The 72,089-nt window shown below is 47.4% G+C and overlaps 2 protein-coding genes across 2 annotated transcripts; one reads left to right on the top strand and one right to left on the bottom strand.

Moving 5' to 3' along the window:
* Window positions 1–20,312: 20,312 nt before the first annotated feature.
* On the bottom strand, window positions 20,313–37,184 carry LOC125757484 (uncharacterized). Its single transcript, XM_049413081.1, has 2 exons — window positions 36,901–37,184; window positions 20,313–20,668 (listed from the first exon to the last, which is right to left on the bottom strand). Exons 1-2 carry the CDS (start codon window positions 37,132–37,134, stop codon window positions 20,498–20,500), a joined length of 405 nt encoding a protein of 134 aa, XP_049269038.1. The 5' UTR covers window positions 37,135–37,184; the 3' UTR covers window positions 20,313–20,497.
* Window positions 37,185–47,373: 10,189 nt separating this feature from the next.
* LOC119381588 (uncharacterized protein K02A2.6-like) lies at window positions 47,374–65,127 on the top strand. The gene is made up of 2 exons (XM_037649363.1): window positions 47,374–50,309; window positions 64,998–65,127. Exons 1-2 carry the CDS (start codon window positions 47,374–47,376, stop codon window positions 65,125–65,127), a joined length of 3,066 nt encoding a protein of 1,021 aa, XP_037505291.1.
* The last annotated feature ends 6,962 nt before the right edge of the window (window positions 65,128–72,089 follow it).

Genomic DNA, 72,089 nt, shown 5'->3' with positions numbered 1-72,089 from the left:
GTTCAGTTTATTTCTGAGCTGGTATTCTAAGACGATGACCTTTGAGATATGTATCACTTTTAATGCACGCTCATTGGCAGGTTGGAGTGTAGCGGGCAAGTTGTCGCTTTAATCACTGCACACGCAGGATTCTTCAGCCGGCAAAGTGGCGTTGTCGCCGAACGCGGTTGTCTCAGAACACGGCCCGTGTTTGAACACTGATGTTAAGGTCAAGATGCGAACCGAGAGAAGGAAACATAATGTGCAGCAGTGCATTGTGCGCTGTCGGTACCTGCTATCCGCAAAAGAAAAAAAAAGCTACCGATATCGGCACGTCAATGTATCCTCCCTTCGTATGCGGGGCCCCAAGCGCGACAGTAGCGAGGTCAGTCTTCAGCAGCTCTTTGTAAAGCAGATTTTTCTTCCCATCGTGCCATTCCGCCAACAACACCGTTTTTACCGAAACAAATTACACTCCGCGACAATGGTCGATAATGCTCAGCGAGCTTCGCGTTCTGTCGGCCTCTATGTTTTTGAATACTCTCAAACCTGTCTATAGCAGCGGGCGCAGGTGAGCGCAGAGGCTGCGGTCGAAAGTAATCTGGCACACTAATGCTAGGACACCGTCTTTTGTGAGGACGCGCCTGCTGGCGGATGATCCGCGGAATAGGCGTCCGCGTCCACGACAAATCCGGATTCGGTCCGTCGTCTGAATGCACCATAAAGAGATGATAGGAAAGAGCGCCGCTTTTTACTACGTTCTCCTTCTTTTTCTGCCGCTTTTTTGAGGTTATTGTGTCGCACAGTACATTCGCAAAGTTCAGAATGATCCAACTATAGCCAGCAATCAGCAACTAGCCAGCAATCAGCAGTCAGCTTTATGAGATCAATAAGGAAAGTATTGCGTTAATGACACTGAATGAAGCCTTGAGAAATCGCGCTGCTATATTTACATTTTCAGGTTTATCACTTACAACCAGGTTCACTCAGTTAAACCAACACGCTGAACTCGATAGCATGTTGAGTTAGTCGCAAGTTATCACGTTACGTCCTAGTTAATAAACTATTCACGTCGATATTCGTTTTCATACTGCGCATTCTTGCCGCGCATAACACTCGCATTTTACCGCACACCTCGATACGCTAATTCGTTCATGCTACGTTCTATAGCTGAGTGGAATATCCTGGCTTTTGAGATGGCAACAGCACAAAATTCTAATTAATTTCACATGCTTATTCTTCGCACGTTATTTCTCGTAGTTATTTTCAATCACCAGTGCGCACTTTCGGAGCTGCTTATCCCAGCCGTTGGTTGTAATCCGTCCCTAAAAAATTATCATCATCCTGAACCGGCCCGCGCTATGTTCGCCCTCTTCTTTCTGTTTGTCTGCTTCATCTTCTGCTTCGTTCCCAGAATACGTGCGCCGATTTTTCCGGAGCATGATCCTGACAACTCTGACGGTTGAGAGAACAAGTGCAGAGAGAGAGAGAGGGAGGGGGTGGGAGGGAGGGAGGCGTAAAGAGATAGAAAGAAAGAGAAAAAAAAATTCTTGACGGGGTGTGATTCGAACCCGTGTAGCCACGATCCGTAGGCGACCATCGCAACCACTCGGCTACCCAGGCACGCTAGCAGAGCATAATATAGCCTTTTGTAGTGTAGTATAGCAAGCGGGTTGGAAAGGGAAGTGAGGGTGAAGGGGAGGGAAAGAAGGAAGGGAGAGGTTAAAGCATATCATAGAAAGAAAGAGAGAAAGAAAGGGAAGAAAGAGTGAAAGAGAGAGAATCAAAGAAGGAAAACGAAAGGAAATAAATAGATAGAGATAGAAAGAAAGAGGAAGCGATAAATAGGGATAGAGAGAGAGAGAGAGAAAGGGAAGAAAGACAAAAAAGATATAAAGAGCGAGAAAGATAGAAAAAGAAATAGAAAGAAAAAAGAGACAGAAAGATATGAAAAAAATAGAGAGGATGAAAGAAAGATTGTGTAACCAAACATAAACAAGGAAGGTCGCCCAGTTCCGCTGTTTCTTCGGACAAGTGCAAAGCTGTCTTAATTTTAAATGCGAAGCATTTCTTTGCGTACCAAAGGCACTTCTGCCGTTTCTATCTACCTATCTAACCGCCTACGCCGTTGTGCTCTTGTGGCTGTCTCCTTGACTTTGTGTGTACAAAAATTAGCATGTGAAGGCATCACGAACATGATGAACTGGTCACCACATGAAGAACGTGACATGCTTCATGACGGTGAAGCGCTAAATGGAACGAGGACTTTTGAAGAACACAGCTAGGACAAGGCGCTGAGGCTGGGGGCGGAGCCGAAAAGATGTTCCATACATACACAACACGTCACAGTGATTTTAAGGAGGTAGCGTCGAGGTATGGAGTGCGTGTACCGTTCTCAGGCAAAAACAAATTGGCGAAGATATGCCCCGCCGTGCAAAGGTTGGCAAACAAAGAAAGAATCGAAACCAACTATGGGCGTGGCATCACATTTGGCGCCAAGTTTGTCAATTCCAAGAAAGATGTATACGATGTTCCTTTTACATGCGGAAAGCATTACATTGGTCAGACGGGCCAATGCGTAAATGTACGCCTTCGCGAACATGAAAGCTCATTGAAAAGGGCACCGTATTCGCATCTTGCAGTGCACTGCGAGATGCGAATGCGAACACACTACAGTGGCCATCATATAGAGTAAGGTGATGTTCAGGTCTACATTAACAACATTTCTCGACGGGCGTGACGTCCCGTAGTGGAAGCATTTTGACATTCCACCAGTGTAGCACCGCATACGGAAAATCCAATCTGCGTCCTTATGCTGTGCCACTTTTCGGCGTAGTCGCTGTTCTTGAAGAGTATATTCATCATTAACCACATCAAATCAAATAAAGCAAGTCTACAAGATTAAACGGCTCAAGCTCTTAGGGTGGAAAAGTCAGCCAAGCCGAAGCTACAAAGCCAGAAGTAGATTATGACGACTCGCTGTCTGAATATAAGCAGAAGAAGCTGACATTTGCAAGCCCGCCACTTTGTTCATCCCATTAGGACGACAGCATGAAAGCCTTCGGAAACACGGCCGTGCATTCATCTTTTGCACGCGACTGCTTGTGGTCGGTAATATTCCAGTTCCTTTAGCCAACGAAGTGCAGAACCGATTCCCAGTAGGAGGACTGCATGCCCAAGGGAGACCTTCCTCCATTTGCGCCTTGGCCGGATTGCGCGCGGCAAAGCCGCATAGCCGCGTGGCGTACCGTGCTAGGCTTCTTCCGATGCTCAGCTATATATACGCAACTGGTATATTGAAGACATTTCACTAATGCGTGGGGGCAGAACACTAGGACTCCCACAAGAGTTATATTGCGCGATCCGAGCGGGTAGCCTGTCCGTGCGTTAATACACACGGCGCATTGGATGTGAAGGAAGCAGGATGCACGCCCTCTCCTTCCTCCCTTAGCGCTCCTTTCGTCACGTGACCTCTAACACGCACAAGGTTATCATCCTCCTCGGCGGATTCTGACGAGCTTTCGCTCACTTCCACGGCATGAATAGGCCATGACACGGTCTTACTATTAAGGCGAAAGCCTCAGATACCTCGTCCAACCAGAAAAATTACTTTATGAGAGTTGACTGTTGGGCGAGTTGGTGTTTGGACATATAAGCCATCGTGAGTAGCGCAACGAGACAGGACGACAGAAAGGAGCAGACGAGCACAGGCGCAATGTTGCGCCTGTGCTCGTCTGCTCCTTTCTGTTCTCCTGTATCGTTGCGCTACTCATGATGGCTTATATGAGAAAAATGACCCTCGGTGTCGGCGTCAACACGAGTGATTCAAAAATCATCATAATGTGATGACGTCACCATAAGACGTCATAGTGACGTCACAAATGGTCAGAATTTATTACGTACCTTGATGACGTAATGACATGCCATCGTCGCTTGGTCAAAGGTGGGGCGATCCCACGTAGGTTACAGAAATCTGTCGGGGGTGGGGGGAGGGGCGGGGGATTAGTACAATTGGCTGAGAAGAAAAAGAAGGCCGTGGCTTTAGCCTTTGAGTCGCCTTAGACAAATGCATAAGGGACCATGTGACCTTTATTACCAAAAGCTTACTTTATTGCTAGGGATGCACGAATAGCAAAATTTTTGAATCCAATACGAATATTCGAAAAGACAAAACGAGCGTCTTGCATAGAATCGAAGATTTCCGCATTTCTAAAGTGACATACATTGCTCCCGCAGAGTCCCTTTGTTAGAAAAAGGAGAGCGGGTTTGTATACATCTACAAATGTAATTCAATTCACACGCCCGAATATCCGACGAACTCGTAAATGATAGACTAATAATTTAAATTAGCGGGAGCAACATATAAATAAGCGAAACATGCCCGTTTCGCTTATAAGCGGATGCACTGTATATCAAGGTATATAGTGTTATCGGAAGAATGGTAATGTGATGCCGCAGCGCAACACATCACTGTTAATTAATGCAAACTTAGTGAGACTGCCGAAAAAATAAGTTGCAAGTGAGAGAGAGAGAATAAGAATGAAAGAAACGCAGGGAGGTTAACCAGGGCTGAGCCCGGTAGGCAACCCTGCACTGGGGCAGGGGGAATAAATCATAGAGAGGAGGAGAGAAAAGTCACTGTTGACGTCGACGTAACGGCAGTTCTGCGCTTGACATCACAGGCGGTGGGTCAGTCCCGTGGCTGAAACTAGAGAATCGCATTCGTTGCATTATGCAAATTGTATGCGCTGTCCCATGCAACCAAAAGCCATGGTTGTGCTGCTAGTATTCTCAAGCAACATACTTCTGACTCCTGCCATCCGGGCTGCATGGACATCCGATGCACAGCCTCCCCCAACGACATGCCTCTTCTGCGTTGTCCCAGCCACAGAGGCAACGATCGATCACCTACTTGGGACCTGTCCAGGCCTTCACAAGGCTCGCACCCGCCTCCTATGAGGCCTTGTCTACCACCCCGGCCGACGATATGACTTAACTTTCCTTTTATTTAACTTATGCCGTAGAGCATACTGGCGCCAATAAAAAAAAAAAAGGCTTGCGAGTACCGGAGTGATGGTCTCCAGCTGTTGCAACACGCTTCCAGCTATCGGTGTCTGCATCTTGCTCAGCAGCACACGAATAGAACTCACTGGTGTTGACCATGCCGACAACTTGTCTTTCTTTGTCCGTCAGTTCATGAGGCACCGATGAAGTGTCCCTTACTGTCGAAGTCTGATGTCGCTCATCAGGTGCATGCAGCTTTGGCAGATCAGACCAAGCGTCAGCTGCATTTCTGGTAGGAGCGTCATTGTCGGCTGAGATTGGTCAGGGTGGTAGAAACGAAGCGTCAGCTCGATTGCTAGCAGAAGAGTCTTTGTCCTTAGACTCGACAGCGCTTGGCCTGAGTGGAAGAGGTGGAGGTTGTTTTGAACGTAGTTCTTGTGGCAACGAGGCTTTGGAAGCTTTGGTGCACCGCCGGCGACGGGACCGTCGTCGCGTAATAGATGCAGCCGCTTCTCGGTGTGACAAGTCATCTTTAACCCTTTTCATTGCCTCAGTATTGATGCCGCCGATAACGGGAACAGGAATTATTATGCAATATCAGTGATCCGCTCTCACGGCGAGGTCGCTGAGGCCGCCTTCATTCCTGCCTCTTCGTCGGAGGAGGCCGAAGAGGTGGTCATAGCCCTGGCCTTCACAATCCCTAATTCGTCTGTTGTCGTAAGTTACTCAAAAACAGCCATATATAATTTCGGAGTGGGCAAGGCGTCTAAGCCAGCCCTTTCCCTGCTTTTGGCATATCCCCTCGATCAAAGTGTAGCACTAATCTGGACTCCCGCGCATGCGGCCTTGTCGGAGACGAGGCGGCTCATGCCAGTGCCCGAGGATTTACAGACCGGGCACAAGCATCCGACGTGTCACAACTCGCTACGTAGGAGGCACCGCTTACTGCGCGGGATCGGCTTATTTCATTCCACGACATCTGCACACACTACCGATTAGAACGTTTAACCTTTCCGCCACTCATATGCAAATGAGTGAATTTCGCCCTTGCGCGCCACCCCGCGCAAGGGCGAAATTCTGTGGCGACAGCTGCAGACACGTACCTTTCCTTCCCCTTACCTCCTACACCGCATTTATCCCTCCAGTTACCCTTCTCCCTCTTGTAAATTCTGCGCCGCTTCTACAGCAGACTTAAACCACATCATGTGGCGCGGCCCTAAGAAACCTCTTCCCCCTTTCCTGGTACGCCTAATTTCTAGTGAGGAGCAGTGGGAGGCTGCCTTGCGCAGCTCGAGGCCCGACATTCAGGAGGCCATCCTGGCGTTTGCTGAGAGGGTTGAGGAGGCCAACTTCAAGTAGGTCCTCCCCCAACCCTCTGTCCCATTGCCCCCTTCCTGGTAACCAGGGACAAATAAAGTTGTGCATTCATAAATTCATTAACCCTTTTCTTCCGTATTGCTATCTCCCTTAGAATAACAGGACAATCCTTCGAAGATGCGTCATGGGGCCCGTTGCAATTTGAGCATTTGAGTATCGTGGCCTCGCAAATGTCCGTGGTGTGGTGCTCAGTGCATCGGGAACAAACGGTAGCGTTCCTGCACACACTACTCACGTGACATAACTTCACGCACTTCCAGCACTGAAGCGGTCTCGGTATAAAAGGGGCGAACGGCGTGTCGGAAGTGGCCCACTTTTACGTGTGATGGGAGTGATTCGCCCCTAAATATAATCCTTACGCATCGTGACGTCCCGATGCGACATACGCTTGCTATAATGGTGTCTCCTGACGCAGGCTCGACCTGGACTGGTAGGTCGGTGTTGGTAATGTCTTCGTCAACATCATAAATTACCCCAGTGCTCACTTCTTTGCCCAACGGTACTTGAGAGCGGACTTCCATTCCAAGTTCTGTGACTTCGCGCATGTGTCCTAGCGCTGTCACGTGATTGACGTCAATCGCTAGGATGTTCTTGCGGCTGTTCACTCTGACCTCCTTTATTTCGTTTGGCACCAGTGACTCTAGCTGTAGAGACAAGGATTGCCGGTTCAGACATCTCATGTTGTCACAGGCGAGAACTGGCGCGAAGAGGATGGTTAATACCTCGGTATTCCGCGTAGATCGCAAGGCGGACACACTCGAATTGTCTGACGTGTTCGGGAATCGTCTCTTTGCCTTGCGGCTCCTCACCAGCTCGAGGGCGTCGTCGCCAGATTCCTCACGGCTGACATAGTAGTGCACGGTGTCATCGCTGTCAGTGTCGCTCTCGGCGCTGTTGCGCTTCCTGGAAGCAACCCCTGCGGGCACTCCGGTGTCCGATGGTCGCGCGCGGGGCTCCGCCTCCATTGCACACCAGCCGGAAACCGCACTTGACTGGTCAAATGCAAATTATTCACGAAATAGCGTGGAACTCAAACACTCGCCGTTCTGTTGATTGATTGATTGATTGATTGATTGATTGATTGATTGATTGATTGATTGATTGATTGATTGATTGATTGATTGATTGATTGATTGATTGATTGATTGAAGCCTACCAATTTTGGCACATACCCACTCTGGGGCATTGGCCAAGAAAAATTATTGTAGCCTATAGATGGTAATTACATTAATTTTTTTTACCTCCCTATTACTAAAGTAGAAAAGAACGCGAAGATAAAGAGCAATCTAATTACAAAAGGTATTATAGCCTATAGAGGATAAATACATTAATTAAAATTTTGAGCCGACCAGACAGCCGTGTTTATCTGACCCGACCAAATTTGACTCTACGACTTACTTTTATTCACATTTTATAATTATGCCGCGAGGCGTTTTTCAGTATTTCTTAAAGTAGACCTTACGTTGGAATACGTTTAGTTGCTAAGATGAAATTACACACAGCATCAAAAATTTCTCTATAACAATGTCCCAAAACAGAGGCACCGAAATTTAGAATATTTTCTGCAGTTAAACTTAAACCAATCGTCGAAAATGGAATAACCAGAAGCCTTTTCCTAATTATTGAATAGTTGCGGCATGGTATAAAATAATGTTCAATAGATTCTGTTTCTTCGCAAAATAGGCGAAGGCGTGATATCGCCAAACCAGCTCTGTGTAAATATAAGTTTAATGGGGGGGACACGGCATCGAAATTTGGAAATAATAACCTCAAACTTTCTAGATTAACTCCACTTAGGTTTCCATGGAAATTTAAGGTGTTGATATTCTGTCCATTTAGTTATAGTTTCCATCATATCTGTACAAATTGCTAATTTTCTATATATGATCGCTGCTATGTATTCTACTTCTGGGAGTACCGAAATTATTGGTCCATCGAGGGAAGCCCGGGCTAAAGAATCGGCCAATTCATTTAATTGTATCCCACAGTGACCTGGTACCCACAATAATTTCAGGAGTTTCAGCTGTGGCGGTACTAATGTGCGTAAAGTCATTAGGGCTCATGAGTATTCTGAAGCTGTAAGTGCTGTACATACCGAAAGAGAATCTGTTATTATGATTGCACTATTTTCGGTTGAAGGCAGTCTTCGAAGCGCCAAAATAATAGCAAAGAGCTCAGCCTCAAAAGCAGGAGTATAATTTGGCACCCTCAATGACAATAACCAGCCAAGCCAACCGGAAGCAATTCCTACGCCTGCCTTTTCATTATTCACAGAAGCATCTGTGGCTATTATGTTTTTTTGTTTCTGCATGAACCAAGTAATCTTTTTACCTGTTATTCAAAAATATTAGAGATTGGAACTTAGATTTTTGGGGGGAAATTTCATCATATTCTATCGTACTATTACTATGTGAGCCATTAGTTTCAATTATCGTTCTAATGTCCACCTTAATGCTGTCCAGTTTCTTCTGAACAAAAATTATTTGGGGTGTATGAAATCGTGGCCAATGGGCAAGAAAGAAGGAGTCGGGGTCACTGATAAAGGCGTATTCAGATCTTCTGGCCGGTAAGCTGTAAAATTTAAAAAAAGTTTGCACCGTTAAGATGCGGAATCAACAAAGAAGCGTTGGAAGGCGTGCTTCTTGGTACATAACATTAATGGCCACAAACTTTGGGAGTCCCAGACACATTCGTAGCGCTTCACGCTCCAATAAAACTAAAGATTTTGTTTTATAGCCTTCCTCAAAGTCTTACATATAAGGCACATGCGTAAAGAAATCCGGAGCTCTTCCAGTACTGTGAGCATGGAAGCCAGCGAAGCTCTCACTGTAGTGGGTCAGGTATTTATGTGAATATTGATATAGTCAATTTACACATTATCATTATCGGTTATATCGAGCGAATTAAGAGACATGCACTCAAAGATCCCGGTGTTTCATTTGCGTATGACGCAAAGTATCTCATCAACGGCGGCCAACGTTGGTCTCAACATGAAATCTTGTAGTACATAAGAAACTGCCGTTCCTGCCAATTTTTGGATAAGAAACTGCGTTGTTTCGGTAGTGCAGAAATGGCATGACGTTCGTTTGTATTGCAAACAGTCTTGTCTCTGAGGCAAAATTTTTCGCTTCATTCTGCCATGTGGGCGAAATCATACACCTTTTATGTTTACCTTTACGCCATGTCCATTTTTTTTGCGACGCGAAAACGCTGTATTAGTCGAATTAATCCGTTGGCCGAAAATTTTTGTTCTACGTGTTTTTTGTCCGTGGACGCGAACTGCCAAGCCATACACAGCTTGGCTGTGATAACAAGATGAAACATCCTTGAATAGGGTGGTGTCGCTTGAGCCAACGTTTTGACAAGTTTCTTCAAGCCAGGAACCGTCTTCCTTAGCTGTGTGTGTGTCTGTAGCGACCACCTGTGATACGCTGCACTGTGTGTGTGTGTTGTGAAATGTCTTTCTTTCTCTCTCTTTTTTACCCCCTTATTCCCCTCCCCATCTGTAGGGTAACAAACTCGACGTAGTCTAGTTAACCTCTCTACCTTTCCTTCATTCCTTCTTTCTCTGAAATCGCAGATGGGGAAGAGGAAAAAGAGGGGGGGAGAAAGAAAAGGCACGAATGGGACATCGAGATAGGCTGGCTTATGAAAGTGGGTGAGCAACTGCGTGCATCAATAAAGGCCAGAAAACGAAGGGGGGGGGGGTTGCATGCTCTGCGGGAGGTTTCGTTCGAGTTCCTTCCTTTTCAAGCTGCCGTCTTCCCCGGAAATTCGTCCTGATTTGGATACCTAAAAACAAGCCGTTCTTATTTAATGGCTGGAAATTGAGCGGAAATTCTGTATCCTGTGCATTTATTAAACTACGGCCTCAGCACAACAACCGCGGCTGGCCTGCAGAATAGTCATTCGAAACTGCTCTTACATTAATCTTTCTGAGCGATTCCTTCGCGACTTAAATGTGTTGTTATTTCTTGTTATATTGGAAGGAAACGAATATTCCACAACTTTGCACGCGGAATTATTGAGTTGCATATGAATTGGGAAGAATTCACTATTCAATCCGAATTCCAAATTTCGGATATTCACTTTATCAGGAACATTACGACTGCGGTGCGTGCTCGGTATAACTGTCCGTTTAATTAAAATAACAACATAAACAACATGTTAGGTGTATTACCGTGGCTTGTATACACATAGGTGCAGAAGGTAGTACGATTCTTTTTATTTTCTATTAAATGCGAAGCATTTCTTAGCGAACTTCTGCGACTTTGAGCGCATCTATCTATCTATCTATCTATCTATCTATCTATCTATCTATCTATCTATCTATCTATCTATCTATCTATCTATCTATCTATCTATCTATCTATCTATCTATCTATCTATCTATCTATCTATCTATCTATCTATCTATCTATCTATCTATCTATCTATCTATCTAGCCGCCTACGACTTTGTGCTCTCCTGGCCGTTTCGTTAAGCGGATGTATACCAAAATTCGTGTGTCATAACATGGCCTTATTACGAACATAAATAACAGGTCATATGAAAATCATGACGCGCATGTCATGAACAGCATGATTTACATTCCACGACCTTAGGCTCTTGTGGTCGTTCCGTTAATTTCATATACACCAAAATTGGTACGGCGTGACAAGAATTCATGACGAAAATAATGACTGGTCCTAACATGCAAATCATGATGCGCATGTCATGTGCAGCATGATTTACATGACATGGTCTCTGGGCGCTCGCGGCCGTTTAAATGAAGGAATATATACGAAAACTGGTATGACGAGACATTTCTGCATGACGAACATAACTGACACGTGGTAATATGAAAATCATGGCATGCATGTCATGTATGGCATGATTTACATGCCACGCTAATGGCGCACTCGTGGTCGTTTCGCTAGATTGATATACACCAAAAGTGGTATTGTGCTATGTGACTGTATGAAGAACTTGAGTAACAAGTCGTAGCATGAAAACCATGACGTCCATGACATGTATGTCATGATTTACATGCCACGCTCATGGTGCATTTGCGGCCGTTTCGCTTGCATGATATACGCCAAAATTGGTATTGCGCGACACGACCGTATGACGAACGTAAGTGAGAGGTGGTAACATGAAAATCATGACGTGCAAGTCATGTATAACCGGCTTTACATGCCACGCTCATGGTGCGCTAGCGGCCGTTTCGGTAGATTGATATGCACCAAAATTGGTATTGCGCGAAGTGACTGTATGAAGAACATGAATAACAGTTGGTAAGATGAAAATCATGACATGCATGTCATGAATGTCATGATTTACATGCGACGCTCATGATGCATTCGCGGCCGCTTCGCTAGCTTGATGCACACCAAAATTGGTATTACGCGCAGCGACTATATGACGAACGTAAATGTGACGTGGTAACATGAAAACCGTGACATGCATGATATGTACGTCATGATTTGCATGTCATGCTCATGGCGCACTCGTGGCCGTTTCGCTTGCTTGATATCCACCAAAATTGGTATTGTGCAATGTGACTGTATGAAGAACATGAATAGCAGGTGCTGGCATGAAAACCACGACATCTATGACATGTATGTCATGATTTGCATGCCTCGCTCATGGTGCATTCGCGGCCGTTTCGCTAGCTTGATATACACCAAAATTGGTATTGCGCGAAGCGACTGTATGACGAACGTAAACTAAAGGTGTTAACATGAAAATCATGACATGCATATCATGTATGGCATGATTTACATGCTATACTCGTGGTGCACTCGCGGCCATTTCGCTCGTTTGATATACACCAAAATTGATATTGTGCGATGTGACTGTATTACGAACATAAATGAGAGGTCTTAACATGCGAAGCATTTTATGCATGTCATGTACGGTATGATTTACATGCCACTGTCATGGTGTGCTTCCGGCCGTTTTGTTAACTGGATATATACCAAAATTGGTATGGCACGAGAGGAGTGCGTGATGAACATAAGCGACAGGTCATGCATTGTATATACCAGAATATGCGTTTCATTGTGGTTCATCATGGTGTACACTAGATTGTGCATGCATGCGTGCATGGCAAACATGCGATATATGGTGGACTAGATGCCATGGCATGAATGATTTCATTTGGCTCAAAGACAAACAAGGCGATGTATGCAGCTCTTTGCTGGCTGCTTCGCATTACATCGATTCCCACAGTGCGTGGGATCTGCCGAATTTTTTTATTCAGCCACGTTCTTACAACCGCTGTTATCCTTCTAATCTACGCACCGGAGTGACAGCTTATAAGAAAATGCATTTTTTTTTGCAAAATTTGCACCCGGGAATCGGACTCCGCCATCTGTTCACGTTCTCCTATGGCCTTTGTTTGAGTCCTACCTTTGCGTCGAAATTGCGTCCAGAGAGAGGGATAAAAGCAAAGGAAAGGCAGGGAGGTTAACCAGGTTGTACCCGGTTTGCTACCCTACACGGGGGAGGGGGAAGGGGAGAAAAAAGAATAGAGATAGCGAGGAGGAAAGAGGGAACAAGTAATACGCGCACACACATCAGTGTTCACCGCATACACACAGACAGTCACAACGGAGAAATATTTAACATCGGTTCCTCTGCGAGATGTTAAAAAAGGCTTGCAAGGACTGGCTCCAAGGAATCGAGAACTTGCAGAGCGCATTGAGCTGACGGAGTTGTCATTCCGTTCAGGAGGGTGCGCATCGTGGTCATGAGAGACCTCAACACAGCGAGGACTTGTAGGTTCTTGTCGTGGCAGTCATCCGTGGACGATGAAGCACACTGCGGGGCATTCTGCATCGGCTCTTTATGAGTGCGCAGTGGTGGCAGCGAGGGCCACGCGACATCCGCCGCCGCTTTCAAAGCTTCTGCGTCTTTCCGGCTCTCCAATTATGATGCATTGGGCGGTGGTGGTGGCGGCAGTGGTGGTAGCTGTCGCTTAGTCTGACGATCTGTCGGAGTAGGAGATCGCGTTGTCCATCCAGATTGGGTAGCAGTAGTCTTAGACCTTCGTCGCCGACGCGAGCGTCGTTGTCTATTTCTCACCACGTCAGCAGCCTCTTTGTGCGTCGAGCCGTCCCGCACCATCTGTTTCATGACACTCCATTCTTTTTTCACTAATGGACAGTCCGTTGATGAGGCTTCGTGTGATCCATGGCAGTTGGTACACTTCAGGGCAGTTGCTCGGCAAGATTCCGCATTGTGTGGCTCTGCACAGCGGGGGCAAATCGCCACGTTCCTGCAAACTCCGCTGACATGGCCCATTTTTTGACATTTACGGCACTGGAGTGGTCGTGGTGTAAACGGACGGACCACGTGACGAAAGTGGCCCACCTTCACGTGGGATGGCAATATGTCACCTTTGAAGACAATCTTTACGCAACACGAGTTGCCCAGACGTGAGACTTGGACGATGTTGCTATGGTCACTAACTTCCTTGATGAGCATTGGAAGGTCGCCACAAGGAATGGAGATGTCGACATCGTATATTACACCTACCACCATGTCCTTGTTAAGTGGAAGGTGAGCTCGAACCTTGATACCGTCAAAGTCTGTGATCCTGGCCAGAGCAAGCAGAGATGCCTGGTGTATAACGTCGATAGCCAAGGCATTCTTGCGGGGGTTGACTCGAACATCCTTGATTTCGTTTGGAGCCAGAGACTCGAGTTTCCTCGAGATGGTCTGCCGATTCAAGTGTCTCAGATTGTCCGACGGCGAAACAGGCACAAATAAGACGGTGTAGTTCATTGAAGCCTCCTTCGGCTTAAGAGTAGATGCGGTCCACTTTAGTAATTTCGTCCACTTTACGCTAGCGCTAAGGTAGCTGCTTTAACGCTATTAGTAAAACTGAAAAAATTGGGGGACCCTTAAGCTTCGCCTTTAAGAGTTGAACGCGATAGCGAAATCCGACCCCTAGTGCGCACTTCAACAATTAAGTGCGCACTTATCAATTTGTTTTCTTACACACACACGCACACAGACACACACGCGCGCGCGCGCGCGCGAATGGTACAGGTTTTTATCTAAAGCGAGTGTCGCATGACCTCCAAGATATACGCCGCGCGCTCGCCATCTCGAAGGACATGAAGAGTCTCACAATGCCTCACAGATGGCAGCACATTATCTAGCGTTTGCTGTTTCTTGATCAACGCCTCCTATAGAAACCCGGAATTGGCTTGATACGTTTTCCGCTAGATGGACATAGTTGTCCACTTTTAGAGCTGTTTGAAAGTTCGTGTGTGTTTTTAGCGGCGATGGCTGCACCATCCCAGCCTTCTTCGACGTAGTTTGATGGCCTCCCAAATGCGCCTACAAATCGCCGAATGGGCTTGTTTTGGTCGTGACACCTGCCAAACAAAATGCGTTAACGAGACTCCTTCTACTACATGGCATTTATGTAGTGTTTTTTCCAATGGTACTGTAAGTAACATCGTGGCTTTGTGGTAGGACGCCTGCTTGCCACGTGAATCCTCAATGCCTGCTCAATGCCTGGATCGTGGCAGGCAGGCGTGAATCGCCTGCCTGCCACGATCCTCAATGGGACCGAAGATATCGTTATTTATTTTACTTGCTTCTTTCTCGATTTTTCGCTCACGGACGATTTTTCGCTCATAACCAACGGTGCCGACACCGACGCCGGAATTTCTGCGACACGAGCTCTCTAACGCTATCGCGTTAATATAATTAACCCGGTTTATTTAGTTTGCCGCATTAACATTGAAATAGAAAATTGGTGCGCCCGACTAGTCTATATATCGTCGAATCACCGTCAAACGTGTCGCAAAAGCCGGCACACAGTATTCTTGCAGTGAATGGCGCTAAACGATCTAAGCTCGAAGAGAGCCTATCTTCGTGTTTAGTTTCTTAGGAACAGCCTTTCGCAAAACTTAAAATGTCCTTCATAAAAGCCGCTGCAGACTCGAGCGACCTGCGTGAAACCTTCATAATTAGCTAAAACGTTTCGCTTCAGAATGCTTTTCAGTAACTTGAGGGGGTTTGCTGTCGTTTAACACTGTGCTTGACTATACTAATAACTTGCCTGCACTTGACAAAACCTGTTTCCTGGTTATTTTACAGCGAAAGCTGTTATGAGATCTCAACAAGGGCCGTTTTTGGCGCCGTAGTTGCCCGCCGCCGCCGGTGTCCGTAACCACTATCGCTCGAAATAGGAAAAAAAAAAGAAACAAGAAACAATTCCAGGATGGAACGAGGTTCGAACCTGAGCCCTCTGCGTGGGAGCCCAGTGCCCCACTCAGAGCCAAAAAAAAAAAAAAAGAGCCATGCCGGTGCTTGAAACTGCTTTGCAGAAACACCCTATACCGGTTTCATGTCGTGAAGGAACCACATAAACAAATGCAACGTAGCGTGGTAGAAGAGTAAAACAACAACCGAGCGCCACACAACGGGAATTCTGTAACCTGCAGCGTCAGACAATGCGAATTGCGCAACGAATGGGTTGTTGAATGCTTCCAAACCATTACAAAGGGCTCTGCCATACATCTTCATCGTCATCAGCCACAGCATCAACAAAGTGCACATACTGCCTCACAGGTGTTTAGCAGGTACCAAGGTTCTCCGCAGAATGGCGAAAAATTGCATAATGGCTGCTTCCCTACTTCACAAAAATTATGATGATTTATAGCGTAGTGGGTTCCTCGCAAGTGCACTTCTATCGGTTGCCAAGGAAGCCCATAAGGCTCCCATGATCCACTTCCTCAGGGTCTCAATAAAGTAATTCCCTCTCTCTATCTCTTTCTGACGCTAGCGTATGTTATAAAGCGTGGTGGCAGAGTGACATAACGACCGGGCGTCACACAATGCGAACTAAGTAAATAGTGGGTCCTTTAAAGCTTCCAACCCATTACAAAAGCTCAGTCGTAATCCTTCATGGTCATCAGACATCGCACCAAGAAACTGCTCATAATGCCTTACAGATTGTACCTCGATTCTCCGCAGACTGACAAGTAATGTCGTGGTGGGTGCTTCCCAACTTCACAAAAATGATGATTTGTGGCGTAGTGGATACGTTGCTAGTGTACTTGTGTTAGTAGCCACAAGAGAGTTTATAACGGGCTCTAAAAATGCCGCTCTTCGAGCTTTCGCTGTGACTGTGCTGCGCTTTCCGCGCAGGCCTGGCGTTTTTTTTTTCTTTTTACTTACGCTTTATCGCGATGAAAACTTTGATAGCCAGTGCTCTGTACACCTAAAGCCGTCGAGTTTTTTTTCCTGTCTTTTGCATGGGGGCGCCATTTTGCAATCAATGTGCCAACTGGTCACTTTGCCGTTGGTACCTAATGGCATGTCCCGACCAGACAAGTTCTCACTTAAAAATTCCCCAGGGCCAAAGTGCAAAACAACAACAAAGAAAAGCAAAATGAAGAATGACATCGACACCCTTCTTTTACATTGAAGGATAGACCTGCCCAACATGGCATCAACTTTGTTATATATTATTTAGGTAGCCGGACTGAGTAAATTACTTCCTCGACAACACCTGTCGCCAGCGGCAGCCTGATTGGTACTTTCGTTTGTCAACAGGCTTTCCGCTGGAAATCGCCTCAAGCTGTCTTCTCCGACTGCGTCAAAAAGTAATTACATGCTCACTGTTTTGTTGTTGTTTTATTCCAACGTTCACCGCAACTTTTGTTTACAGTGAAAACGTGGTAGCGGGAACTTTTGAGTATTAGGCCAGTCTTGCCTGCCAAAAACGCTATTTGTTATGACGTTCGCTCGTGCATCGAAACGCGTATTACTTAGGTGGGAAAAGAGTAACAGATAATACACAGTACAAAAAGCTTATTTCAGCTGTATTAGTACGTTACTTTTCCGTTATGCAAAACACTCTTACTCTTAGAGTGGGATTGGTTAGTTCGCAGAAAAAAATGGAAGTAGCTCAGCACGAATGGCGACGCCTAGCTGTGCCTAACTCCCCATGACGTCGTCGATTTTGACATGGCTGGCTCGTGAATAGTTAAGCTGTTGTGAGAAATGTGCAAGGGTGAACTCCATTATGTTGTAAGGTACTCAGAAACTGGACTTAGCAAGTGCGAAAATAATGAACTTAGCGACAAAATCCCATATACGAGAAGATACTCCAAACTGTTGCGTAGTAATGTCGTAACGTGACTGAAATTACGGCATAAAACAGACACAACTTGCCTTGACATTATTCTTCTGTCGAGCAGTCAGCCTAGCATAACTGGTTGAACATTTTTATGTAGCAAAAACCCTTTAAATAGTACGAAAAAACATGATTTGAAATGAAAGAACCATATTGTGCCATTTTTATCTCGCAATATCGCTAGTCGGACACCCGCAGTGGTGGATTGGTGGTTGTGGGGTTGCAATGCGAAGCACGAGGGACCAGGTTGCGTTCCCGGCCACGGCACTGCCACATGTCGATAATGCCAACACACTCGTGCGTTTCGACATAGGTTAAAAAATTCGGCAGGTGTTTCGCTCTGATCACACAAAAAGGCGAATGCCTGGCTGCACTTATGTAAGACAATTGAACTGCAACGAGCAAGTGCATATGTATCACGTTAAATCGACCCTTTGAACGACTCGTGCGAGCACTCTGTCTTTGTATGTCATTTTCAAAGGTGTGTAGACATCCGCGAAGTACCAACGGTACGCGCACCTACGTAGTTTCACACTTTGTTCATAGTGCGGCTGATGGTAATCATCGTTACCGTTAGCCTGGCTACTGCTACTGCAGGGCAAAGACCTCTTCCATGTTTCGCCAATCAACCCTGTGTGCTTGCTGTGGCCAGATAATCCTCGCATATTTCTTAATCTCATCTGCCCACCTGACTTTTTGCCTTCCCGTCGCGCACTTGCCTTCTCTTGGAATCCAATCTGTTAATCTTAATAACCAGCGGTTATCTTCCCTTTTCGCTACATGCCCTACCTATGCCCATTTCTTCTTGATTTCTACTAAGATGTACTTAACACGCGTTTTATTCCCAGACCCACTCTACTCTCTTCTTGTCTCTTAAGCTTACACCTATCTTTATACGTTCCATGACTCGCTGCGTCGTCCTCATTTTAGGTGGAACCATTTCGCTGAGCCTCGAGAACTCCGTGCCGTGGGCAAGTACCGGTAAGATGCAGCTGTTATATACTTTTATCTTCATGGATACTGGTAAAGGGCTATTCATGATCTAAAAATACCTGTCAAATGAGCTCCATCTCACTTTGTTTGAGCTGCGATTTTTCGTTGAATTCTACGACTTCACAAGAGTAAAAGCAGACCATGCTCTGATACGAAAGAACCAGCCATTTCTCAGTAGCTCCAACGGCAGCGTTCACTCCATGCTTGCGCTGTATTACAGTGCGAAACAAGAGGGCAGCCACTCGCGCGAACTAAAGGTCTCATGATGGGTAGAAATGTTTACACGCGAGTACACTGCCTTTTTAATACGAGCTCCACGCCTAATAAATCAGACAACGAACAAAAAAAAAGAAATGTCCATCAAACAAACAAAATACAGCAAAAGAATAATTGTCATGCTAAGTCGAGGGCATTTCGTCAGTACTATACAGGGTGTTTCAAGAAATGTGTCCAACCTTCTCAAAAAATCAGAAAAATGCGATATTTGATTGCTGCCTTCAGAATTGGTTTTTCTGTAGTGGCAGGGATTCTAAGATGATTAAAGAAATTATTTGGGACTGGAATTAAAAAAGTTACATTAATTAACTTTTTATTTAGTGGAGTTAGGGGGTTGTGTCAAATTGGAGAATTGAAGCTCTCCATGCCAGAAACCAAACCCAACTTTGAGATTTCGAAAAAGTGGGATCTATTAATAATTACGAAGTAATGAACTTCAACCAAATTCAAAGGCGAAACCTAAACAGAAATATGGAAGAACGCAACTGCCATATTCTTCTGAGACGTCCGAAATGAGTGAATGACTTTTTCTGTAGCGCTAGGCATCTTAAGCTTGTTAGAGACATCAATTGAGACAGTAATTAAGAAAGTTAAAGTAATTAACTTTTTAATTAGTAGAGTTAGGTGACTGTGTCAAATTGGGGAATTGAAGTCCTTCGTGCGAGAAACCCATCCCAACATTGAGATTTCGAAAAAGCGGCCTCTAGTAATAATTTCGAAGTAATGAAATTCAACCGAATTCGATAGCTTTCGCTGTTGAAAGCTGTTGCATTTGGTTGAATTTCATTACGCCACAACAATTACTAGAGGACGCTTCTTCGAAATCTCAAAGCTCGAATGGAAGAACTTCAATTCTCCCATTTGACACAATCACCAAACTCCACTAATTAAAATGTTAATTAATGTAACTTTCTTAATTACTGTCCTAAATGATGTTCTAACTACCTTAAGATTCCTGCTGCAATGCACCAATGCTGAAAGCCCCGAGCAAATATGTTATTTTCCTGATTTTTTGAGAAGGTTGGAGACATTTCTTGAAACACCCTGTATATAATCATCCAAGAAAAGGGGCGCAAGAGTGAGACAAAAGCATGAAAGCAACTGCTGGTATTGAGCGTATAGAGACATAGATTAGTGCAAGCTGACCGCCATTGCAAGCAGTGGCGACAGCCACTGTTTTTAAGTGCTTGGCTCCTCAGAACCTCTGTAGGGGTACCGGTAAACACGCGAAACTACCGTCAGCCGGAACTGGACTGCAAGTTCTGTGTGTTATTAAAAGCAACAGAAAACAGGGAGATAAGTGATAGTTGTGGTTTGTGGGCGCGTAGTGATCACGTTAACAACAGCACATGTAGTAGAATGCACCACGAGCGATGTGCTTCAGTAACAGGGAAAAGAAAGGATGAAAAGAAAGAGAGAGAGAAGACAAAACACGTGAACAGATAACGGTAAGGTGATTCCTGGAAAGATGTTCTTTAGCAAAAAGAAAAAAATAAAGATAACAAGAAAGAAGAAAGCCAAGGGGAAAGGAAACAAAGAAAAGGAGAGGATGCAAAGTTACTAGAGATTACTGCGGACTGTGCGGGATCCTGACACGAAAATGCGTAGTCTCGCTCAGTGCGCGCTAGTCGATGTGCGGTTTCTTGCGCGTTTGCACGCCGAAGTAGGCTGCGATCCAGTCCAAGCCTCTGTGCAGTCCTTCGACCACGGTCGCAAACGGTTTGGCTAGCTGCTTCGATTGGCGGCAGCCACCGGCTGCAGCGCCGTTTCGAGCAGGGTCAGGTTCCCCGAGGCCGCAACAGCAGGCTCCGCTTCCTCCTGCTCGGCCCGTGCGGTTCCGTTGTCGTGGAAGGTCAGGTTCCGACTGGACACGGCAGCCGTCACAAGCTGCGGCACCTGCCAGGAGGCATTTGAGTTGTGGTCAGCTCGAGAGCGGGCACGCGCAAACAACACACACCCACAAATACAAGTTACAGGAGCGCATGTAGCCTCTTTCAAGCCACTGGACAAGAAGTACGGCCTTACGCTCGCCATAGCGTGATAGGATTGTACATACGCAGCCGTTTATCGTATGATCGTTGTTTCATGTCACCTTTGCTCCCTCATTATTATTTATAAGTTAAGAGTATAGCAGGCCAGAGCAACGTATAGCTGAAGCCATCGTCCCTGCCAATAAACTCTTTTACTCTGTCACACACAAACATATTACGTAACATTTTTCGAGAATACATAGATACACAGATAGATAGATAGATAGATAGATAGATAGATAGATAGATAGATAGATAGATAGATAGATAGATAGATAGATAGATAGATAGATAGATAGATAGATAGATAGATAGATAGATAGATAGATAGATAGATAGATAGATAGATAGATAGATAGATAGATAGATAGATAGATAGATAGATAGCAAAAGTATTAATCTAGCGAAGGATGACCGACTTGCTTGCAGTCCGATGAGATGATGTGTGCATAATTTCTTCAAACAAACATTCAAACAAACAGATGAGTCGGAACATCTCATGCCTTTCATATTTCATGGATACAGGCTCGAGCTCTCGCGAAAGCGCACGTACGATGTTTCGCCAAATCGAAAAGGCGACTGCCGTAGTATCTAGAAAATATTCAAACTGAAATTTGGAAATGCAAAGTCCTTGAAGGGGCAATGCGAATTTGTAAGTGCTCTAGCGAGTCATACAGCATGAGCATTGGAAGCGCTCTTCAGGCCTTTCATGAATCATTGACCGTGATGTATTCACGCGTCCAGCCAATAAAGTGTGAGGGTACCATCACACCGCGACGTGCAGTTTAGACGGCGGGAATTCGATGAAGCCCCAGGAAAGCATGCGCAATATTTGCAGCATTCTACCGTCCACGCTGCAGAGTATAACTTATCCTTTAAAATTCGGGGGCGCGTCGATCACGTGCGACATCAACAAGCACGAATGTCAGGTAGCAAATGGTCAGCTTCTGTTAAAGCACTCACGTTATTATTTCAGGCATTCCTTCTCACGCATGGCATGGCAGAAGTTTTGACGACACCATACCTTTGAAAAGCCTTCCGAGCTGAGCGTATATTTCAACATTCCTACTCGTCCCCAGCTCTCCGTTCGTCTCCTTCTTTTCAGTTTCAATTTACGCCAGGATATATATGCAATGCTTCAGCCAGCAAAGTACGCGAAGTGAAGTACCGTACACGTGCTCGTAGCGTCTAGTAATATGCCGCAGTACTGAACAAGCTAAACGCTAGATAGAAATCGCTACAACGATTGAAGTGCGGCAGTCGTCTGATTTAGTGGACAGTTGCGAAAGAACTTGAGTGTGAAGCGTCTCAATGGGAACTGCTTGTAAGAAAGCGCAGCTCTGACATCAAAGCGATGGCTGGGTATTCCTATGTCCGCCTGCTGTTCTTGAGATGAAACGTGCACAAGCACTCATAAACAACGACTGCTGCAGCGTTATAGAATACGGCTATACCGGTGTAGGTGTTCGTGGCCGTTTATTCCGTTTTGAAGCAACATGCCTAAGGCTGTGTAAGAACTACATAGAGAAAAGCGGTACGTTTTCAGTACCCTCGCGCTACGCTAGGTAGAAAGCTGGATGGTTACCAACACTTGAAACCGTGTCCTGTCCATCCAAGTTAGATATTGCGACAGCAGCATTCTAGGCAAACAAATTCAAAAATGAAAAGGTCTTGGAAGCTGTCAAGTCGAGGACACAAGAGGATAATAAAGTGCCTCGGCGACAACGCGTAAGCTGTTCCCACTGAATGGACACCCGTGGTCACTAGCAAATAAAATTGCAGCGTGTTTCACACGAAAACTGGTTAAGACTGGTAACGTCCACCTACGCTTTACATTATGAAGGCAGTGAGCCGCTTGCTGGGAGCTGACAGTGGACAGCCACTGCAGCCATTGTTTTGTTAAAGACTCTTGCCATTTACAAGTTGAGGAAGAAGCATACAGTGACGAAATGAAGGCCCCGGGCCTGTTGAAGGTGATATGATGGGGGTAATGATTTTGCTACCGACGGTGCTTGCTCAGTTGACTTGAGTGGCAATCCCTTCGCTTCAAGTCCCTTTCGGTGTTCTATAAGTTCGTTATATGAGCAGATCAATCCATTCTCCAGTACAACAATAAGCTTAGAATAGGCAACATTTCCTTGCACAATATCTAGGGGTCCTTCCGCTGAAAACCAATTGTTTGTCACGTTTTCGAAGAAACCATCTTGCTTTCCCGCTGTCCAGAAGCCATTTCCTTTGACAGAAGAAGCCCTTGCAGGACCAGAGAATCTTCTCTGTACATCATCCGTCTCACTGAGCTCAGTGAAACATGGACAAGCACAACAGCCATCTTTACTTGCTTATGCTGCAGTATAGATGGATCGTATAGGTTTTTTTTTTTCGTTTAGGAGGGTGGTTTTCACGTGGCCGACTGCAGCAGTTTCGAGAGCGAAAGGAAGCAGGGATATTGTTTTCGGGAAACTGCAGTGATTCACTGCGACTTTCACCGTTGTCTACATTCAAAGTGCTTGGCTGTCAAGGTCATCTGCTCTTTTTTCGCAAGAGGCACCAACAATCCCCGGTCTACAAATGAATACTTATGAATGGTTTACATATCACAGGCTAGATTTCAAAATCGCGATTGGGAAAATGCTTGTTTACATAGAATTTTGTCCTCATTGAAGATAGTATCCGAGATACATGATGTATCTTAGATACTGCCCAGCCCTGGTAAGAAGGACCCAAGGTCGTCAGAATTCATCCGTGATACTCGTTTGATACGGCGTTTCTACTTTTTCATTTGGAGCATTACACCGTTTTCATTCAGCAGCACTTGTCTGGGATCATCGTAAGGTTTCGGGAAGTAATGCCCTTCCTTCGATTATTCAGCATCGTTAGCTTACAGCTGCGCAACCCATGTCAGACCATACAAGAAAAAGTAATGTGAATGGGAGTACTTCGACTGCGTAACAAGCCATAGAACGACCTCTGGTGATCGCTTGTGTTTCGCCGGGACCGCTTCCAACACGTCAAGTGCAAGCGAGGCGAGCAAGCTAAACAACAAGAAAAAAACCAATCCTGCTGACCCTTTTATGGGGTTTCGTGAGCCAAAATTAGCCCGACATTTCGCATACGCTTTCAAAACACTCTAAGTACCGGCTTATGGGTGCTACAGAGAGCAGAAAATGAGGGATCATTTGCGAAACGTGCTGCCTATTACACGCAAGTTTCGCAGTGGAATTACTTGATGTATATCTGGCTGCCAATACACGGACAAGTCTTCTAGCAAAACCGCTTAAAATATGTTAAAGCTCAAGCGCATCAAGAAGCAGTTTGTGGTCTCGTTTCCGCTCTTAGTCACTTTTCGTCAAAGCTCTATGAGCGCTTTTACAGCTGTATGCAAAGTGAATGCAAAGTGCAGACTTTTAAGGCTAGAATTTACGCTCGGGAATGATCGTGTGGTCGTGTTTACATTAAGTTGGCTGAAGGTGGAGAAGGAAAGGAAAGAGAGAAAGAGAAAGTGACTGGATAAAATGCATACTTAGTAACTTATACGCGTAACCTTGTAAAAAAAAAAGCAACGAAGGAATATAATCTCAATAACGCGATCCAGTGCCCCAACGCCCGTTAGCCTTGTCGTATCATAATGAAGAGTGTGACCTGCGCTGCAAAGAGTAGCAAAAGACAGAAAACACAGAAAAAGAGAAGACAAATGTAACTGGGCACCTGTCAGAGTAGGCTTAAGTGATTCTAAATTCTCAGTCTTTCTTTCGTTCGGGCGTTTGACTACGCAATATGCATACCAAGCAAGTTTCGAGTTTCCCTCCTCGAGAGCCCAGACTTGTACACGTTTTAGAAACATTAGGCAAATCAGCTTAAGAAAACGAGACGTGTGCAATAACATGGATGGCGTACTTTTGCCCTTTGTCTCTTTTTCGTGTTTTTGCCTAGTTGCTGCTCTTTAATATAATGGAAGACCAACTAACATGATCTTATACAAACCATAGATCAGATTTTACCGGACGAACGGCCCTCTAAACAATTGATGAGCGTCGGCGCCAGCCGGTAGTCAAGACCCTCATGTGCTCTAATAGCGAGACCAGTCAACGGCAGCGTAGATGCACACCTGCGTTGTCTTCATCGCTGTGTATATTTTCATGAATGTCATTCACCACTGCCTTTAAAGTTCCTTGAAAATCTCCGCTGCGCACGAGCTCCGTATTTCGGGTGCAAGAGTGAAAGCGCACTCGCTCTTACGCCACGATGTGAAGAAATGTCGCCACGCAATTTCTGCGCGCTCATGGCACACGAAGGCTCGCAGTGAGAGACGACGTCATAAAACTCGCGCATAAGTCGCCATTCTTTGAAGTTTACGACTGAAGTGAAGCAAGGAGCCGAGATGGTGCGCAGGCGCTCACGCATTGCTGTTTCGACGCTGAAACGTCTTTATGGAGGCGAAAGCATTAGCGTTGTGGTACTGAGCCGCGCAGATTCACGGTACGCCAAAGTCAACCTTAATGCGGTAGCTGAAGAGAGCAAACCATTGAGAAATGGCATGGCCTAAGTCTGAATGCTCGTTTAGCGTGGTTTTGTGTTCCCTAAAAGTCACTAGATTGCTACAGAGAACTTTAATGTCAGAATGTACAGGAGCTCCATTATGGCGGTTCCCTGCCGCCAGCATGGCAATGATGCATCGGGTGCATTTGCCTAAGCTTCGTTCTTTTAGCTTCAGTGCGAAACGCATGCCACACAGTATACAGTGCAAGCAGCACGCTCCTGCCTAGTGCCCCCTTGTCTATGTAAATATATCAAGTTGAAAAGTAAATCCCGGAAACTATTAAGCTGTGACCGATAACGAAGTGAAGTGTGCTGGATGAATCATGAAGCTTGTTGCTGAACACGCATATAAACCTAACATAAACGCAGTGCCAATCACGTGTGTTGTGTGCGTCAGTGGCACTGCATTCTAGATTACATCGGTATGTGTTAACTGTAACGGGGATCAGAACCTGCGACCACGTCAGGGGGATGAAACTTTTCTGTCCCGTGACCGCAGCGATCCTAATGTTTGGGGCTGTACTATACCTACGAGCATAAATGAACGTTCTTGTTCCATTTTATATTCATTACCAGTTTACTTATTAACTCCGGTGTTTTTAATACGCAAGTGAACCTAAAGGTTGCAGTTTGGGATTGCGAAAATACGAGCGCCACCCGGAGTGGAACACGGGCACTACGCCGTCTTATCTCTCACGGCGAAAAAGGGGCGTTTCTTGTCACGCGCCCGTGTATGCGGCGGCTTACGGTGTCCCAAAGGCCGCTTTTACCACTGTGAAGTTTGTTTCAGCAAAAGTGGCAGAACTCTTGCAAGTTTCAGCGAAACAGACGCATGAATGTATTGGTGCCGTTATCACAAATCGTGCTGTGCTGAGCGGTGTCAAAATTCTTCGCGCCGTACCGGCATAAAATTCTTTCGGCTCCGCGGCGGACGAAAGGTACGATCTGCATGCTGCTCGTTTTGTTTTTCTACGCTTGCACGGGATATCGGGATACGGTTGCAGCAGTAGCTGCGTAATTTAATTGAGCATACACGTGCATGATTTATCTATTACCTTCTGATTGTCTGCTTTTGTTTTTGTGTTGTGTTTTTACTGTATGAATGGTACGCTTAGGCAATAAAAGATTCAAACAAGCTATGCTATTTATTTCTGTCTAATTTATGTGTACATGTAAACAAAAACTCAGTATTACTTAGAATAAGTGGTGCAAAAATAGGTGGATGGGCAAACCTTCATCAATCAGATCGCAACGATTGTCGTTTTGATCATGTGGCGGGTTGCGCAACAAGAAGACGGTCGCGCGCTCGCCATCTGAATACATTCCACTCGCCCAATTTTGCTTGCAGGTGCATCGCAATTCAATTTGGCGCTAAATCGCTCCCCCCGCCACTCGGATCCTCAGTCCTCATCAAGATGGCGTCCCCCAGTGCGTGTCTGCAATGCGCCGCCATGTTTTAGCACCGCCCCCAAACACCAGGTGTTCGTCTGGCGCTGCCAGCGAATATCGCGTTCCGTGCATGGTATAGGAAGTTTCACTCCCCGGCCACGTATTCAGCTGCAACGTTACCCCACCCCTCAGAGCACAGAAATGTCGAGCGAAGTGCCAGCGCTTAAAGTTTGAAAAAGTTACGCGTCTAGATAACAGGGATTGACGAAAGAGGACAGCACAAAACGCGGACTATCCTAGCGTGTTTTTGTTGCACGCTTTTCATACATTATTGTACATGCGTTTCCTTTTTTTTTTTTTATTTGTACAAAGTTTTTAAACCATGAATCCCTAGTAACTTAACCATGGCTATACGTATAATAAAAGTAGTTGCTTTAATAGTAGCACGCACGGGCTATGAAACACCGTCAGATTATTCATTACTCAGACAGTGGTGCGGTTATTTTACAGTTAACTGTTGACGCTTCCGATGATATGCGGGCAAACATAGCGAGCTTACCGGTGTCTCCAAAGCTGACAGCGAGATGGCAGACGCCGTAGTTATGTTCATGCCTGACCGTTGCTCCGCAAAAAAAAAGAAGATCAAAAAAGCTCGTGGAGGCACGACGCGATTGCGCAAAATAGTATTTACGCCACGTCCGATGAAAATACTCGTCATAAATAATGGAAAAAAGTGATTCTCCAAAATCAAAAACATGAAAAAAAAAGAAACGCTCACACAACACTAAAGGTCGAATATTAAACGATAAGGCGGGATACGCTTTTCTGCCTTCATATATCCTTAGCTCAGTGGAACAGAGTGCTATTTCGTGTAGCGGGTGACTAGGTTTCCTTTTCTGTTTTTCTTTTTCTTTTTCGTTTTCCCTGATTTTAGTTCTAGGCTCTTTTATCCCTTAAAATGGCAGCTGGGGCTTCAGAATAACTTACGCATATGCAAAGAGGGACCTGCTCAAAGACCCAGTTGATAAGCGCTGTCTTAGGACGACTTAGGGTAATATCGGATTATCCGCTGACTTCCTTTTAATGTGCTGTTTTCGGGGCTTTCGGCAGCTTGAGTTTTTTATGCGAGTCACAGAAAAAATTGTTCCCTTCTAACTTTTTGCAAATGTGAATCAGGTATTTGCGCCTTTCTTTTTGTAGAATTGAAAAGGCTTCGTTGATCTCTTCATAGGTTTCAGGTCATAGTGCCGGAAACGAGGACGAGATAAACTCGCTGCGCGGAAACATTGCTTATTCAACGCTGAGCAGTGCGCCTTTTGAAAAGGAGTCGATATGAAATAAGCCTGTTCTCTAGAACTCGCTTACTTACGAATTGATGTTAGAATTGTTTCTTCGATTGCCTGTTCTACTTCGTAGAGGGGGTATTACTGTATGGAAATGCCAAAAGGTCTCTGCATACATTAAAGGCAGTTGCTGCATTGAAATGCCAGAAACTCCGGATGCATTAAAGGAAAGCATCAGGGCCATGAGTTCGCTGAAGTGGAACTTATTCACCTCAAAAGCGCCTCGGCTGGAGGAGTTCATTTTTCTAAAAAGCTATACAAACTAAGATTTTGTTTGCCTTCTCTGATAACTTTATGGCGTAAGTATGTGTATGTGGGGCCAGGCCGTACGCGAAAGCGTTCCATATCAAAGGCTGGGATAACGCACCCATTCTGCAATTCCTTATCGCGCTTCGTCAGCGCTTGGACCGGCGCGCTGCCAGCGACATGAACGGTAGCAGCCGACCGTTAGCGGTGGTGTCTAAGATGGGTACAGAATTTACAGGAATTTATGACTACATTATACTGGCCCAGATTCAACGTCGTAATCTAGAAGTGCGAAACCTTTCAGTATTGCCAGCAGTGAAAATATCGTTGAAGGTTTATAGAAAAAAAAAACAACGAGCCATTAATTTTATCATATCGGTGAAAGAATAAGCGTGTTCGCCGCTTCAGAGCCCCATACTTTATAATGTTCCCCAAGTCGGCACTCCACCGCGAGTTGCGACTCACTGATCGAATACATGATAGAACGGTCGGAGAGACGAGAGACAGAAATGAAGTTTTCGTTGAAGTAGCAAAGGGGTGATATTTTTGTAGGAGTTTTGTCATTCACGTGCAGGAAAAAGAAGTTCATTACTAGCTAATACAAAGAAAAAAAGATGGCTGATCCCTCCGTCATAGGAAGCGCGGTATAACACGAAACTGAAACAAGCTCATACTAAACACTGATACTCGATATGCACTCCTTCAAAGGGTCGTGAAACGTGAAGAGAAACGCGACGAGCGTCATGTCTTCCCTCTAGCCTGGCCGTTAATTCCAACAGGGCGAACGATGAACGTGGTGCGACAGCCAGGCGAGCGTCGGAGAGCTATTTTTCGATATGGAAGGATGCTATGAGCGAGGCTTGGGCTAAAACCGCTACCTCTCGGTGTGTTTAAGGGTTGACAACGTTGCACTTCTATTGGAAACGCGCCGAATGGAATGGTCGTAGCAACGGCGCGTTGCAGAAGTTAATGGCAGAGGCAACGAAGTTGTTTTTTTTTTGTCGAGCCTGTTGGGTGGCACACATGTCACCGCTCTCTTACAATGGGGACACTCATAGCATCCATCCATCCATCCATCCATCCATCCATCCATCCATCCATCCATCCATCCATCCATCCATCCATCCATCCATCCGTCCGTCCGTCCGTCCGTCCATCCATCCATCCATCCATCCATCCATCCATCCATCCATCCATCCGTCCGTCCGTCCGTCCATCCATCCATCCATCCATCCATCCATCCATCCATCCATCCATCCATCCATCCATCCATCCATCAATCCATCCATCCATCTATCCATCCATCCATCCATCCATCCATCCATCCATCCATCCATCCATCCATCCATCCATCCATCCAAGAACACTGAGAAAGTATAGGAGCCGTTTGCTGATATCAGCCGATATAGCGCGTGCGAGCACTTGCGACCGCACCCTAATGTCAAAGTTCGCAATTGCTGCTCGAGCGACGCAGCCCCCCCACCCCTCTCCTGGCGTTCCTTCGTGTTCCTTACGAAAAACGGGTGGGGCGTTTCCTCTCTGCTTGAGGAGCAATCGACGGTAGACCTCGCACGCGGGTTGATGTTATCGCATGCGCCCACGGTGCGACAGAGATAGCCGGCCCGGTTCATCTCTGCTTCGGCTGCGTTCGTCCTAGTACTCGCGAGCTTTTACTTGTGGGTACAACATATGATGCGGGGCGTGATGTTATCGATTTGGTTTTTATAAGGAAAATGACGGCAACGGCGACGTCAACGGCGATGGCAAAAACCCGTCGAGAGTGTCTGCGCAATTGCTATCGCAATAAAAATGATGTCCAATATTGACTTGTACTGTTTCGCACAGAAACGCGAGCGCAGATACGTTAGTGCGACATCTTTGGGCATAAGAAGAATTCTTCAAGCGTGTCATGTGAAGTCGTTCGTTTCGTTGAATATAAATGCAGCTCTTCTTCGTCACTAAGCAAATGACAATGACAAAAGCGATCGCTGTGACAATTCATGACGAAAAAACGTGTTCGTCCAACATGTTGTCATGAAATGAGATCTTGATTGATTCAAGCTCACTGAATCAAGGTCTTCGTTTATTCAATATCTTGAGGGCGATGCCTTGTCGCCAATGTTGGTTTTCTTTTTTTCTGAACGCCATGTCTTACCTTCTCTCACGTATATGTACGAGTGGCTCTTTAGCTCATCGGGAACTTTAGTTTACTGAAGCTACTTGCCTTATTTATGCTTAGTGCGCCTTTAAGAGCTACTTTCTGTAGGCTGCCATGTATTTTCTTAAGTCAAGCTTTGCTGACGATTCGGGTTTTTCAAAGGATCACTCAAGTCGGCAGACGCCTGCATAAACACCCACTGCAAGCTTTCAGAAAACGCTGCGCCATTTGTCGTCGTCATCCTCCTGCTTATTAAGTTCAGTGAGCGCTTGTTTACGGGCTCTCTTGTGAAGAACGCCTGTTTCGTCAGTCGCAAAACTTTCATTTACAGCACCCCTGTCTTTCCGACTGTACACATGTTTTCAAAAATTTCCCTGTGCCCCTTCAGAAGCCCGTACGTTGACTTTTTCTAGCTTTTCAGCTTTCCAATGTTGCCACACAACTCGGAGGACTCACTGGCAACGGCACACTTAGTATATATATACATACATAGTAGGCTGTATCCTAGCTCGAGCAATTTTCATCTCCCACGCGGTTTCTCTGGAAATCACTGATACGATGCGTTACTCAACACACCAAAAATATCTGGGGACTTCGGAACGAAGAAATTTATACGAATGCTCAATTGCCGACGCTCTAGGAGAAAAACTGAATTACCAAAAGTGTCCATGGGCCCCTCAGAGGCTCTAAGTTATTCTTCAAGTCTATCCAAACATCGCTTAAAAATCACGTCTTCGTCTCAGCTGCTACATTTATACCGATTGCTGCTGTTAAAGGGACACTAAAGAGAAAAACGATTTTTCTCGTATTAGTAAACTACTCGTCCACAATACCAAAATCACCGCACTTGCCGCGAGAAGACGCTTGGTAAGCGAGAAAACGCGCGCAAGAAAAAGGAGGGGGGGGTGGCGACGCGACCTTGTAATTATCACACTAATCACCATGACGTCATATTTGACAGCGTCCACTAGGGCGTACGTTGTTCCTAATCCTTAAAAATGAATTACATGGTCCTTCGAGTGAACCAGAGACTTAACGTACCGAGTTTCAGAAAATTTCGTTGAGCCAATGTCGCCAAAACACTAAAAATACAGTTTCGAAATCCGTGAAGTCACACGCGGAGATTTCGGCACGAAAGTTAAAAATGAATCATGGACCGCAATATTCTACACTATTAATAAACCTACGATGATGAAATTAACGTCATTGGAGTTATCAGAGTACAATTTATCAATATAAACCGAATGACTGTTTCACTTTAGTGTCTCTTTAAGAAAGACGCCGGCCCCTCTGTCCTCAGGCAGCCGCACACCGCTTTATCTATCTATCTATCTATCTATCTATCTATCTATCTATCTATCTATCTATCTATCTATCTATCTATCTATCTATCTATCTATCTATCTATCTATCTATCTATCTATCTATCTATCTATCTATCTATCTATCTATCTATCTATCTATCTATCTATCTATCTATCTATCTATCTATCTATCTATCTATCTATCTATCTATCTATCTATCTATCTATCTATCTATCTATATAGGCTAACACTCGGCTATGGTTGACCAGTGCTCGCTAATTTTGGCTAGTGTTGGCTAAACGCTGGATAGTGTAAAAAGATCACTCTTATATTACCGTGACAGCGCTAAAGAAAAAGACCATGTTTCGCAAAAATAGCGGCGTCGGTATCGGCGTCGTTCATTGCGAGCGAAAAATAAGCGTTTTTCGTGAGCGAAAAATCGAGATAGATGCAAATAAATAAAATAATAAAAATCTTCTATTCGAGTGGGAATTGAACCCTGGCCTTCTGAGTGGCAAGCAGGTGTTCTGCCACATGGCCACGCCTCTGCTTGGAACCGTTTCAAAAAAAAAAAAAGAACATATATACGAATGTGATGTAGTGCGAAGAAATCTACTTAACGCGTCTAATATTGCGTGGCGGAAGCGTAAGATTTCACCAGGCGTCAAAACATATGAATTGTGCAACGAGTGGGCGGCTAAAAGGCCTACTCATGACGAGGCGCTCAGGCGCAATTAATAATCATCATCAGCAACAGCGCCAACAAAGCGGTTAGACGCGCAGGTGCGCGTGCACCCTTACGGGCGCGTGGTGATTACTTTGCCAATTAGCAAACTCAAGAATTAAGGCGCAGTGGCACTTCCCAAATGTACTTGCAGTAGTCATTCTAGGATAGTTTGAAAAGGCCAATTTACTCGCGCACGAACGTTCCTTTCCTTGCAGTATAGTTGGGGTGTCCCGAGAAGCGAAGTCAGGCTAACGATTGAGAAGGCGATGCGAGCAGGGCCCAATTACACTATCGCGTTATACTCTTGAAGGTGAAGCCCAAGAATCCTCCGAAGTTTTTCTAGCGTTGCTCGACCTCGTCAAAATGCACCAACGAACGCTGGTTACGACAGACACGTCAGCAAGCCCGAGCGTCCGTCTCTTTCGGCGTCCGTGCCCGTGCACGCGTGTTGATGTTCTATAGGATATTAAACCAGCCTTTATGCGTAGCCGGCGTGTCCGGTTCGCTCGAGTCGGCCACGCAACTACTCGAGCTATACAAACGCGTCGGCCCTTCCCGTAACTCTTGTCACGCTACTCCAACTACTCGCAAACTCCTTCGCATAACATCGATTCCCATACTGCGTAAGAGATGCCGGGAATTTTTAGACTCTACTCCTTTCTGCACAGACCTAGAAAACGACTTTGTGGATGCCTTTGAACTTGAAGCTCAGCCAATGTCAATTTACTCATCTTCCTCCTCGCACGTGCGTCGTCATAGCGACGAACATGCGCAGTGTCAGTTTGTTCTCCCTCGCGCACCCCTCTCCGTCGAATAGGCGAAAGCAATACGAAGAGAATTGGGACAGCGTGCTGCTGCTTGCCGCGCGGTGGTGCACCGACGCGCGGGACACCACCACGGCATGCTTACCGTGGTAGTTGGTGCTATCGCTCGACAAACTTGGTTTAAACGTGTTCAACCACGGCATTTTCTTTATTACATCTCGTTTGCCGCAATCATCAGCGCTCGTGAACTCTATATATTCGGATGCACACTGCACCCTTTTCGGGGTGAACGCCTTCATAAGCGAGAAGGAAAGCAAGTGTGTGTGACGCAGCACTCATACTCGTCTTGTCTTTCCTCTTTATTTTTAAGAGTTTGAAAACCAAGCCATCTGTAGTTATGGAAGGCACTGTTGATGTCCTGAAAAAACACAAACTATTTAGACATCCACCGTGCAACACAACCAACTAGCCCGCACAGAAGCCATAACAAAAAACTACTGCGTCGTCATTAAGTGTTCCATTGAGGGCTTTTCACAAGCAACACGGTGACGCTAGAAAATGAGGGTATTCCAAGAACTCTAGAAGCTAAGTGCCTGCGGTAGTTCTTGAGAATGAAAACCAATTCAGGAAATAATTCTTGTTTTAAACGAAGTTCAGACAGGATTAGTCAGCTCTGTCCTTGCAAACGCCTGCGAACTTTTGAAAGACCTGTGTTGGACGGTGCGGTTTTGTTTTATTGAAAGCATACGGAAGTGAACAGGTTAAACCAGGATTTAGACCAAGTTAAATGCTGACGCTTATCCAAGCAGCCGTATTCGTAAGCTTCGTCCCAGGGGACCTCAGGTGGGGATCAACAGAATATGTGCCAGAAGAGTTCGCATAAGCTCATACGCAATGCCATACCTGCCAAGTCTCCCGGATTACCCGGGAGACTCCCGGATTTTGAACGTTTCTCCCGGTTTTACGGGTCATAGGAAAATCTCCCGGAAATCTAGTATTTCCCTGCGCGTCCAGTGCTTTGTCTGGCCACATGAGCAAGGTTGTCTGGCCACGTAGTAGAAAGGATTCTTTTTCTTTTTTTTACGATGGTAGAAAGGTTCAACTCAGTTTAATTGCGCATGAAGTAGCAAGCAACGACAGGCCTCGCACGCGGAGCGGTGTTATCGCATGTGCCCTTCGCGCGACCATAGCGCGATTGTGACGGCAGGGTCGTTTCATCTCTACTTCAACCACGTTCGTCCCTAGCGCTAGCGCTAGCGCGCTTTAACTCGCACGTGAAACAGACTATGCGTAAGCGATGTTATCAGTTTGGACTCTGTACAGATCAGCGACGACCGCAAAATCCCGCTGACAATGTCCATATAATTGCTATCGCAGTACCCCCCCCCCCCCTTTGAGTATATCTCCCGGATTCTGTTTCTCCAAACTTGGCAGGTATGCAATGCTCAGGTCTACGAGAATAATTTTGAGACGGCCTAGACATCTTAAGCTTCCGTAACGCAAATTTATCGCACTTGTTAGCATTTGCGGTTTCTTGACTTCAGTCTTGTGTCCGTGTTTGTGAGCCCAGTATTTAAAGACGAATACGTACCAACTAGCTTAGCTGTTTGTTATTCTAAGTAAACTTAAGTCCCGATACGGCATGCAGCATGTGGCTGCTACAAACGCAAAAGGTGAAATCCTCCCGAACCACTAGAAAACATTGACATTTTATTAATGAAGCAGCAAAACAAATAACGCAGTGGGACAGTGCTTATGCGGGTATCCGTACTTGATAGCCCAGGAATTCTTGGAACAGCTGCCCGGCATTCAGTACGCTCGGGTAGGTTTATTAGCTGCCGGGTCGAAGAACATTATAGCGCTCGCGTCAGACTGCGCGTAGCTTACACACGTAGTCTATATTTTGCCAGTGTTCTTTATTGTTGACTGCAAGCGGATTCCGTTACAGCTAGTTGAGCATATATATTAGTTGTTGTTTTTTCAGTTCTTTCGCTACCTACTTTGGCGTGGAACATTGCCGACAAAATCGCCAATGCGCGAACTGCACGCACCGCGCCTTTATGGTGTCAGATCCTTTCATAGACGTCATGACCAGGATTTGGGGATGTCAACATTAGAGGTGTGCACGGGCTCCGGGTAGCCCGAAAGCCCGAGCCCGACCCGGCCCGCGGGCCGGGCTCGGGCGGGCCGACGTATTTTCAGCTCGGGCCCGGGCCGGGCTCGGGCTACTTGGAGTTTTACCGGGTCGGGCTCGGGCCCGGCGCGAAGCCCGACTCAAGCCCGAAATATGGAGAATGAGCGGGAATTGTTTGCCAGCACGCATACAACGCCTTTTCCGCGACCGCCCTTTGCCGCTTTTCCTTTCTATTCTACTTTAAAGAAAAGGGGAGCAGGTAAAGCACTGCCTCTGTTGCACTCCGAAAAACAGAGAAGTAACACCACCTGAGCTAGTGACGGCGCCACGCGACTGCTCGCGTTAGATTTAAGGCCGAACCCCATATGGGTGCCGCGAAGTCTCTATTAGAGACTGTTCGTCGTGTGTCGTTTGATCATATTTGATATGCTCAATAAAATGGCAGATTACTGGAAAACGATGTTTTGTTTTCGCAGTGAACCTTCAAAAAGCCGGGCCGGGCCGGGCCGGGCCGGGCCGGGCCGGGCCCGGGATTGTGTTTTCGTACGTCGGGCCGGGCCGGGGGGGCTCGCAGCCCTTTGCCATCGGGCTCGGGCGGGCCTTCGACAAAGTCAGCGGGCCCGGGCCGGGCTCGGGCTCGGAAATACGGCCCGTGCACAGCTCTAGTCAACATTAGAGTCGCTGTATATGCTACCTTTAGGTAGCAGAGTTGCGCATAGGTCCGGCTAGCAACCACAGCTATGCGGTGAAGTCACACTTCGTTTTTGCAGGCGACATGCCTACCGTGTCGCCGATTAACCTGTCTGGCGTGTCGAAGACGGGCGATAAATATTGGCTGTCGATGGCTAGTGTTAAATCGGTTCGCTGCAGCGGGCGGCGTCGAGAAATAAAAAAATTGGCCTAAGCGGCAGCTTCTCCGCAATGCATGGTTGCTAGCGGCGTTGGAAGACAGATGCGCAACTCTGCTACCTAAAGGTAGCATATACAGTGACTCTAGTCAACATATGCACGTAGCGCCATCTCTTGCAGGGGGCAGCGGTGGCCTGCAGTAACCAAATGGAAAATAGGTGAAAAAAAGTCATATATGACGAAAAGCGAGTTACCAAAAAGGACTTCCGGTTCTATACAGCAGAGACTCACTGGAACATTCTGGTAAAATCGAAGTGTCGCACTACAAATAGCGTGGTTTCCCAGAGTAATATTTTACAATGCGCCCCATGTGTTTCTTATGCGCCGTGTTCGACTGTCCTGGGAAACTAGACGCTTTGTAGTGGGATACTGCATTCTTAACAAAATATTCCAGTCGGTTTCTGCTGCATAGAACTGGGAGTGCTTTTTGTTAACCAGCCTTTTTCTGTGAGATATGACTTTTTTTCGCCGATTTCCCATTAACTTATGGCAGCAGCCGTTGCTGCCGCCGAGAGACGGCGCCACCTACAGATGTCCCCAAATCCTGGCAACAGGATGCGGTCTGCACACGGCAGAGTGTAGCTCACCGCTGCAGGCTGGCCGGTGCGCAGGTACCGGGCCGTCATGGTCACGATGAAGATGAGGAAGAGAGCGAAGATGACGAGAGACATGAGCGCCCCCGAGAGCCCCCCGCTGCTGGATGCAAAGGCGGGCCCCGGCAGTTCTTCGACGGCGACACGATCCCGCGCCGCCGCTGCCGCCCGTGCTGACGACGCACCAGCCGGCGCCCTCGCGTCTGCGCCATGTCGCGCCGCACTCATGGTCGCGGGAGGTCGGCATCAAGGGCATGCCCTCGCCGCGGTTACGACTCGTCTTCGCTGGCGCTGCCTTTCCCCGACAAGCACAAGAACTGACGATGATACTGATTAGTGTTGGGACTTTGGGCGCGTACCCACTACGGCAAGGGTATCAAAATCACCTAATATAGCGGGCAGCAACCACGAAACTTCGTCGCCCACAAGAGCCGGGGACGAAGAGTTCGAACAAAATCTCAGCTGACGTTGTCATTTGAAAGAAAGCCTTTCCCATATCTCATGTATGGATCATTTCTGAAGAGGATTTGACGCCAGGTTTCGAGAAACATGTCGGTACTGATCTCCAGAATGACTGAAGTCTCGACGCCGATTCTGAAATATAGAGTTTTCGTTCCACGGTTATGGTTTGACACACGGTTACCTGGTGGGGTGCCCCAAGAAAAAAAAATGCTTCGGGCAGTCACGTTTATGTAGCACATGAGCATACTTATTAAGAAAATTGAAAAAAAAAAATTAGGGCGAAGACAGTCATGTGCGGACCGCATGCGGGCCGCGTGCCGCGTGTTTGAGACCTCTGCATTACGTGGTCGATATTAGCAATGATACTGGCGATTAAATGGATAATGTGAGAGAAATGAGACCAGGACCTTTCTAGGATGAAGAGCGCATAAATTGTCGAGGAATAACACACCGCAAAAAATGCTAGGCCTGCACGGAAAGCGCAGCGCTGTCACAGCAAAAGCTGGAAAAGCGGCATTTCTAGAGCCCGTTGTAAACTCTCTTGGGGCTACTAATACAAGTACACTAGCAAGGTACCCTCCGCAATGAATCTTAATTTTTGTGAACTTGGGAAGCACCCACTACGCCATATTCGTCATTCTACGGAGAAGAGAGGTACCAGCTACACATCTCTAAGTCATTGTGCAACTTTCTTGATGCGATGACTGATGACGATGAAGATATATGGCTGAGCCCTTTGTAATGGGTTGGAAGCTTTAAACGACCCACTAGTTACGTAATTCGCATGCGTGACGCCCGGTGTCTATTTCACTCTCCCACCACGCTACACGGCATACGCTAACGTGAGAAAGAGAGAGATAGAGAGGGAAATAACTTTATTGAGACCCTGAGGAAATGGATCCTGGGAGCCTTATGGGCTTCTTGGCAACGAATACAAGTGCACTTGCATGGAACCCACTACGCTATAAATCACCATAATTTTTTTTCAAGTAGGGAAGCAGCCACAACTGCCATTTTCCGTCATTCTGCGGAGAACCGTGGTACCCGCTAAACACCTGTAAGGCATTATCTGCACTTTTTTGAAGCTGTGACTGATGACGATGACGAATTATGGAAGAGCGCTTTGTAATGGGTTGGAAGCATTCAGCAACCCACTCGTCCCGGGCTCTCTGGACTGCCAGGGGTGGTTGTTGAGTTCCATGCTGCGCATGGCAGCCTCCCAAGAGGGTTTGTCTGATAATCCTGACCCCGAATTAAAGGGGCACAGCCAGATCATATGTTCGAAATTGCAGTGCGCGGAATTACAGTGCTGACAGTATAGGGTCTTTTTGCAAAGCAGTTTTAAGCACCGGCAAGGCTGTGAGGTACAATACTGGGTTCCCACAATGAGGACCGAGGTTCGAACCCTGTTCCATTCTGGATATTGTTTCTTATTCTTTTTTCATATTTCGCGCAATAGTGGTTACGGACCCCGGTGACGGCGGAGAACTACGGCGCCAAAAATGGCCATTGAAATGATCTAATAACAGCTTTCGCTGTAAAAAGAGACACAACACTGACAGGAAAGACGCTCCATTTGCAGCAGAGTTTATTAGGCACGAATAATCCCCCGGATGACAACCGCGCATGCGCAAGGACTAGTGCACTTCTGTGGAAAACTTGCAACGTAAAAGCAATATCATAAAAAGAAAGAAAGAAATGAGTTGATCATGACACGGCAATATGTCGAGAAGTGAAGTAAACCGAATTTAAGTTGGAACTTGCAGATGCTTTGTTTTGACAAATATCGGAACCTAGTGTAAGTAAGGCGTAAGGCGGGAACAGAGAAATAAAACAGGATACACTAAGAGGAAGTGACGTAGTATGAACAAGTCCCAAGGCCATCAACCCGTCAAGTGAGATAGTTCCCTCCCTGAAATATGTACGGAAGGTACACTAATACGTAAAATCTCCTGTTGCATTAATCGTACCAGCCTCAAATATCGCGCTCTCCAGCCTGCCCCTAACACACCCGGTAACCACATTGGCATCATCGAGCAGGGCAGGACGCTCGCACTCCCGGCAGTGTATAGAGAGGTGGGTGCGGTCACTTTTGAGCCGGGAGGCTGCATGCTCTCTCAGCCTGTAATGCAGGCAAGCTGACAGCACACGGTTTGCCCTATATATATCGTTTCCCGCAACTTAGCGGTACCCTACACACCATCTCGGTCGCATAGGGCACAGTATAGTTTGCATGCCTCTTTGTACAGGCTGGATACAGACTGCCCTGCGGCAAGTGCGCACAGCCGTTAAATCTTGTAAGAGGCCGTGAAGACGAGATTCACATCGTGCTTGTTCTCAACACTCGTAAAGGGCCCCTAAACAACCTATGAAAATGCAAACGAGCGCTTTCTTCTCTCCTGGTGCCTCCACTCTATTCGGCAGAATTCGTGATGACAGCAGTCTGTGCAAGTGACGTCATGAGGAAATATGCTCTCGATTGGTTCGTATACGAGGGATATCAGTTGTGAATTGCCTCCTATCCTGCTTTGCAGTGAAGTCGCACCCCCATTCTGCTTTATCTCGCGTGACTATAGTGCGCGATCAACTTATTTCGCTTCGCTTTGTGCATTTTCTACGGCGCAAGCGGAGATAACAGCGTGTAGCCGAGACATGATTGATGTAGAAATAAGCGGCGAAGAGGAGATAGAGCTTTTTCAGGAGTAACGCGCTCAGAGAAACTGCCAGGCCGGAGGCGTAACCAGAGCTGATCAGCCATGTTTCCGCTAACACGTTTCATTAGCTCGGGTTACTGTGGTCAGCTCTGGTAACTTGTAAGTGCACATGCACAGTCCCATCGCTCAGATGGAGTTCTCACACAGTCAGTCAATGTATTCTTTATCCCAAACGGCGATGCAGCTACGACATTGGAGTAGTTGCTGAACTTACCTAACGGAACAGCGTAAACTGACAACATACAAAGAGCGAGAAAGGAAATAAAAAGGCGAGCACTGTTTGCATTGTTTCTTTTCTCGTTTTTCTTTCTGTGCGTGCCTTTGCGGGCCTATTTGACGCTGTTGGCTGCATGAACCAGAACACTCACGAAGCATGCTACGGTGTACTAATGTGTTGGTTGTGCGCCATTCCTCTGACTTTCATATATTGTGCGAGCATTCTCATAAGCCTTCAATTAAGCGGGCCTGCAGCATCAGACGATCACGACCGTTCGAGCGTGGACAGAGCAAGCGATGGGAAAGCGGAGCACTTAGTCCTTGATCGTCCGCGTGGAGTGCACGGTCGTGGTCGTGCGGGCGAATGAACGTAATCGTGTCCTGAGCTTGCATTTTGCCTTTCATGCCGACATTGTGCTGACCGCTGCAATAGGGCCTGTCCTTCTTCGAGTAATCGGCCATATTCGCGTTTCGAAAGGAGAAGAGGAGGAGAAGAAGAAAAACGGAAAGACAGGGAGGTTAGCCAGTTCTCAGACCGGCTGGCTGCAAACGTCAGCAACATTAATGCCTCATTAGACGGAAGTGTATAGTTGCAGCATTCGACGCTCCGTTCTTGCTATACGCGCTTTTTTCTGACTCTTAGGTGGCTGAATAGAGTAACGCACTGGACGCGATTGCCGCTCATTTGTTCTTACTGCTTCAGTGCACATCAACAGTCTACTGTATAGTATTGTTCATTTCTTCTCTTGCAACGCCATGCAGCTCGTGAGGTGTTCGGGGGTCTACCAGGAAGCTTTCATTAGAAGCGCGTATCTGTTGAGCCAAATCACAACTGTAACTAAGACCAGCGCGCATAATCATCTTTACAAAATTATGGACGGTTAGAGTCACAATAGTTCCTTCATCATAGTTATAAAGCAAATGCCTTAATTTCCTGCATTATACTTGTTTATTGCGATGTTCATAGCTGTACGTAATAGGTGTGTTTCTTGCTAACCTTAAGAAAATAAGGGAATGGATCAAGGCTTCGTTATCTTTGGTAAACACAACCTAATGCATAATAATTTCATATATCAGGCTGTGTTACGCTGCAGCTGCTTTACAATATCGGTTCATGCGTAATCTGGCGAGTGTTTCTACCTAATTTCTTACTACGGGACCTTATTCTGAGTGTAATGGTGTTTGTTAATCGCTGCGAAGGGACCAACGTTAAGCAGTCCTATATAGCGCAGCTGAGACTCGAATCGTCCTCTCCTTCGCTTAGTGGGGAAAAGGGGAGAGAGAAAGCTGTTTATTAAAAGCAGAAGGTTGAGTCAGCGTATGTTCACCTACTTGCTATTCAGCAGGAAGAGGAGAGGAGGGGAGAACAAAGCTCTAGAAGAGTGTGGGGGAGAAGCGTCCATAGTGCCACTTGTGCTCTATTGGTCATTAAGATGGCCCTGTGAAAAAAGGAGTCGCCATTCTGGCGACTCACGGCGACGGCGAGATAATGGGGTCGTAGTAGCGCTTGAGACGCACGGTCTCGCGAACACGATGTCGAAGTTCGTTAGACGGCACCCGGGCCACCCGGGCACCTGGACCACGCAGTTTACCGGAGATGCGTCCTCAACAACGCGGCAGCACCATAACGACCACACCATTGCTGCTGGTTCAGCAGTACTGCGTTCAATGTGCACGAAGGTTCTCGTCCGTGCAACAACAAAAAAGCAAAAATGAGTGGTCGCTTCGGTCGCAGTATTTTACGCATAAGTAACAAACGCAGGAATCATGTCCCAAACCATCTCCATACTCAATATGTATCCCCTAAAGTAGCAAAAGGTGACCGTGACTTTAGAGACGCCATCACATTTGATGAAATGTTGGAAGGTCGATGACGACGGCAACGATAAAACTATTTTGGGACATGATTCCTGCGTTTGTTACTTATGCGTAAAATACTGCGACCGAAGCGACCACTCATTTTTGCTTTTTGTTATATATATATATATATATATATATATATATATATATATATATATATATATATATATATATATATATATATATATATATATATATATATATATGTATGTGTGTGTGTGTGTGAAGTGCATGTGCTTTTAAAAAGCTGTTTGTTCGTCCCTTCGATCGGATCTTCGTCAAGGATAAAGATCGATAGGGATCGTCGCCGATCGAAACGTTGACGAATAAACAGTTTTAGAGCTCAGCTCTTAGGCGCCCGTTCCTGCTCCTGCGTAGAGTGGTGTCGCCGTCGGCGTAACCGATAGACATGCAAAAATAAAACGAGAAAAAAATATCCAGGTTGTAATGGGATTTTAATGGGCCCTCGGCGTGGCAGTCCAGTATTCTACCACAGAGCGACGCTGGTGCTTGAAATTCGTTTGCAAAAAGACCATATACAGGCGTCATGTAGGGCAAGGAAACGCGTTAATCTATGTAATACAGCGTGCCATAAGAGTAAAATAGCACCCAAGGCATCGTGCAAACAGGGCAACGAGTTTGTGGTTTAAAGCTTCCCACCCACTGCAAGGTGCTCAGCCGTAATTCTTCATCGTCGTCAGCCACACGCAGCATCAACAATGTGCACACAATAGCTTACAGATCTGTAACGGGTACCTCGCTTATCCGCAGAAAGAAGAATAATGCCGTGGTGGGTGCTTCCCTACTTCACGAAAATTATTATTTATGGCGTTGGACACCTTGCATGTGTACTTGTATTAGTTGCCCCAAGAGAGCTTAGAACGGGCTCTAGAAAGGCCACTCTTTCAGCTTTTGCTGGGACTGTGCTGCGCGTTCCGCTAAGGCCTGGTGTTTTAGAGCGCAACTCTTAGGCGCCCGTTCCTCCGCTGAGCGGCATCGCCGTTGGCATCGGTGTAACCGACGCGGAGTCTAACGCGGAATGTGTCGATACTCAGAAGGCTGGAAGGCTGGCTGGAAGGCGTCAGAAGGCTGGTGGGCCAGCCTTCGGCTCACCAGCCGAAACGTTAATAAAACTACATTTCGTACGTGAGTCCTTCTTCTCACTCATCTATCGTACCGGACCCATCGATCTCCATACCCAAATACATATATATATATATATATATATATATATATATATATATATATATATATATATATATATATATATATATATATATATATATATATATATATATATGCACACGTACAAACACACATACACCTGCACACACCCGTACACACACGCCTGGAGAGTTGATGGCGTGCGTCAGCAACTGAAAGCGCGCAAAGTTTGCTTGCGCTCGCTTCTCGTGACGACAGGGTCACCTGACTGGGAGGTATCGCGCGTCGCAGCCATTCAGCGTTGCGGATGCGCCGGCTCCGCGAAAGAGAGCGTGAAGAAAGAGGAGGTTAATGGCCCGGTGAGGGTGAGGCGGCGTGGATAAAGGAGCGCCGCTACTTACCAACATCAAGGGGCTTTAGGGGCACGGAAGTGAAACTGTGTCGTAAAAAACAATTTATATAAAATTACTGATTTGAGTCATTACTACGAAACAATTTTTTTCTTAATTTCAAGGCGCTGCTCTTTCATAATTATGATAGTTTATTGATTTTTGTTTCAAGTTTCATTATTTCTGCCCTTGACAAAAAGTCGCAAGATGCTGCATGTTTAGCGTTTATTAGAAAGAGCACCAGTTTTCTCGCGAGTAATATATTCACATTGAGGGCTTTGTAGGTTCCTATAGTAAGAGATAAAAATAATGCGGGATCGAAAGAAGAAGAAACGTTACCACAATATTTTGATTCTGCATTTTTAAATTAGCATTAATATTATATTCTAACCTTCTATAATTCATTTTCACATGGGACCACTTTTACCTATAAATTATTCATTTCTTGGCCAATCCCCCAGAGTGGGAGTGAGCCATTTATAAAGGTCATCATCATCATCATCATCATCATCATCATCATCATATTGTGACAAAATTGGGAAAAATGGCGTTTTGATCCATATTGCGGCTTCATTTTCGCAATGCAGCGGTCCAAGTAAAACTATGACTTTTGCATCGTTGTGTAGTATGCTTTGTGGGTATGACGTACAGGAAGTTTGAAAAGAGTAGTTTTTGTTTTAAGCTAGAAAAAAGTTTTCTAACTGAATAACCACAAGGTCGCATGAAGTTTTCCTTTTCCTCGCCTTCACTGCATAGCACGTCAGCGCAGGATTCTAGCGGGGGCCTTTTCGCAGCAAATAATGCAAGTCATAGAACTGCTTGCCACTTATTTTCGTAATATTGCTGTATATATAGTCAAAAATGTCAATAGTGCTAAAATTATGGAACGGTACTACCTCCGTGGATCATCAAAAGGCAGGTATTATTCAACCGCTTCATCGTCCAAAGAGGCAGAATTATAATGAAGTCAATTGCCTGCAGAGCTGCTCTAGTGCGTCGTGTTTGGCTTGTGATAATTCAGATGCATGGTCTTACGTAATAATTAATGGCATAACTAACGTATAGCTTGTTTAAGTTGTTTTTATGATCTTTCAGGTGTAAGCCAACGCGTGACCCGAAAGATCAAAAGAAACAGAAACTGCCAGCGCTCGAGTGCTACGCATATCACTCTGTGCATTGCATGCTTCGCGAGCTAAGCGAAGCACCGACAGCCCCCTTACGATCTATTTTCGTTTCTTGTATCTAATAACAAAAAACTGTGTGTATTTCGAGTCGGTGATACAATATCTTATACAAGAAACGCAATATGAACGATAGATAGATAGATAGATAGATAGATAGATAGATAGATAGATAGATAGATAGATAGATAGATAGATAGATAGATAGATAGATAGATAGATAGATAGATAGATAGATAGATAGATAGATAGATAGATAGATAGATAGATAGACAGACAGACAGACAGACAGACAGACAGACAGACAGACAGACAGACAGACAGATAGATAGATAGATAGATAGATAGATAGATAGATAGATAGATAGATAGATAGATAGATAGATAGATAGATAGATAGATAGATAGATAGATAGATAGATAGATAGATAGATAGATAGATAGATAGATAGATAGATAGATAGATAGATAGATAGATAGATAGATAGATAGATAGATAGATAGATAGATAGATAGATAGTGTTTTTATCCTTTCTACCAATTATTCTTGCTGACCAATGACACAGAAGCCGATAGGAAAACTAAAACGAGTAGGTGTCTCGGGGCCGTGCACGATGACGCTATCTCGCCGGAAATGGATGATAATTTGGTGAGCGTCGTAAGATAAGCATACGCATGTACATATGTCCATAACATAAACATACGCATGTCCATTTATAAGTGCATGGACATATTTTATGCGTACAATATGTACATACATTTAGTACCCGCTGGAACAGGTTCCAGATAAACAAGATCAAGCACTCAAAGAATCAATCTTCAGTAGGTCGTCTCTTCGCCATACCACTTAGGCTTTGCACCCGAGACAACAACAACAAGAAAAAAGAAAAAGTAGGAATTAACTAAAACAGACAAATCAGCAAAGAAAGGAAACTTTTACATTGAACATTCCGCGAAAAAAAAAGATAGTTTTTTCTGGCCGCGTCCGCTAGAGATGAGGAGGGATTACTCCGGGCAGTACAGGTCAACATATTCCCACACCCAATTAGAAAGAATTAACCACATAGTATCCACTCAATTTTCACCCCATGCAGTGTCGCTTTTGCGGAGAACCCTGGTCCCTCCAACATATGGTATATGACCTGAACAAGCGGCGAAAGGCGGACTAGTTTGTGCTTTTCTCAAAGAAGGGATTAACAGCGCGAACACGGACGAAGAAAAGAAAGCACGAGGACGGGCGCTGTCGCCGTGTTTTCTTTTCTTCGTCCGTGTTTTCCTGCGTCCATGTCCGTGTTCGGCCGTGTTTGCACTGTTAATCCCTTCTTTTAGATATGGCTGCCGAAAATGGCCACTAATACCTCCCACTCTTTACCGCACCCACGAACTCCAACATCGACGATGAGATGAGGCTGGTCGCGAAGGCCCGGGACGTGGTCCGAGCTCCAGAGGCACCCTTAGTTTAGCACGTCTCGAGCTCGGACCACGTCCTGGACTAAGGGTGCCTCTCATTAGCTACGTTGTACGCTAATAAATATGTTTATTCTCTTTCGAAGCTTTCATCAATACGGGATGCTCGTCGCCTGTGACATCGTTTGTAGTTCCACAAGAAATCTTTATCATTACCACAAAGTAAAATATTCTGTAGAGAAATAATGTTTCGATTCATGTCTTCATAGCGAGCGATAACGTACCATGAACGCGGAAATAAGCTCGAAGGCGCCAGTTTGTTCCCCGGCCACAGCGGCTGCATTTCCATTGGGGTGAAAGGCAGTAACTCCCATGTACTGATTTCAGTGCGAGAAATGGAACGCCAGGTCATGAAAATTAACTAGGACTTCGTGATAATCGCATCGGACATCATAACAAAACATGGTACTAGAAAAGGAAAAGACACAGGCGCTGTCCAAATATATATATATATATATATATATATATATTGAAAACTGCTTCTGCGGATCCAGTGCGCTGTATGTGTAGAGAAATGCCGGGCGAACGTGCGAAAATGTTTACTCCTACTGCCAACGTTTCGGCAGGAGGGCCGAAACGTTGGCAGAAGAAATAAACTTTTTCGCACGTTCGCCCGTCATTTCTCTACGCATATATATATATATATATATATATATATATATATATATATATATATATATATATATATATATATATATATTTCCATAGAGCTCACTTTGACTCAGACTCACACAAATATTTCTCAGCCGGACTCATTCGGACTCAAACTCACCAATATTACTCACTCAGACTCACTCAAACTCACGCTCACAAATCTATCTAAGTGGCAGCTCCGGCTCCTGGAGATCCTGGTATGGGAGGCTACAGTTCTTCTTCGAGGCTAACGACATTACGGACGCTTCCAAGAAACGTGCTCATCTGCTAACGTTATGCGGGGCACAGACTTACGACGTCGTCTGCGCCCTCGTTCAACCCAAGCAGCCCAACCAAGTGAGCTACGATGACATAGTCGAGATGCTCAAGGCGCACTTCGATCCACAGCCGTCTGAGGTCTTCTGCAGGGCACGCTTCCAACGTCGTGACCAACGGCATGACGAAACGGTCAGTGATTACGTAACAGCGCTCAAGAAGCTAGCAGCAGATTGCAATTTTGGAACAAGCGTAGACGCTGCGGCGAATCCAACCATGCTGCCTCTTGATGTAATGCTGCGTGATCGTTTCGTTTGCGGTCTTCGGAACGAGCAGGTCCAGCAACGGCTGTTCGCAGAAAAGGACTTGACATTCAAGAGAGCCTTTGACATTGCACTGCGAGCTGAAAACGCCGTCGAAGATCAGAAAAACGTGAAAACGGAATTCAAAGAGATTCACGAAGCCTGCACAAGTATCGGCAAGACAGAAAATCAACGTCACTCGAGTGCCTCTGCCCAAAAGAAGAAACAACACTGTTGGCGTTGTGACGCGCAGCATAGTCCGGACACTTGCAAGTTTCAGACAGCTTCCTGCAACTACTGCAAGAAGCGCGGACACATTGAAAAGGCCTGCCTGAAAAAGCGGAAAGGGGCAAGAACTAACAAGAACAACAACATCGAATATCTCCGACAAGGAACTTCGACAGTGGCGTCAGCACCAGTCACGACTCAACAGGATTCACCAGACATGGCACTGTACGAGCTCAACACCTTAATCGACGCGTCCAGCACGCAGAAGGTCATGACTCAACTACGCATACATGGCAAGACCTTGGAGTTCGAAGTCGACTCAGGTGCAGCCTGCACACTCATCAGTGAGGCCACGTTCAAAGCTACGTGGACAGATGACCCACCACAGCTTCAAACGGATAACATTCTCCTACGCACATGGTCAGGCCAGTCCCTCCGAGTTCTCGGATGTGCAACGGTGGATGTAGAGCACAAGAACAAGAATTTCACACTACCGCTTGTTGTCATCAAAGGAGCAGGTTGTAACCTGCTCGGACGAAACTGGTTTCCTCATCTGGGTATACAGATCACGAGCATCAATGACGTATCAGACGACAAACTTGTTTCGAAGCTTCTAGACAAGTACCAGTCTGTGTTCGACGAGAACATCTCAGGACACGTCGGTCCTGCGGTACAACTTGAACTCGTGGAAGGAGCGAAACCAAAGTTCCTAAAAGCACGACCAGTTCCTTTCGCGCTGCGGTCAGCTGTAGAAGCTGAATTGGGTCGACTGCAAAGTCAAGGCATAATCGAGCCTGCGCAGCATTCGGATTGGGCAACTCCTCTCGTACTTGTTCGCAAGAAAAACGGCTCGTTGCGAATATGCGGTGACTACCGTTGCACAGTGAACCAGGTATCGAAGAAGGCAGACTACCCACTTCCAACAACTGATGAAGTCCTTAGCCACTTGAGGGGAGGCAAGGTATTCAGCACCCTGGATTTGGCACAAGCTTACCAGCAACTTCACGTAACGCCAGAGACAGCAGAGATATTGACCCTGAACACGCTGAAAGGGCTTTACAAGGTCAAACGATTGCCTTTCGGAATCTCTGCAGCTCCAGCCATTTTTCAACGCTTTATGGAGACTATGCTGTCTGGCATCACAGGCGTTTGCGCATACCTAGATGACGTGATCATTAGTGGAAAAGACGCCACTGAACACGCCGAGAGACTGGAAGAAGTTCTGAAGAGGCTGCGCAATTGCAACCTTCGTCTCGGCAAAAACAAGTGCTGTTTTGCAGTGCGAGAAGTTTCTTTTCTGGGACACCGAATTGACGAGACAGGCGTCCACACCAACGAAGAGAAAGTTCGAGCAATAACGAATGCTCCAGCACCAAACTGCAAGCAAGCACTTCAATCATTCCTTGGAATGCTAGCTTTCTACGACAGGTTCTTGAAGAACAGGGCAACAATTGCCAGCTGTCTCTACCAGCTCCTGCAGAAGGACGCCACGTGGAGATGGGAGACCAAGCATCAAGAAGCATTCGATAAACTGAAGAGATTGCTTCTCAGTCAGACCGTACTGACACACTACGACGAACAGAAGGAGCTTCTAGTCTCATGTGACGCTTCACCGTATGGCATAGGAGCTGTTCTGTCTCAACGTGATGACCAGAATAGAGAGGCGCCAATCGCTTTCGCATCTCGGACGCTAGGGACAGCGGAACGCAATTATGCTCAGTTGGACAGAGAAGGCCTTGCCGTAGTGTTTGCTGCACACAAGTTCCACAAGTATATTGCGGGAAGAAAGGTGATTTTCGTCACGGATCAACAACCGCTTCTCGGCATACTGGGTCCAGGGAAGCCAACGGCTCAAGTCCTCTCACCACGGATGACCAGATGGTGCATCAAGTTGTCGGCCTATGACTACAACATCGTCTACAGGCATGGCAAGAACCATCAAAACGCGGACGCGTTGAGCCGATTGCCACTACCAGAACGTCTCGATGAACCCTGGCCACCAGGCGACGTACTATTGTTCGAAGCTTTGTCGAGACCTCCGTTCACTGCTACAGAGATAGCACGTCTGACACAAGAAGACAGCATCCTGCAGAGGTTGTACAAGGCAGTGCAGGATGGCACAGTGGAGAAACTCACTGGAGATGAGTTCACTCCTTACCGACGACGAGCGACCGCACTAGCATTTCATCGCGAGTGCCTCACGCTTGGATCGCGGGTGATCATACCGAGCTCAGCACGATCCCACGTTCTGGCACTTCTGCACGCTGGTCACCGAAGCATGGTAGCCATGAAGAAGTGCGCAAGGAGCTACGTATGGTGGCCCGGAATCGACAAGGTGATCGAAGAAACGGTGCGACAGTGCCGTGAATGCCTTTCAACGCATAAGAGCCCACCCAAAGCTCCTATTCCCTCCTGGGACCATCCCAAGACACCATGGCACACGGTGCACGTTGACTTCGCGGAGCCACTACTCGGGCGCACCTACTTGGTTATTGTGTATGCACACACAAAGTGGGTGGAAGTCCGGCACGTGACGCAAACAACATCCGCGGTTGTCATCGATGTGCTACGAAGCATCTTTGCTACGTTTGGCATTCCCCGAAAGGTCGTCTCTGACAACGGAAAAGCCTTTATTTCCAATGAGATAAGGCAGTTCTATACGGCAAATGGCATACAGGCTACAACATCACCAGCTTACCATCCTGCCACAAACGGCCAGGCAGAACGCTATGTGGCAGAGCTGAAAAGAGCACTCCTGAAGGATACAGACAGGTCCATACAGTGTCGACTTGCAAGATTCCTGTATAGGCAGCACACGACCATCCATACTGCTACAGGAATGTCACCTGCGAAAGCAATGTTTGGACGAGAGCTTCTATGTCCTCTCGATCTTCTCAAACGGGAGACGGATATACCAATACCTGAGAGTCAGGAGACATTGAAGAAATCCCGTCGTTTCGCAGTAGGAGAGAAAGTGCTCATCCGACAGTTTTTGAAAAAGCCAGATTGGATTGAAGGCGAAATACTGCGCCGCGTCGGACCACGATCCTGGCTTGTAAAAAGCAACCACGGAAAGGTTCGGCGTCATCGCAACCACATGAGGAAAACGAGCCAGACCGGACACACAATCCAATCACCGACAGATTGGAGCGTAGCAGATGATTTCTCGGACACAACATCAGAAGAGACGCCGTTGAGTTCTGCTGATCAACGGCCTGACTCGCTCAACATGCAAGACAAGACTCCTTAGCAACCGTCGACCTCGACGTCACAAGCAGGAACCACCAGGCAACTGCGACCACCAGAGGTTAGGCGGCCTCCAGACCGCTATGGAGACTTCGTCTAAGGGGGGAAGAATTGACATGTCTCGCTTGAAGACAACGACGATGAAGTGCGCGCGCGACACACTGGCGGTGTGGCACGAGCGTGATTCTGGTGTAGAACGTTAGCCATATGTGACTCCAACGCCTAAGCTGCGCTATTTAACGTGTTCATGTTTCCTTGTGTAAAATAAATCGTCGTACAGCCACACGTGGCTGTACAGACGTAACACTAAGTCTGGGTGAGTCCTAGTGAGTCAACTCGCGAGTCCGTTAGCGCATCATTAGCTTTTTCAACCATGTTGTCAACGCCAATATCTCGCATAAATGGTGCTCAAATTAGCGCCTTTGATTTCGTACCTTCAAATATTAGTTATCAATGGGTGCAATCCAGTAAAGACAATTTTATTGGACGAGAGGATTCGCGTGAGATATTTTTATCAAGAACTACCTGTGAAACAGTTTCCGGGGGGGGGGGGGGGTTCACCAGTCCCCCCCTCCCCAACTTCCGTAACTCAAGTCTCTGATCAATGAATATTGAGCTGGCGTATGAACCTCTGGGCTTTAAAGAATGCATGAGCCGACGGGAGTATAAACGTAAGCCGACATAAGGTTGGTAATAATGCTGAGGTTGTTAGATGGAGCCATAGGTCTGCAAAAAAGTGCGGAGCTGACTGAGACTCACTCAAATTCACGGCTCGATCGAGTCTGAGTGAGTCGACTCACGAGTGAGATTGCCGACACACAAACACACACACACACCACACACACACACACACACACACACACACACACACACACACACACACACACACACACACACACACACACACACACACACACACATATATATATATATATATATATATATATATATATATATATATATATATATATATATATATATATATATATATATTGTCAAGACGTTTATTAACGGGCAGTCAGCGACGGCGCACGGCAGCGACAGTCAAAGCGGGGCGACTCTCTGCACGAGGGGCGTGCTCTCAGAGAAGAGAACGACCCACTGGAAGGCGCTCGAGAGGACGACCCATTACTGAGTAGGAACGCTTCGCTGCAATTACCCCGGCTACGAAAAGGGAGCCGCCTGACGACCTAGCAACTTGTCACTATGAGCGGGTCATGGTAGGGCTTCAGGCGCGCCACGTTGACAATGTCGCGCCCTCGACGGCGCATGTCCGAAGATGGGTCGATGGGTTCGATGAGGTAGTTCACCGGGGATGTGCGTTTGACGACACGGTAGGGGCCTTCGTATTTGGGCAGTAGTTTGGAAGAGAGGCCAGGTGTAGTGGTAGGCACCGAGAGCCATACGAGCGCTCCAGGAAGGAACGTGGACGCAGAACTGGTGGTGTCACCGCGAATGCTTTTCTGCCGCTCTTGGCTATGCGTAGTAAAGGTCTTGGAGAGCTCTCGACACTCCTCAGCAAGTCTGGCTGTTGCAGAAATAGGCGCACATTCAGATCGATCCGGCTTGTAGGGAAGGATTGTGTCAATGGTGTGCGACGGGTGCCTGCCATACAATAAGAAAAATGATGAGAAACCAGTAGTGCTCTGAGCGGCATTGTAGGCGTACGTGACGAATGGCAGAATGACACCCTAATTCGTGTGGTCGGTGGCGACGTACAAAGAGAGCACGTCGCCTAGCGTGCGGTTGAAGCGTTCGGTGAGGCCATTCGTCTGCGGGTGGTAAGCAGTAGTTTTGCGGTGAACAACGTTGCACTCTTTGAGAATGGCTTCGACGACTTCCGACAAGAAGACACGACCTCGATCACTGAGCAGCTCAGCGGTACATCCCTCGCCAAAAGTAACGTTGGCGAATGCGGTGGTAGGTTTTCGATACCCCAGGGTGTGCACAATGCGGATCAGAGTGGAACGACTCGCATATGTCATAACGCAGACTGCGGGGTATTACTAGTAGCCACTGGCGGCCGTCGCCGTTGTAATTGCGTCGGTGGAGCAGGTCGTCGCGAACGGCGAAATGGTGGGCTTGACGACGCAACAAGCGAGTGGATGGTGTGGCCGATGGATCAGTCAGCAAGTCTATCAGTGAGGCAATCCATTGATCCTTGCGCTGCTCGGTGGCGATGGTGTGAATATCGATGGAAGAAACGACAAAGTGAGACGCTGAGTTGTGGGCATTGTCGTCAGGCAAGGGAGAGCGCGACAGGGCGTCGGCGTCAGCATGCTGACGTCCGTTGCGGTACAGCACGCGGATGTCGTAGTCTTGCAAGCGAAGTGCCCAACGGGCAAGACGGCCTGGGGGATCCTTCAGTGACGACAACCAGCACAGTGCATGATGGTCGGTGACGACATCAAATGGGCGACCATACAAATAAGGTCGGAACTTTGTAAGGGCCCAAATGATTGCCAGGCATTCTTTCTCCGTGACGGTGTAGTTGGTCTCGGCTTTTGTAAGCGTGCGACTTGCATATGCAACAACATATTCCGGGAACCCAGGTTTGCGCTGCGCAAGGACAGCACCGAGGCCAACACCGCTGGCGTCCGTGTGTACCTCTGTAGGGGCTGTAGGGTCGTAGTGGCGTAGAATGGGAGGGGACGTCAACAAACGACGGAGGTTTGCGAAAGCGTCGTCGCACTCTGACGACCACGAATTGAGGGGCCCGTTACTTCCAAGAAGCTTCGTCAGCGGTGATATGATAGTCGCGAAGTTTCGGATGAAGCGCCGAAAGTAGGAGCATAGTCCTATGAAACTGCGCAGTTCTTTGACGGACGTAGGTTTGGGGAACTCTGTCACGGCCCGAAGCTTGGCTGGATCCGGGAGGATGCCGTCCTTGGACACCACGTATCCTAGTATCGTCAGCTGCCGTGCTGCAAATCGGCACTTCTTGAGATTCAGTTGTAGCCCGGCGTCGCTCAAGCGCGTCAATACCTGCCGCAGGCGTTGAAGGTGTGTTGAGAAGTCCGGGGCGAAAACGACGACGTCGTCGAGGTAGCATAGGCACGTGTGCCATTTCAAATTGCGCAGAACGGTATCCATCATGCGCTCAAAGGTCGCGGGCGCATTGCACAGCCCAAACGGCATGACGTTGAATTCGTACAAGCCGTCGGGTGTGACAAACGCTGTCTTCGGTCGAGCGTCATCAGCCATGGCGACTTGCCAGTACCCTGAGCGCAGATCGAGCGATGAAAAGAACTCTGCTCCTTGCAGGCTGTCAATGGCATCGTCTATTCGAGGTAGGGGATAGACGTCCTTGCGGGTGATCTTATTGAGTCGTCGGTAGTCCACACAGAACCGCACAGAGCCGTCCTTCTTCGCAACGAGAACGACAGGAGACGCCCACGGGCTGTTTGAGGGTCGAATAACATCGCGGCGAAGCATGTCTTCGACTTGCTCGGTAATTACACGACGCTCTGTTGGCGACACGCGATATGGACGTTGCCGCAGTGGTGGTTGGGCGCCAGTGTCGATGCGATGCGTGACAGCAGACGTGCGGCCGAGAGAAGTTTGCGCTACATCGAACGAAGAACGAAATTCTTACAACAGGCATAGAAGCTGGGAACGCCCGACCGACGTAATGTGTTCAGCAATCGAGGAACCAGATAAATCAGCGGGTGACGAATCAGATGTAGAAACAGCACCGAGCGAATGGGAGTTGGCGCAGTGCGTGTCACCCGGTGCGTCCATAACTTGTGCGTCTTCGAGGGCTTCAGCTCTGCCAATCATTCCCCTTGCACGAACCTAACAATGTACGGGGATGGGTTCGTAACAAAAATGTCGGTGTCGCCCTGAATGACTTGAACGGTCGCAAATGGCACCAACAAGCCTTTTCTAGTGAAGACGCGGTCAGATGGAGAGAGGAATGCAACGGCGTCGGCGAGACCGGTGCAGCAGACTGACACAGCCGTTGACAAGTTTGCAGGAAGTGTGGTGTCGTCTTTGACGAGTACCTTGGTCGCAGCAGATGGACTGTCCGCCGGCGTCAAATCTGAGAATGGTGAGAGCTCTATTTCGGCTGGTGAGCAACGAATTACGGCGGCGTGAAGGGGGAGAAAATCCCATCCCAGGATGACGTCGTGAGAGCATGAGGAAAGTATGATGAATTCGACGGCGTATAGAGCGTCCTGAATCATGACACGGGCTGTGCACACCGCTGTCGGGTGAATACTGTGAGCGCTGGCTGTACGGAGGGAGAGCCCGGAAAGTGGCGTCGTCACTTTTCGTAGTAGTCGGCTAAGTTTAGCGTCCATAACGGAAACGGCAGCTCCAGTGTCTACAAGGGCCGATGTGCGCACACCATCTACAAACACGTCTACTACGTTTGATGCGCTTTGCTGAGGGCTTTGGCTGTTCGATAGCGTCGCAGCCCTTGCCTCCTGGACTGCGACGGCTAGTTTTCCTGGTCTCGGGCGACCGGACGAGGCCGCATCGGTGACAGTGAGCGGCGTCTTGGGGACGGTGAACGACGGGTAGATAGACCTGGGCGTGACGTCGGTGACATAGGCGGCAGCGGGTCATAATACGGGCGGCTGGACTGGTTGGTGACGGCTGATCCAACTCGAGGCGGCTGTACGCGGTTGCAATAGCGGGCTACGTGACCGGCGCAACCGCACGCAAAGCAGATCGGGCGGTTGTCGGAAGTGCGCCATCGGTTTGCCAGGCTAGGTCCCATCCACGTGGCAGGACGCGATGGACGGGGCGGCTGCTGATATGACGACTGCATGGTGGGCTGCAGTCGGGGCGTATGGATGATGTCGGCGTACGCAGCCGGCACACTCGCTTCGAAGGCCTGAGGCCTGATGACGGCTCCAGGGTATGTTAGTGGGGGCATCACAGGGAGCGCTGGGGGCGGCCTGGCTGCAACTTGTGCGTAACTGAGCGGCGCAGACACAGGAGGGGGTTGGTGGTATTCCGGCATAACCTCCGCGATTTCCTGCTCAATAGCCCGGCGTAGGGGAGGCAGCAGTGTGGTCGACGACTGTACAACATCCTGCGGGTGAGAGAAGGCCAGTAAGGAGAACTGGCGGGCAATTTCCTCCCGCACGAATGACTTGATTTCGGCGAGTAAGAGGGAGTGGTCCGACACGGCCGACAAGCCAGCGAGATCGGCGTCGCGTGATGGAGGTCGACGCGTCCAGCCGCTGCCGGCGTAGCTCGTCGTAGCTTTCGCACAGCGTGATGACCTCTGCCACAGTGCGAGGGTTTTTGGCGAGTAGCATGGTGAAGGCATCGTCGTCGATGCCTTTCATGACGTTCCGGATCTTGTCGGCTTCAGACATGGTTGCGTTGGCTTTCTTGCACAAGTCGAGCACGTCTTCAATGTAGCTTGTGAAAGACTCGCCGGACTGCTGGGCTCGTTCACGTAACCGCTGTTCGGCTTGCAGCTTGCGAACGGCAGGGTGGCCAAACACGTCGATGATGGCAGTCTTGAAAGCGGACCACGTAGCGAAATCGGATGCGTGGTTGTTGTACCATAGACTTGCCACACCCGCGAGGTAGAAAACGAGGTTGCTCAGCTTGCCTGCCTCGTCCCATTTATTGGGGACGCTCACACGCTCGTAGATCGCGAGCCAGTCCTCGACGTCGGTGACATCCGCGCCGGTGAAGATAGGAGGGTCGCGGACGCGGGGGACACCCGGACATGGCGTCGGTGCTAGAGGAGGCGTTTGCTGGGCGGCGTCTTGAGTCATGGTAGCAGGCACGGTACGGGATCGAAGCTCCAAGGGCATCGAATGCGGGCCGTAGTTGTTTAAAGGGCACAGCACTCTCCACCAAATTGTCAAGACGTTTATTAACGGGCACTCAGCGACGGCGCACGGCAGCGACAGTCAAAGCGGGGCGACTCTCTGCACGAGGGGCGTGCTCTCAGAGAAGAGAACGACCCACTGGAGGGCGCTCGAGAGGACGACCCATTACTGAATAAGAACGCTTCGCTACAATATATATATATATATATATATATATATATATATATATATATATATATATATATATATATATATATATATATATATATATATATATATATATATATAGCGTGTCTAGCCATTTTAGGTTAAATAAAGGTATTTATTACGATTATTTCTTAGTTATTTCTGTTAATTATATTATTTCAGGCATTCGTTTATTTTAGGCCCTTTTTGAGGTTTGCTAGCCTTCTTTTAGGCCTGTATTCACCACTACATTTTGAGCGCGACCATGCGACATGAGACACTGGATGGACAACAAGCCAGGCCCCTAAAGTGCTACGCACCTAGCGCACCTAGCATCTACAAGCCAACCTCCTCCGAAGCTGCTACCTCATCGTGTTCAATGCTCATGGTAGAATTCCCAGCATGTTCCTGTTTCTTTTCTTTCTTTTTTAATACGAAGCGAACTTCTGCGACATTGAGCATATCTATCTATCTATCTATCTATCTATCTATCTATCTATCTATCTATCTATCTATCTATCTATCTATCTATCTATCTATCTATCTATCTATCTATCTATCTATCTATCTATCTATCCGCCTACGACTTTGTGCTCTCCTGGCGGTTTCCTTAATGGGACGTATACTAAAATTGCTATGGCACAATAAGACTATGGCGAACGTAAATGATAGGTCATAGCATGAAAATCATGACATGCATGTTATGAACGGCATGATTTACATGCCACGGCCTTGGTGCTCTTGGGCCGTTTCGTTATTTAGGCCCTTTAAAGGGACTGTCTACCGCTCGGAAAAAAAATTTTCTGATTGTGGTGATAGTGAAAAGATCTTTGTTCACATCGGCGCCAATAAGCATGCTTTTTCCCCATAAAAACGGAGTTATATTTTTAATTCGATGTTGAAAATCGTGAAAGAATGACAGCTAGCGTCACCCAACAGCGATGTGGTCAATCTGGTAGGACAAGAAATCCTCGCAGGTATGCTCATTTTGCTTAAAAACAAACATGTGTAACTTGAAAATGTATTTTACGCATTTAAGGCAGCTTTCGGTTCCGTTAGAGAGTTATTTTTTTTTTCCTCACGCATCCAAAAAGGTGCCCGGTGGCGCTGCTTGCGGGGCCGTCTTCGATTTCGTCTGCTTCAAGTGATGCGCTATGCCATGCGGCCCTCCGCGGTGGTCGTACTGCATGTGCCGCTGTATTGTTGTTAAAATGGCTCACATGTGCTGCGCTGTGAAGGCGTTCATTTATCGTCTCTTTTTGATGAATGAATTTGGCTTGGATTGTGGCAGCAGTGCTAAAATAAACGCATAGAGTGCGATTACAGCAAAACAAGTGTTCTGTAATAGTATAATAATGCTTCATTTAGCCGCTAGCGCGCTGAAAACAACTGTTACTTTAATTACATTAGTGTTCAGCGAAAATAAAGTATAATCCTACAGAAAAAACATGTGCTTTTTGTTTTAATTTTCACAGGGACTCCAATCGTCATCGCGTCCATCAACCAGTGTTGTGGGCATGTTTCACGCCAATGGTAGATGACCGAACGCAGATCGAAAAATTATGTTTTAATATTTTCTACTCACTTTTCACAGAAACCGCTGCAAGGTTGGACACTTCAGACGGTACGCTTTCTATTGCGGTACAAAAGAGAAAAGCGATGAAGGACGGTAGACAGTTCCTTAAACTTGATATATACCAAAAATCATATGGCGTGACAAGATTGTCTCACAAACATAAGGGACAGGTACTATCGTGCAAGTCATGGCACGCATGTCATGTACAGCATGATTTACATGACATGGTCTCAGGGTGCTCGCGACCGTTTCATTATATGAATGTATACCAAAATCGGTACGACGAAGCATTTCTGTCTGGCGGATATAAATGACAGGTGGTAAGATGAAATCATGAAAGGCGTGTCATGGCGATGTACGCAGCTCTTTGCTGGCTACTTCGCATTATATCGACTCCCACAGTGCGTGAGCTCTGCCGGGTTTTTTTTTTTTTTTTTTGCTGGGCTTCAAGAGTGTCGCGTGATGTTCCCTCCTAACATTTATTTCCCTCTACACCTATTGAGTGGTTATTCGCGTTCTCATAAGGGTTAGGGTCAGGGAGAGATATGCAACGCACAAAGAGACTATGACTAAGAGTAATTGCGATATTATAGGTGTAGAATGGATAGGGCGCAAACAGGGGCGCCAGTGAAAGACGAAGACGAGGACGGTTGTTGGTGCTCGCGCTTGCTCCGTTTCGGACTGCTGGTCGCTGAACCTGTGCTATTTATTTATTAAACGCCTCACGGACTCAACGCTAAACGCGTACCATCAAGTGGTGGAGAGTGCTGGTTCTCTTTTGCACCCTGGAACTCCGTAACCGGATTCTACCTTCCCTGTCAACCATGCCCGACGACGTCGCACAGCAGCATGCTGCCACACCCCCAGCTCCTCGCTGTCCCGGTATTCTAAGGGAGCGCGACCCAGTCATCTTCAGCGGTACTGATGAGCAGGACGTCGAAGATTGGCTCTCTTCGTACGAAAGAGTGAGTGTCAACAACAAGTGGGACGATAACGACAAACTCGGCCGCGTCCAGTTCTACCTGAGAGGAGTCGCGGAACTCTGGTTTAACAACCACGAGGCTGAGATTACCACCTGGGCCTCTTTCAAAGCGGCTTTCGCGGACGTATTCGGCCGACCGACAGTGCGCAAGCTCCGCGCAGAGCAGCGCTTGCGTGATCGCGCCCAACTGTCTGGAGAGTGTTTCACTTCCTACATTGAGGACGTCGTAGGCCTCTGCCGCCGCTTCAATCCTGCCATGTCCGAGGCTGACAAAGTCAAGCATATCATGAAAGGCATCGAGGACGATGCGTTCCACATGCTTGTGGCCAAAAACCCTCAAACAGTCACGGACGTCATTCAGCACTGCCAGAGCTACGACGAGTTGCGAAAGCAGCGCATCTCCACACGCCGTCCTAACTTCGACACGACCAGTACGTCAGCACTCACCGTTGGCGCCATCTCTCCGGACCCGACGGTATTGACGCAACAAATCAAGCAGTTCATCCGAGAAGAAGTTGCACGACAACTGTCTCTTGCACCCTTTCTCCCAGGCAATGCTCATGGGATCCCCTCGTCGCTGCGACAAACCATTGAGGAGCAAGTATCCGAAGCCCTTCCGCCTACGCACCAGCCGCCGCCTGTATCCGCGCCCTTGACCTACGCTGACGTCGCGAGAAGGCAGTCACATGCGCTGCCCCACGGCACGGACTCTGCTCACTCCTCAAGTGCATTCTACTCAACGCAGACGCCGGCAGGCCCGCCCGTTCCACTTTATCGCCGTCCTGTCACCCCTCCTCATAATCCTTGGCGCACAACGGACAACCGACCAATATGTTACTACTGTTGTCTACCCGGCCATGTCGAGCGTTTCTGCCGCCGCCGCATTGCCCGTCCAGGTACCGTTGACGCAAGTTACAGCTACGTCCGTCCAGAGCCACCACAGCCGATGCCCTCCCACGCCACTTCGGACACCTCTTCATCCAACCGCCGAGCTTTCAACTCCCGTCGATCGCCGTCCCCGCGCCGACGTTCGCTTTCGCCAATGATTCGTCGCCCCTCGCCCATCCAAACGGAAAACTGACCATCGCAGTTCCGGAGGCAAGAACTGCGCCGCTGTCGAAATTTACAAGACCTCGTTCTCAACCTGCTAACGAAATAACTGTCTTCATTGAAGGTGTTGCCGTGCAGGCCTTAGTCGATACGGGAGCTGCTGTGTCTGTGTTGAGCGAAGCAATGTGCCGCAAGTTAAAAAAATTACGATTCCGCTTTCTGGTCTTTCTCTCCGTACGGCAACCGCACATCCCATACAACCGTCCGTGACGTGCACGGCTCGGCTACTCATTCAGGACGTTTTGTATGTCGTCGAATTCGTCGTCTTTCCACACTGCTCGCACGACGTTATATTGGGCTGGGACTTCCTTTCCACACATCATGCGATTGTTGACTGTGCCCGTGCCGAACTAGAATTATCAGCGATCTCCGACATCGATTCTGGCAAGTCACCTTTTCCTCGTGTCGTCGTCGCCGCGGACACGGACATCCCACCTATGTCTTCTGTTCGGGTACCGATCTCCTGCGACTATGCTTTCTCTAGCGCCATGTTCACACCGTCAGGAGCATTCACTTCTCGTAAGAAGTTCATTCCCCCCTTTGCTCTTGTCACGATCGAAGACTCCTGCTCAAGCATTTATGTCACGAACCTGCTTTCGGTCGCAGCCACAGTATTCCGCGGAGAATGTATAGGGCGTCTTGAGGAGATTGATTCTGTTTGCGCTAGCCAACTGCTCGATCGCACAACAAGCCTCCAGGTCGCCAGCGTTGATCTCGTTACCACGTCCAACACATCTTCCCTAGACGCTTTCCTTCCATCAATTGATTCGGACCTTCCTATTGCGCAACGCACCCAACTCTTGAAGCTTCTCGACCGCTTTCGGGCGTCTTTCGACTACAAGCAAACCAGTTTGGGTCGAACGTCTGCCATCGTCCATCATATAGACACCGGGAGCCATGCACCCCTGCGTCAGCGTCCATACCGGGTCTCTCACGCTGAACGCCGAGTTATTGATGACCAGGTGACTGATATGCTTAGTCGTGGCGTTATACAGCCGTCCCACAGTCCTTGGGCCTCCCCGGTGGTACTTGTGAAAAAGAAGGACGGTAGCATCCGATTCTGTGTTGATTATAGGCGCCTTAACAAGATCACACGCAAAGATGTCTATCCGCTCCCAGAATCGATGACGCGCTCGACTGTTTGCAAGGCGCGGAGTTCTTTTCTTCACTGGACCTTCGATCGGGGTACTGGCAGGTACCTATGGATGAAGCTGACCGCCCAAAAACTGCGTTCGTAACTCCTGATGGCCTGTACGAGTTCAACGTGATGCCGTTTGGCCTTTGCAACGCCCCCGCCACCTTCGAGCGTCTTATGGACAACATCCTTCGAGGTCTCAAGTGGAACACGTGCCTTTGTTATCTGGACGACGTCGTAGTTTTTTCAAAGGACTTCGACACCCATCTTCTGCGCCTCGCAAGTGTCCTGGAATGCCTCACACAGGCTGGTCTACAACTCAATATGAAGAAGTGTCACTTCGCCGCCAGGAAGCTCACCATCTTGGGACATGTTGTCAGCAAGGACGGCATTCTACCCGACCCTGCAAAGCTCCGCGCTGTCGCCGAGTTTCCCAAGCCGTCGACCCTGAAAGAACTCCGGAGCTTCATAGGCCTATGCTCATATTTTCGACGATTCGTTCGTGATTTCGCATCCATAATGGCCCCTTTAACACGCCTACTTGCTGACAGCCAAGGTGTCATGGCATGGTCTTCCGCTTGCGACGCCGCATTCGCGAAATTACGTCATCTACTGACATCGCCACCGATTCTCCGTCACTTTGACCCAGACGCCCCTACCGAAATCCACACGGACGCCAGTGGAGTCGGCCTTGGCGCTATTCTTACTCAACGCAAGTCTGGCTTCGACGAGTACGTTGTTTCTTACGCAAGTCGCACTCTCACCAGAGCTGAAGAAAATTATTCGGTCACGGAGAAAGAATGTCTAGCCATCGTTTGGGCAATTACAAAATTTAGACCTTACGTCTACGGCCGTCCATTTGATGTCGTGACTGATCACCACGCCCTCTGCTGGTTATCTTCACTGAAAGATCCATCTGGTCGTCTAGCTCGATGGGCATTACGTCTCCAAGAATACGACATCCGCGTCGTCTACAGGTCAGGCCGTAGACATTCAGATGCCGACGCTCTTTCTCGCTCTCCCCTTCCCCATGACTGTGGCAACGGGTCTGTTTCCAGCTACGATTCTGCGGCCCTTACACACGCTGACATGCCTTCTGAGCAGCGTCAGGATCCTTGGATAGTCTCTTTAATGGAGTTCCTATCTAAGCCCTCACCACGTACCGCCACTCGCTCGCTGCGGCGCACAGCTCGACATTTCACCATCCGCGATGGGCTCCTATACCGCCGCAACTATCTATCTGATGGTCGCAAGTGGTTGATGGTGATTCCTCGCCATCTCCGTGCCGATATCTGTGCCTCCTTTCACGCGGATCCCCAATGCGGCCACGCTGGTGTAATCAAAACCTATGCACGCCTCCGGCTGCGGTACTACTGGCGTGGCATGTACCGCTTCGTCCGCCAATACGTGCGTTCATGCTCCAAGTGTCAGCGCCGGAAGAGCCCCCCACGTATAGTCACTGGACCGCTCCAGCCGTTGCCTTGTCCCTCCCGGCCTTTTGATCGCATCGGGATTGATTTGTACGGCCCCCTTCCGTACACACCAGACGGGAACCGCTGGGTGATCGTCGCTATCGATCATCTGACACGCTATGCTGAGACTGCCGCGCTGCCAGAGGCCACATCACGTGAAGTCGGCTTATTCATACTTCACCAACTTGTTCTTCGCCACGGCGCGCCTCGCGAGCTACTCAGCGACCGCGGACGCACGTTCCTCTCTGATGCCGTACAAGCCCTCCTCCGTGAATGCAACGTTGTGCACCGGACAACCAGCGCCTACCATCCACAAACCAACGGAATGACTGAGCGCTTTAACCGCACACTAGGCGACATGCTGTCCATGTACGTCTCCGCTGACCACACCAACTGGGACCGCATACTACCCTTTGTTACGTACGCTTACAATAGCGCCACTCAGTCTACGACAGGATTTTCTCCTTTCTTTCTTCTTTACGGCCGCGAACCTTCCTCATTTATGGACACCATTCTTCTGTACCGCCCGGACGCTTCAGAGTCCACAACTCTATCTGAAGTCGCCACCTACGCCGAGGAATGCAGGCAGCTCGCACGTTCCTTAACCGCACAAGACCAAGCACGCCAAAAGGACCTCCATGACGCAAACCTGCCTCCCCAGTCATATACGCCTGGAACATTGGTGTGGCTTCGCGTTCCCTCCTCTGCTCCTGGCCTTTCCACAAAGCTACTGCAGAAGTATGAAGGCCCCTACCGCGTCCTAAGTCAAGCCTCTCCCGTCAACTATGTTGTCGAGCCCGTTCAACCATCCGCAGACCGGCGCCGCCGTGGCCGTGAGATTGTTCACGTCGACCGACTGAAGCCGCATTACGACCCACCGGTCGTCCCTGTTCCTTAAGTCGCCAGGATGGCTCCTTTTCTGCGGGGGAGTGATTTGTAGAATGGATAGGGCGCAAACAGGGGCGCCAGTGAAAGACGAAGACGAGGACGGTTGTTGGTGCTCGCGCTTGCTCCGTTTCGGACTGCTGGTCGCTGAACCTGTGCTATTTATTTATTAAACGCCTCACGGACTCAACGCTAAACGCGTACCATCATAGGTAGTGTTCGGACGACCACATATGGCTCCGATACGCTTTAAACTGTAGGCTCCCGTCTCCTATAAGCGTTGAAGAGCTCCTGGAGTTTGTAAACGTTACTGATCAGGGTGGTTCTTTATCCCACTTACAACACTAAGATGAATGCATGTTTGTTTCCTTCAGCATAGCTCGACTATGACAGTTTCGTGCGCTCAAATGTCATAAGGAAGATCGATTGCGCAGCTCGAGATATGGGGCCGTGGTATCCCACCGCTGCCACCACTGTTACGAATGATGGTTGCGTGACGTTGAAAGCCGGAAGGCTGGCGCGCCGATGTAGCCGAAGCTCGGACTTATCCCTTATGAGCAGGACAAGGAGGCAAAACGTTTACAAAACAGTGACAACGTTCTTAGCAGGTTATAGCAGTACAGAGCCTGCCAGCTCAACCAAGTCGGCTGGGGCGTCTCTCTAATAATGGACCGGCACGGCCTTAAATCAGGTGCCAGTCCATTGTGAGGTGACACACCTGGCTGCAGGTGTGTGACATTTCGTTGTTTGCTGGTGGGTGTCTTTTCGTTGGTTGTAGGTGTTGACCCGCTTCCACGTTCGGTCAGGTGTTCTGGCACAACAGCACCTCCACCGCAAGACAATGCATCCGCAGTTCGAGCTGTCAAACGCAGCTCGGATGATGGGATACTGGTTGACCGTTGTCTACTGTGGCTGTACCACTCCTTCTACCTGTAGTGACCTTCTTGGCTCTGTAACGGTTCACTGGAACCACCAAGAATCAACGCAAAGCCAAACCACTCTGGTCACAGTAAGCACTCTCCAAATGCTGATAAAATCGTCAGACCAGCATAAAAGAACAAAACATTTCCTCGAGATTACGCTAAGCTGATAAAAAACGACATCACGACCAACGTATCTCAGCAAGAATACCAAAGTGAGGACGTGCCTCTAGCTAAGTGTCAGTACGTGACACTGCTAAAACCAATCAGAATGTCTTCACGGGCGATTCTCAATGGTGACATCGGCAGATTGGGTACGATCGAAGTTGCTGGGGAAGACTCAATTCTGCCTCAAAACCACAAATACAACACTAAGCGCTTCTAAATCGCGCGCTTTGACGCCACTCCCAAGCGTTCTGAAGGCTTCTCAACAAACATCTTCAAGATAAACAACACTAGCCTTTAAGTAAAACGCTTTCGCTCAATGCACTTGGCAAATGAGTATCAAGAAAACAAAACTGAAGTCAAACTCACGCGTTTAACAGAAAACAAATAGGAAAAGTAAAAGACATACTGACGCCCATACTAACATGCACTGAAAACGAATCAATAGTACGTTAAACAGAGGCCTTTAACATTCAGCCTTCACCTCTGTAACCACTACGAACAGCTCTCCTCTACTCGAGCGCTAACAGCTACGTTTCTAGCTATAAAAAAAAGACAAACAAAGTATCTAAAACGGAGGCTTTTAACTCAGCCTGCATCTCCTTTAAATCAATTCACAGCCCTCTACACGAGCGCTAACGGTCACGCTTCTAAATATTAAAGAAAGCAAACAAATAACCAAACAAAAATCTCAATGCTTGCTTCTGCAATGAGGAAGAAAGTGACCAATTACAAAATTGCACTCCTTAATTCGTTAGTGAACATTAGCACACTAAATTCTTTCACGATATCTATCCATCTTTATGCTGCTGTTATCCCAGGGTGTCTACAAACGCACCCTTTCAGACGAGCTCTGGGGAGCCGCGCATTCTACACTTTTCGAGGGGTCCGACCTCGACAAAGGGACAGGGAACAAACTTGTCCGACACGCTCAGTAGCGGCGACTTTTGACCCGCGGCCTCCCGATTCTGACAAAGGGCATCGCTTTCCCATTTCCCATTGTACCGCTCAAGGCTAAGCCGTCACCCTTTAGCCACAGTGGGGAACTTCCTTTGTCACTGTTCCGGTGTACGCGACACCTCGCTGCGCTCCTGCCGCTGCTCCGCATAGAATGAGAAGAGATTAGAGTTTTAGTGCCGGGGACCCCAAGCCACCTGCGTACCTAAGCCCTTGCGCTATTTTGTATTCTCCGTGGATGCGGCTGGGAGTACAAAGGAACGCAAGAGCGTGCGTACGCGGGCCGCTTGGGGGCCCCGGCACTAAAACTCTCTATTAGGTGATGACTACGGCGCTTGAATTTACTTGAAATTCGAGTCCTCGCGACGCGCTTCACGCCTAATCTAAATCTCAGCAGCGGCCAGAACTTCATTCTTCTCTTAGCGGGCATTTTCGTGATCAGAGGCCTTGTCTTTAACTTGGCGTCACGAGAGATGACGTCATCGCGCTTAGCCACTTTAGTGCGCTTAACGCCACTCGTCGCTTTCGCGTTCGCCTTACATTTACGCCGACGTCTTTTCTTTTCGGTACGGCTCGAAATGCTCGCATAATCGACACTCGTACTCGCAAGTACGCTGCATTCGATTTGCTGTGCCAAGGCATGACACGGCTCAACTAGCTGATCCTCGCGGCCGTTTAGCGGTGTCTGCGCTTCTGGCAGAAGGATAGTTCCAATGGTTTCTAACCTAGCCGGCTCGCCTTGAGATGTCTCAATTCGTGGCGGTGTACTAATGTCGCGGGTACAACTCTTTCTTTGGCCTTCGAAGTCGACCTCCTGCTCAGGACGCTCCTCGGCGTCCTGCGCTTCGCGACGAGCTTCAGCCTCTAGCGCGTCGCGACGTTTCTCGACCTCTTGGTCTCCGCGGCGTGTCTCGTGCTCTCGCTCTCTCTGACGCGCTTCCTCCTCTAGCGCCTCACGACGGGCCTGAGCTTCTAGCGCTTCACGACGGATCTCCACTTCTAGCGCCTCGCGATGCGCGTCATCCTCAAGCGCATCGCGAAGTGCCTCCGCCTCTAGCGCCTCACTGCGCGATTCACCGCTGTCTTTCACGTCTCGACTTTCGCAGTCAGCAGGACCTGAAGCAGCGAAGTGGCGCAACAAGGCATCTTTGGCCTTATCAAATTCTTGCGCTTCCTCCGTGGACAAGCGCTCCAAAACGCATGCAATTTGGCGAGGCAGCAACGTGACAACCCTCTCCAACCAAAGGTCTCGGCTAACGCCAAGGTCCCCGGAGACAGTCTTAAAGCCAACGAGAAAAGTCTCAATGTTCTCGCCTGACTTGAAGACGTGGAGACGGTATCGTACTTGCTGCCACTTAATCGCCTGAATTTCACGATCAAGCTCCTTCATCTCAAGAGCATGTTCTCGCTCTTCGCGACACCTCTGAGCCTGCCTCTCTACGCGCCTTTCGCGTTCCTCTGCTTCCCGCTTTTCACGCCTTTCGCGTTCCTCTGCCTCTCGCTTTTTGCCACAAATCTACTCCCGAGTCTCGTCAGCTTCCTCGATCGTCATGTTCTCCGCCCGCATCGCCTCGAGAATCGCTTCCTTTGATTAAGGAGCTGGCGGAAATGCCTAAGTCCTCACAAATTTCAAGGAGGTCCTGCACTAGGTACTTCTCCATCGCGATCTCGTTCCTCGTGATGCTTTGTTACAGAATTTTACTCTTACTTTAAAACCTAATGCCATGGTTTAAAGTGAGTAAAATGGAATGAAACAAATAAACACAAAACTCTTTCCTAACATCTGCCTGTGCTAGAGAGGTGTGGCGAAATGTGCAGTAAACGTTGGGCACTCACCCAACCAAAGTAGCTGACTGCGGTCGAACTCGTGGCTGCGGTCGAGTGGCGTCATGAGCGTCCTCGCTCCCCGGGCCTGCAGGGATCCGATCCAGCTTGCCAACCCTAGGGATCAGGGTAGCATATCCCCGTGCAGCCAAACGTTGAGATGAGGGTAGCGTATCCCAGCGCTGCCAACCACTGTTAGGAAGTAGGGGGGGCCTCTCGGGTGCGCAGCTCGAGATACGGGGTCGTGGTGTCCTACCGCTGTTACGAATTGGGGTTGCGTGACGTTGAACGCCGGGAGGCTGGCGAGCCGATGTAGCCGGAGCTCGGACTTATCGCTTATGAGTAGGACAAGGAGGCAAAACGTTTACAAAATAGCAACAACGTTTATAGCAGGTATATCAGCTAGGTTATAGCAGTACAGAGCCTGCCAGCTCGACCAAGTCGACTGAGGCGTCTCTCTAACAACGGCCCGCACGGCCTTAAATCAGGTACCAGTCCATTGTGATGTGACTTTTCGTTGGTTGCAAGTGTGTGACTTTTCGTTGGTTGCAGGTTTGTGACTTTTCGTTGGTTGGAGGTGTGTGACTTTTCGTTGGCTGCAGGTGGGTGTCTTTTTGTTGGTTATAGGTGTTGACCCGCTTCCGCGTTCGGTGAGGTGCTCTGGCACAACAGGGTGCAGTCGTAAAGTATGTGTGCAAAGTAACAATATGAAAAAAAAAAAGCAATGGCGTAATTTCACATGAGTTATAAAGAATATTCATAATTCATGTAGTTTCAGACACCAAGAACTGTGTAATTGAGCAAGTTTTGACTTTAAGGTATCACAAAACATGTCGTGGCTCTTTATGAAAAGTGGAATATGCAGAGGGAAATCTCCTGTTGAAATTGGCTGCCTCTGTTGGCTCTGTAGCTGCAGGCGCATTGCTAAAGCTACTTGAATGCCCTTAACAAGCCTGTGTAATGGTACTGACAGATGGACAGACAATACAAACCCATTTGTTCTCACTTGGCTGCCATCACAGTAAAATGTTGCCTCAAGTAACGTTTCCTGGTATGCAGAATGCACATGCACGAACTTGGCGGCTGTGCCATACCACAGTAAACATGATTGACATCTGCTCGAAAGCATGAGCAGCTGGAAAGCGCAAAATTAAACAATCAACTGCACCATGCACACATACGTGAATTCTAGCAGTGGCAACATTTGGCACCTCATACTAGGCTATGGACATTGTACTCCTTGATGCTGCCAGCTGCATTCACTGTTTTCATTTCTAGCATGCATAGCACGTGCACACAAAGTGGCCAATAATTGTGGGAAGCAGAATAGGTGGGCTGAGGTAATCAATAAAATTCACTGACAAGAATTCCGCACATCACTCAAGCCTGTTGTGTAGCATAAGTGATGAAAATGGGCAGTCAAAAGTACACAGAAAATTTAGTGATTGGCCGTGAAAAATTGCAGGAGATAGGTTGAAGCTTTGCAGAAACAAATCGTACTCAGAAAAGTTTGTTCGAAATAGTGCAATCATGAAGTGATAAATTTTATAGTGGGCAGCTATATTCTTCAGGCGCCATGCATTGTATTTATGAAAAAGATAACATCCCTGTACAACAATGCGTGCTGCAAGGGTCATAAACCTTAATATTTTTGGCACAATGCCACTTCCTAGTACCACGTTTTACAGAAAGTAAAAATTTATCTTTGCAAAACTAAGCCATGTTCCCAGGCAAAATGCACTGTCCATGGTGACAAGCAGATGGAGTTTCTCTTCTATAGCTTAGCTGGTTTACTGGAACTAAAGCTATGGTAACGCTATATTAATTCAACCGTCTAGCAAGAGCCTTCTCGCTGCTGTTTATGTGAAGTAATTTCACCTTGGTGGAAGGTCACAGGAGTAAGTGGTACATAATAATGAGTGCAAGAACACAGTAACCGGATGTGCAACTACTACCAGTTATGCCCATTCGTGGAAACTACATCGCGCTCTTCCCCCGAATAAACCAGTTGTAAATAACACTTTTGCATGAATAAACTTAAGTTGGTAGCTGGTATACATCATGTGGTTACTCTGCATTCCCATCTCATTTATCTAGCACTCATTGTTTCTCTTCAACATGACTAGTTCAAAAGAAGATTATTCTACATTAAATGGAACTTTGTACAATACCTTTACTTTCGCTACAGATACCTATTTATTCTGCCTCAATAAGCACCTCTTATGGCATTCTTGCCTCGGCCACCTTCTGGACTGCATGGTCAGCACCCCACTATTTGTCGTTGCACTGCTGTTTGCTACCTGCAGTACGTTGCGAAAAACTTAAGCATTCAAAAGAAAAAGAAAGAAAAGAAAAGCCGATACAGGTGTGTCAGAAGCACCTTTCCCTTTGAGGAGGGGAGAAGAGCCCTGATAAATGGCTAAATCAAGACAAGCGTTGTTCTTCACAAACTATTAATATTGTCACGTGGTCGTGACGTCGACGAAGGCAGCAGTGAGCACGTCAGAGATAAAACTCTTTATTTGGCCGAACTTGTGGCCGGGAAACTGAAAGTCAAACTACAGCTATACACTGACAGCGGCGAACGGAGCGTTGACCGTCGATCAACTGACAAGCGGTCAAGCGCGTCGGCTTTTATACAGGCGCTATCGAACTTTCCAGCAATATCGCTGGTGGCGGCGTTATTTCTCGACAAAGCTGGAACATTCGCGTGCGGGGCGCAATCTTAACAAACCGATCTACTGCAATTCCGAGGCTTCTCGAACACTGCTTCGCGGACAGCATCGAGCGTTGATAACCGTCCCTGCCGGCCAAACCCGAATACATCAAAACAAAACAAGAAGTGGGCGTGACAATGTGCGATGAGAGGTAGGATTTCAATGCACAGACGCACATATTAGTGCTGAACGCAACAGAAAATTCAGCTGAACGTACGGTTTGTCAAATTAGGTGAATACGCATAAAGGATAAAAATGGGGCAAACCAACTAAACAAAATACAGTGTCATGCTGCAGAAATTGCATTTTTAGCAAATCTACGTTAGCTATTGCTTGAAAGACGATGAGCAATGTTAGCTGTTGCTTGAAAGACGATAAGCAATGTCCAAGAACGCTAACCTAAACGCCTTTGAGGGTCACATTACTTAATGGCACATAAAATGCACGCATAAAGAAATATCCCCACATACACATTACTTCTTCCACTGTAGCGATTCACGATTCACCGCACAGCACGGTGACTGAAGATTATTCCTTCAGATCTTGAGCTCGTGCGGAAGAAATGAATGCTGAAGCTTCAGTTTCATGGCGTTACTTTAGGTTGACAAGAGTAAACTACATTCATAAAACTCAAGACAGTGGTGTGCCTGACGAAAATGTTGTCTCCTTTCAGCAAATATTAACGTAGAGCAGTGCGTGCAAGCGAGCTAATTGCCAAAACTTCATAAAACTACCGAGTGCATTCTTAACAAACGTCATGCGTCCACGAGAGATCGAACATGCCTGTCCGGTCGATAATTTTGTTTTGCCTGAGTTTTTTATATGTTATGGGGGCACATTCAAAGTGCACGGAACCGAAAATTTTATTTCCAAAAAACGCTCCCAGCGCTAAAAAAAAACAAAAATATTTAAATATTTGCAGGTGGTGGCACGGGCCTCCTGTTTTTGCTCACTGCAATGTTTTCTGATTTCACGGCTGAACTTAACGCGAACTATATATGATGTGTCGAAAAAAAATTTTTTGCTGGTTTTAATACGCCTTACTGTGAATTACATCCACGCTTTTTTATGCCGTCCTCAAAACGAAGAAAATGTGAAAAAAATACCAAACACGGCCGAAATAAAAAAAAGTGTCCGAAGTTTGAGGCGCTTTGGCGCCTTTCCTATTTCAAACGGAAACTTGAAAACAGTGTCAAATATAGAAAAGTGTCTTTGCAACATTTACACAGAAGGTCATATTCCTACGGACAGCGCAAAAGAAGAAAAAAAAATAGGGAAATAAGCGTGTTTTTTCGAAAAGGTTCATTTTCAAAAA

Source organism: Rhipicephalus sanguineus, chromosome 2 (assembly GCF_013339695.2).
Source record: "Rhipicephalus sanguineus isolate Rsan-2018 chromosome 2, BIME_Rsan_1.4, whole genome shotgun sequence".
NCBI classification, from domain to species: Eukaryota; Metazoa; Arthropoda; class Arachnida; order Ixodida; family Ixodidae; genus Rhipicephalus; species Rhipicephalus sanguineus.
This window is presented reverse-complemented; position numbering and strand designations above follow the sequence as displayed.

Coding starts and splice junctions, on each gene's coding strand:
- LOC119381588 (XM_037649363.1), top strand. CDS start 47,374: ATGCTCAAGGCGCACTTCGATCCACAGCCGTCTGAGGTCTTCTGCAGG. Junction 50,310..64,997: donor ATTGTGTATGCACACACAAA/GTGGGTGGAAGT, acceptor ACGTTCGGTCAG/GTGTTCTGGCACAACAGCAC.
- LOC125757484 (XM_049413081.1), bottom strand. CDS start 37,134: ATGAGTGCGGCGCGACATGGCGCAGACGCGAGGGCGCCGGCTGGTGCG. Junction 20,669..36,900: donor GCACCGGCCAGCCTGCAGCG/GTGAGCTACACT, acceptor GCCTCCTGGCAG/GTGCCGCAGCTTGTGACGGC.